The following is a 72089-nucleotide window of genomic DNA, read 5'->3' as shown; positions in this document are numbered from 1 at the left end:
TCTTACTGCAGAGCACCGGCTCTAGGGTGCTAGGTCTTCAGGAGTTGCGGCACGTGGGCTCAGCAGTTGCAGTTCACAGGCTCTAGAGCATAGGGTCAGTAGTTGCAGCACTGGGCTTAGCTGCCCCACAGCATGTGGAATCTTCCCAGACCAGGGATTAAACCTGTGTCCCCTGCATTAGCAGGCAGATTCCGAACCACTGGACCACGAAGGAAGTCCACAGAGACTGTAAGAGTAGAAATAACAGAAATGGATGATTCATGGTGTGTGTGTCTAAGTGGGAGTTGAGGAAAAGGAAGACATGAAGAAAAATCATGAAGATTCTTTACTGAGCACCTGAGTGAGAGGGAAGAGTGTTTGGAAGACCAGGAAGCTGTTGAGTTCCGTGAGACCCCCTGAGAGGGTGCTGGCCACCAGGCAGATGTGTTCACTGGCAGGGCTTCCCTAGTGGCTCAGATGGTAAAGAATCCACCTGCCATTGCGAGAGACCGGGGTTCAACGCCTGGGTCAGGAAGATCCCCTGGAGGAGGGCATGGCAACCCACTCCAGTATTCTTGCCTGGAGAATCCCATGGACAGAGGAGCCTGGTGGGTTACAGCCCATGGGGTCGCAAAGAGTTGAACACGACTGAGCAACTAACACACACAGAGACCTACATGTGGCAAAACAGAGGGGAGTCGCCGCACTTTTGTACCAAAGTCAAGGGACGTGAGGGTCGCTGGGAAGGACAGAATATAAAGGAGACATCTGCAGAGGAAGCTTGTGGACAGGGCCAGAGAGGACAGTGGAGTCGGATGCTCAGATCCTAGAGCGGCCAACACGCAGAGACCACAGAGCAGGGTGGGAGGGCAACAGGAAGAGGCTGATGGAGTCAGCGATTTCCTCCCCAAACCCCAGGTTTGGGTTAATCCCTCCTTAGCTTTCAAAATGATTTTTGCATATCCATCTCCAGTTCACTTTACTCTCCCAGCTTGCCATGCCATGCCTCTGCATCTCTAAGGCCTAATTACACTCTCACCTCCTCCAGCAAGCCCTCCCAGCCCGCACCAGAGCCTCTGGCTCTCGGTTCACATGCCCTCCCACAACATCCCCCCTCACTGCCACAGATCCTGTTTACCCACCCCCCCCCCCCCCCGATTCTAAGCAGCTGGGGCAGGAGCTCTTTCTTCCTCAGCGGCTCATGGTGCCTGACAACAAAGTGCTGATTAGCCGGCTGTTTATAATCCACAGCAGAGAGCATATTATTTTACTTGTATAGCTTTGGATTTTTGAAAATACACTTTCTCTGCACCAGAAGCTCCTCTACCCTTTTTAGATCAGTCCTAGCTCTGTGGATTCTTCCCATGGCATATTCTCCCCCACCGGTTTGCCATTTTGCTACTCAAACGTTCACAGGCAGTCTTGGAGCTGAGACAACTTTAAAAAAAAATTATTATTTTTTTAAACACCGAAACCATTTTGTATTGGGGTATAGCTGATGAACAATGTCGTGATAGTTTCAGGTGAACAGTGAAGGGACTCAGCCACACATACACATGTATCCATTCTCCTCCAAACCCCCTTCCCATCCAGGCTGGCACATAACATTGAGCAGCGTTCCCTGGGCTATACAGTAGGTTTTTGTTGCTCATCCATTTTAAACAGGGTAGTATCTACATGACCTTGAGATAACTTCTGTTCACGGTCCTTTTCCCATTCCCCCGTTGATCTGGATCACAGTCACACTTCAATCTTCCTCACCCCCAACTTCTGACATTCCCCTCATCCTAGAACTCACAGTGTATCCTCTCCCGTGAGCCATGTTTGCCTAACCCCTGGACTCTTTGTAACCTCATCACTCTCATGAGGTTAAGAAGGGGTCTGTCTGCTCTGTGCCCCTTCTTTTGGCACAGAACTGCAATACTTCACCAGTCCTCTAAAACTATAACGGGTGGCAGGTAACAGATCTCCACCAAGGCCTTCAAACTTCTTGCGTTCCTTCCAGACTTCTGGGTTCCCAGGGAACTCTGTTTAATGCTCTGTGGTGACCTGACTGGGAAGGAAGTCCAAAAAGGGAGAGGATATATGGATATGTATGGCTGATTCTTTTTGTTGTACAGTAGAAACTAACACCACATTGTAAAGCAATTAAACTCCAATAAAAATTAATTTTAAAAAAAGACTTGTAGGTTCCATGTGAAGCCAGACAGACTCCTCACTCATATACACATGTGTATATGTCTATTGGTGCGGATGTGTATATGATGAGCAGCAGTGATCCTGAGGATGACAATGGCATTGATAATAATAACTACCATTTTCTGAGCACTTACCACATGGCGGGCACTGTGCAAAGTGCCTAATAGAAATTGTTTCACTTAATCCTCCTTCCCTGCTGCTCTTCCATGCCCTGTGGAATCTCGGGGGGGCTCTTAGTCACTGCAATGTGAGATACGAATTTTTGGCTTTCCCTTTGGGGGTGTGATGGGAGAAGACCAGTGCGGAGGCTTTGGAAGAAATCCATGGCAGCTGCGAAGTAAGATAACCTGATCCTGCCTCATCTCTGCCTCTTATCACCCCTCCCTCGGAGACAGTGACCAGGGCCTGGAAGCCACAGATCGACTTGGGGAAGCAGTGACATTTGACCTTCCCCCAGAGACCCAGTGCCGTGGGGCATGTGGCGGTGACAGTATTCCACTAGATAAGCAACGCGTGATGGAATTCTAATTAAATTTAAAAGCGAAGACGGCGTTCAGGGAAAGTTTCCTTAAAAAGAAGAAACCATCTTCCCAATCTTGACTTTTAAACTTCCAGTCTTGCTTAGGGCTATTACCATTTCAGTTGGAAAGTGGCAGAAAACCAATAGTCTCGATGTAGAAAAACACAAAGTCGAGCAATAACAACTCCCTATTTCCTTAAATTGTGACAACGTTCAGGTGAAGAATTTCTAAAAAGGGAACTTCACTGAGAAATACAATTAGATCTGGGAGACAAGCAGAGATTAAATCCGGTGTTTAAGAAGAGTTAAGTGGCGGTACTTCCCTGGTAGTCCAGTGGCTAAAACTCTGCACTCCCAAATGTAGGAGACCTGGGTTCGATCCCTGGTCAGGGAACGAGATCCCACATCCCACATGCCACAACTAAGACCCAGCACAGACAAATAAATAAATATATATCTTTCAATAAGATGTGATTCTTGAGGGGGAAAAAAAAAAAAAAACAAGTGGCAAGAAGCACTGGATGACTACAGAGGTTCTGATCTCAACAGAGGTTAAAAATAAAGTCTTTTAGAACAGCCTAAGCTTTGCAACGCTGTTCCATTTTGAAAAGAAACAGGCGCACACACTAAAATAAAAGGTGGTTTGAAAAGTACAACCTGCGAGGGAGGAGAGGAAGGAAGGAAGTGTGAGCAGCCAGATTGTGGTGGGCGGGGTGTGCACAGAAGAGGCTGTGTGCTGGCTGTGAGGGGAGGCGAGGGAAGGAGTGCAAAGCCGGGAGGTCTCTGTTTTGTGGTGAAGGGTGGTGTCTTAGTCAGCTCAGGCTGCTATAACAAAACACTGTATAGACAGGGTGGCTTAAACAGCAGAAATTTATCTCTCTTAGTTCTGGAGGCTGGAAGCCCAAGATCAAGGTGCTGACTGATGTGGCTTTTGAAGAGGGCTCTCTTACCGGCTGGTAGACAGCCACCTTCTAGCTGTTGGTCACGTGACTTTGTGCTCTAAAGGAAAGAGTGAGCTCTCCAGTGTCTCTTCTTATAAGGAAACTAATCTTTCTTCTTTTAAATTTATTTGGCTGCGTCAGGTCTGAGTCATATGGGATCTTTCATGGCGGCGCACGGATTCTCTAGTTGCGGTGCAGGAGCTCAGCGGTTGTGTCCTGTGGGCTTGGCTGCTCTGGGGCATGTGGGATCTTAGTTCCTGGACCAGGGATCAAACCCACTTCTCCTGCATTGGTAGACGGATTCTCAACCACTGGACCACCAAGAAAGTCCCAGGAAACTAATCTTATCAATCAGGGACCTCCCTTCTGATCTCCCTGACCTTAATTACTTCCATGATGGCCCTACCTCCACATACAGTCACACTGGGAGTTAGGCTTGAACATGTGAATTTTGAGGGGGACACAGACAGATGTTTAATGATTAAAGGCTAAAGGCCAATGGATAGAGGAAAAATCAAACACCAAGGAAAGGACAGCAAGAATGGAAGAGAGGATTCATGGAGCCAGGGATGGGGTTTGTGGTGTCAGGGAGTGGGCAACTTCTCAGAAAATCATGAGGCGAGTTTATCTGATAGGTAGGGATGGGTTTGTAATTTAAAAAGAGTAAAAGAGACCCAGAAGAGCCTCCATGGGAAATGAGATAAGAAGTGAACTGGAAGGGACTTCCCTGGTGGTCCAGTGAGTAAGAAGCTGCCTTCCAATGCAGGGGACACAGGTTTGATCCCTGCTTGGGGAACTAAGATCCCACTTGTCGAGGAGCAACTAAGCTGTTGGGGTGAAACTAGAGAAAGTCTGGGCATTGCAAGGAAGACCCAGCATAGTCCCTCCCCGCCAAAAAAGTGAACTGGGGACTGACATGCAATATGAAAGGGCCAGCCACACTGTGATAACACAACTGTCATCAGATATCAGCTCTAATGTCACCCTTATGGAGGTTTCCCCTGACTACCCTGTTTTATTAGTAATTTTATGCATAGCACTTAATTGTATCTGATTCAGTTCTTACTCCACCCTAATAGGATGTGAACTCCTTTAAGACCCTGAAACTTTCAGTTTTGCCTGTTGTTTCATTTCTAAAACTTAGGGTAGTGCCTGGCACAGTAAAACCCAAAGAAGCCTCTGCTGGCTGAATGATTTTGGAAACACTGAGAATTATTATTTGCCATCCTATCATCATCACTCAGGCTCCCAGGGTCAAAAGTGTGGGGAAAGAAAGGTTTTCCAGGACTGAGTATTGGCAACGCAGGAAGGACAGAAGAGGGCAAGACGTGGGAGAAATTAAGGGTGTCATTGAGCCTTGGCTGGAGAAGGAGGGAGAGATGACAAGGAAGACAGGCAGGGATGATCAAAGAGAGATCAGACAGGCGGAGAAGAAAGAGGAAGCAGGGGAGCGTCATGAAGCAGGCTGAGTGGGTGTGAGTAGGAGAATGAGATGCTCTGGTCAAAAGAAGAAAGCTGAGTGGGAGACTGCCGAGCTGAAGAGGTGCCGAGTGGTGGAACTGTCCAGTCTGTGTCCAAGGCAGGTGGTTGTCAACAGGAAGTGGAAGGTGGGAGATGCTGAAGTTTAGCCATCAAGGCACCAGGAGGAAGGGTAGCGTCTTCCACCGTGTTCCGGGATAGTAAATCTGAGCTGATTGGTACCCGTAGAAGGAAAGGTTCTATGGTCAAAGCAGACATCACTTTGCCAACAAAGGTCCATACAATTAAAGCTATGGTTTTTCCAGTAGCCATGTATGGATGTGAGAGCTGGACCATAAAGAAGGCTGAGTGCAGACGAATTGATGCTTTCGAACTGTGGTGCTGAGAGTCCCTTGGAGTGCAAGGAGATCAGATCATCAAGAGTGTGGTCCCTAGAACAGCAGCATCAACATCCTTTGGGAACCTGTTAGGAATGCAACTACGCAGGCTCCACATCACCTGCCTAATCAGTAACTCAGGGTGGAGCCAGGAATCTGTGTGTTAACAAGTTCTCCAGGCGCTTCTAATGCAAACTGAAGTCCAGAACCACAGACCTAGAAAATACTTTGGAAAAGACTGATTCATGTTCATAATTGGGGAAGACTCCTTGTTCGGGGTGCTTTCAGTCATCTGCATTAGTGCTGAAATTATATAATAAGAGTGCAGAAGTTGCAATGGAGAAGAAAATGTGCATACAAAGATTGCAGAATTTAATCCTAGCCTAAGTCACAACAAAATAAAATGGTAATAAAAATGACTTTGGATCACCTATTCCTTTGAATTATTTGTTCTGTTATGTCTTTCTGTTAGCAGGAATCAAGAGCCGATTCCGCTCCAACACGCTTTGTCAAATTGTCAGTCGGTGAGGGGCAGAGGGAAAGAAAGGGAAACAAATTTGAAATTTATTTCCCTTTTCCCCTCTTCTCCAGAGATACTGAAAAAAGTAATTATGAGGCCAAAAGGTAGACAGCAATGGAAAGGAAAAAGAGAAGATAGATCATGGAAACTAGGTCATCAACTATTAAATCACTCCAAAAGTGAGCTCAAGTATGTGTGGCTATATAAACTCAATTTAAAACTTATTTTAGTAGAGAGTGGACTTGTGGACACAGCGGGGGAAGGAGAAGGTGGGACAAATTGAGAGTAGCATTGACGTATGTACATTACTATGTATAAAACAGATAGCTAGTGGGAAGCTGCCATAAAACAGAGCGAGCTCAGCCCGGCGCTCTGTGACAACCTAGAGGGGTAGGATGAGGCGTGGGGGGCGAAGGAGGCTCAAGAAGGAGAGAATATATATACACTTATGGCTAATTCACGTTGTTATATGACAGACACCAACACAACATTGTAAAGCAATTATCCTTCAATTAAAAATTTTTTTAATTGAAAAAAAGAAAACTAATTTTAAAAGCAATTATTTTCAAAGAGCTTTAGAAAATCAATCAGCTCAGAAGAACTGTGCACTTCCATAATAAATGGTTATCGTGTTAACCCAGAAATTTATCAAAAGGTATAATTTTCAAGTGATTAAAACATGTATCAGCCCTATTCCTTAGCAGAATAATTTGGAACTGTGTTTACCATACACTTCAAGCTTGCAGAAGGGCTGTCAAAAATAACTCAGATATATGAATGCTTAACTGTACAATGAAAAAAAAAAACTTTGACTATAAAAGGAATTTGGGGTATTTATTCAAAAGAAAAATTTGCAAAGTCTAAAAGTGCATCTGACTCAATTTTTTAAGCGAGAAAAAGAAACAAAGAAGACCCCCTTGAACAATTATGCAGACTTGAATGACTGAGCTTTTAAGAATGCTTTAGCTAGAAATCTTATTTCTGATGCATGTAGACATAAAGACAAATCAGAAATGAAAGGATAAATTGTGCAAAGATTTGCATGAGCACAAAGAGTTATTTGGAAGAAAAAGAGTGATGAGAAATGTCCCTGATTTCTTAAGGTGGAAGTCTGTAGAACTCCTATTCTGTCTCACTTACTCAGCCCTGGTTCATTGCCTTGGACTGCAAGATCAAACCAGTCAGCCCTAAAGGAAATCAACCCTGAATATTCATTTGAAGGACTGATGCTGAAGCTCCAATACTTTGCCCATCTGATGCAAAGAGCCAACTCATACTGGGGAAGACAGAAGGCAGGAGAAGAAGTGGGTGACAGAGAATGAGATGGTTGGATGACTCAATGGACACGAGTTTGAGCAAACTCTGGGAGATGGTGAAGGACAGGGAAACCTGGTATGCTGCAATGCATGGGGTTGCAGAGTCAGACATGTCTTAGCAAATGAACAACAAATACATCACTGGTGGGGTCCCTGTGACTTCAATGATCATGAACTCTGTGACTGTTTTTATGCATGACCGCCCCTGGAGGCAGGTCTAGTACCTGTAATTCTTCTTCTTTTTTTAAATATGTATTTATTTGGCTGTGTCTGGTCTTAGTTGCGGCATTCGGGATCTTCACTGCTTCATTCAGGGTCTTCCTTGCAGCGGCATGGGCTTAGTTGCTCCAGGGTGTGTGGGATCTTAGTTCTCTGACCAGGGATCTAACCCACCTCCCTTGCACTGCAAGGCGGATTCTTAACCCCTGGACCACCAGGGAAGTCCCCTGGCAGTTCTTATATAGCTGATTTGACTTGTGCAAACTTAGAATGGCCCACTTCTCAGACACTTTAGATTTGTGAAACACAGTTCATATCACAGGTGATTTTCTTTCACTGTTGTGAGTTCTTGGAACTCACTGGCAAAAGAGCTGTGCTAAGAGCTGACCCTCATGTATGGGAGGAAGGCGACGGTCATTTAGCAAAGCACCTGGATCTTCCCGTATGTGCGTGCGTGCGTGCTCTGTTGCTCAGTCGTGTCCAACTCTTTGAGCCTCCCTGTGCTGCGGCCCACCAGGCTCCTCTGTCCATGGGATTTTCCAGGCAAGAACACTGGAGCAAACTGTCATTTCCTACTCCAGGGGATCTACCTACTCCCTCATAAAATAATGAGCCACGTCTTTCATGAGTGGGACCAACCGCAATCTTCGCTGGCCACCCACCATTTCTGAAAATGGTTCTGAGGCTATAAATATCCAAGGATCCCGATGGAAAATTTAAAGGATAAGGCATTTAACATTTTTCCACCTGCCTAATCTTATACAATAAGAACATAACCCCATATACTTTCATTGTTAATTTCTCTTATCTCTAAATCACTGTGGCAGTTACAATGGGACTCACCATTTAGAGCTTTAATATAGTACAGCCTCTCCATTAATTTGTCTTCCTGTGTCTTACAGAGTGGGGCACATTTTGCCTTCATTTGCTAAGATAAAGAAAGTAATAGAATAGCATCCAGCTTCTAGGGTGGCTGAGATGAGTTAATATACATGAAGTTCCTAGCACAAGGAAAGTGCTTAATAATTATTAAGAGACAGTGCCAGGGAGCTAAGAGCATATAGACCCTGAAGCCTGAATGCCTCATTCAAATTCTAGCTCTTCCACTCACCAATATGTGACCCTGGGCAAGTTAATCTCTCTGTGCCTTGATTTTCTCATCTCAAAAATGGGGATACTGAGAGTATCCCCTCTAGAATGATGGATGAGGATCCAATGGGATAATACATTGTAAAGTCCTTGGAAAGAAGCCTACCACATAGGATTGTATTAGTGCTACATATTTAATTCTTACAATCCTCTGAGGTGGTTGTCAGCATCCTTACTTGTACACGTAATAAAGCCAAGGTTTAGGGTCACACAGCTAACAGTGGGTCCACAGTTTTAAGTGACTTGGAGACCAAAGCTCATTTCACGACCCTACATAAGAGGGTTACAGGTGGGTTTTGACTTGCATACAATACTTCCATTCCCTGGAGGCACAAGCCTACCTAAAATGGACTATCATCTTTCCTAGTATTCCAGATTACTAACAGGCATCCCAGACGCTCTCAACCCACAGCATGTGGTAGCATCATAGACACTGGAGGTTGACAGCACTTTCTTCTGTTGATTTGCTTTAAGCAAACAAAACAGACTCCCTACTTATGTCTGGGAGTGAGTGGATTCTAACAGCCCACGGTACCTGCTTGCTCCCCCTTGCCTGGCCCACAGCACAGGGGGAAATGTGTGACTCCGAGGTGAGAAATTCTTCCAGCTCCCTCTTGAGCCTCAGTTATTTCTGCAAAGGAGTCAACGGAGGTTTTCAGAGTTGGTTCAGACCTCCTTTTCCACTGAGGGTGGGGCAATGGTGAGAAACCAGGAGAGCAACCAGAGGCTATTCCGAAAAATGGCTTGTAAATGCGTAGCAATGCCATCTGCTGGATGGAATGGGTATCAGACCAGTTCTGATGTTTCTTTGCTGCGTAATAAACGAAGTCACTGATAAACTTTCGTGGGTTCAGAACTTTCATTATTTCATAGCATCATTCCTAAATGTCTGCATATTGTGGAAATCTCATGACAACTGCACAGAGAAGGACCTTCACATGAGTCATTAAAAGGTAAATTATGGCATCTCTAAGGCAACACCCTATTTAGCATGAATACTTCTCCAGGTCAAATTTGATCTGTTCCCAAATGGTTGATCCAATTAGTTAAGAAAAGCCCATAACTCTCAGGCGAGGACATCTGGCAGAACTTGGACCCTCTTGTCAGGGGCAAAAATTACAGGGAAGTGAAATCACAGCTGGCTTTATTCTTGTATTCTCTGAAATTCTGTGTTCATGTACCCAACAATTATTTATTGAGCACTTACCCTGTGTGCCAGGCACTGTATCAGGAATTGAGGAAGCAAAGACAAATAAACATAGTCCCTGATGTTAACAATATGATATGGATACTTTCTGAGTGCTTACTATGTGCCAGGCATGTACGTTCCATAAAATCACATTCAACCCTCAGAACAACCTTAGAATCCATTATTATCTCACTTGTAACCATCTCATATTATTGTCTCATTGATAATGACTACTGATGTCTCAGTTACAGTTCAAGAAACTGAAACTTAGAGAGATTTAATTAGTTTACTCAAGACAACAGAGTTGAGAAGAGTTTGAGTGGAATTTGAATACTGGAGCACGGTCCATGGGGTCGCAGAGAGTCGGACACGACTGAAGCAACTAAGCACGCACGCACGCACGCATGTAGGTAGAGACAAATGTTCCTAACATGGACCAGTTTGGATCTTTAGTTTCACACACATTTTCTGTTCTATTCTATTAGCTACAGATTTCCAGCGAAGTGAAAGTGCTACAAAACAGTAAGTGACGATAGCAATAGATGCTTTGGGAAGATTTATCAGGAAGAATATCCCTTCCTCTAGCAAGCATTTGAAATCTATCTAGTTAACATTCTTTTCAGTTCATAACTCTTCTTCTTAAGAGCAGCCTTGGTCTTGGCAGCAAGACGTGCATTGTCGTCACTTCTCATTGGATTGAAAACAAATCTGTATTTTGGTCAGCATGACAGAGGATGTCAGAGTGCTGGACTTGGTCTGCGTGAGCTAGGGAGCAATTCAGGTGTCTGACAGTACCAATCTCAAACTGCTTTTTATTTTTTCCTCTCTTGGTGTAAGAGGAGGGGTGCTGTTGGGGAGGTGAATGGTGATGAATAGAAGCCGATGGCAGAAAAGAAAGCGCCTGTGACAGTACTCTGACGCCATTTACTGGACAGAAAGAACCAGGAGTCTGACAGGGGCCAGAAAAGTGCCTAATGGCAGGGTAGAGGTTTGTAGTCAGCATGCTGGACTAGAATTTCTGCTCTTTGCCACCAGCCTAGACTTTGACCAGGCTTCCCAGGGGGTGCTAGTGGTAAAGAACCCTCCTGCTAATGCAGAAGACAAGAGACGTGGGTTCAGTCCCTGGGCTGGGAAGATCTCCTGGAGGAGGGCATGGCAACCCACTCCAGTATTCTTGCCTGGAGAATCGCATGGACAGAAGAGTCTGGCAGGCTACAGCCCATAGGGTCGCAAAGAGTCAGACACCACTGAGGCAACTTAGCACGCACAGACTTTGACCCCAGGCAAGCCAAGTCATGTGGTCTTTCAAATCCTTAGTTCTTTCACCTGTGAGATGCAATTGCCCCACAGTGTTGTTTTAGGGGTTCAGTGAGGTGGTCCAGACTGGCCTTTGCTACTTGCAGTAAGGGGCCAGAATCTGGGGAACCAAGGTGGGAGGGTCCTTCCGGAAAAACTGCCTATTAGGGTTGCTTGAGGCTATTTATTGCATATCAGTTTGCCATATCTACCCACTTTTTTTAAAAGAATGAATGAACCTGAATGCATTGTTCTACGCAGTATCTTTTTTTTCATATTTATTTACTTATTTGGGTGCGCCAAGGGGTCTTATTTGTGGCACGTGGGATATTTTCCATGCGGAAAGGAAACTCTTAGTTGAGGCATATGGGATTCTGTTCCCCAACAAAGGATCGAACATGGGTCCCCTGCGTTGGGAGCGTGAAGTCTTAGCCATTGCATTGGACCACCAGGGAAATCCCACCGTACATACTCATTTTTCCTCTCAACAATCCTATACAGCAGGTTGGCGAGATATTAATCATTCCTGTGTACACAGAAGAAATGGATCCCCAGGTGACTTGGCTAAAATGACATTGTGTTTCCAACCAGGGCCTACCCTCCAAGCCACCCACAGGATAGATAACCACCAAGAAAAGTATCTTATAGAACTGCAGATGTATCTCGAGCCCCAGTGAACAGAGTGATCATTCAAATTGTTTCCTGGAAATACTAAGTACCAAATCTCTTGGAAGGAGATTCTACCTGGACTTGTCTAAAAGGAGGACAGCCAGAAAGGGGAAAAGCAATTATAAAACATTCATGGCAGATTTTTTTTTTTTCCTGAAATTTTTCTGATGAGTTTTGATGTTGAAAGAAAAACTGAATGCCTCATTTTAGATTTTAAAATTAATTGTTCATCAACTGATGCTCTTTTAGTGTTGAATAACCACCCAAAGACCACTCCCCTATTGTTATGCATGCTTGTGAAGCCAGATGTGAGGGAGTTTTAGAGAAATAAGAACACATGGAAAGGATGGATAGGATATTAGAAATACCAAAAACAGTGTTCACTTAAGAAAAGTATGAAAATGTTGCATTGAAACAAGATTAGCCAAGGATCAGTACAAAAAGTCAGAGACACAGGAAAGTCAAACATACTAGAATCTAACTAATTGGGAGAAAGCAGAGCAGAGCAAACTCAAATCAGACCAAATTTTACCATGTTAATAAGGTCCTTAAAAGTTTTTTTCAATGAGTGATTCACAAGAATTGTGCCAGTTATTTGTATGTAAATGGGCTTTTAGAAAGCATGATTGAGCAGCTCATTTTTATAGTCATTTAATTCAAGTTCATAATATTTTTAAGCACAATTAATTTGCACTATAAGGCACAGACTTGATTTTTGTTTCAGAAGGTTAAACACAGGCCTATTCAAATGACAATTCCAACTTGGAGTTGGAGGAAAGAAACTTCAAGGTGCAGTTTATAAAGGAAAAGACATCTTGGATAAAAGACAAGAGCAGAGAAATCAGTGCCTGACACACTAGGTACTCCATGAGATTGGGGAACAAATTCCTGCCTGAATTCACTTACACAGGATGTGAATGAGGCTTGTCATTGCTCCTCCTTCTGGCTACTACAAATTGAAGTGAAAAGCACAAAATCTACAGTCTTCAGAATCCCAGTGTCCACTTAGTGTCCGAAACCTAGGAGTCCACTTGATATCCCTTTCTGTCCTTGATTACCCATCACCAGTCCTTACTACATTCTGTCAATTTCACCTTGTGACTAGATCTTCCATCCTTCTGTTCCCCTGCCACTGCCCTAACCCCAGCTGCATCTTCTCCTGCTTGGATGACTTTAATAGCCTTCCAAGGGCTCTACTTCATCTACTCTGGGCTCCTCTATTCACTGCCCACAGTGACATCAGAATTATCCTTGCAAAACACGAACCTGATTATGTTACTGCTGCCCTCCTGCCAATCCTCCTGGCCAAGCCCTTTCACTCTGCTCTTAGAGTTAGGACTAGAGGCTTGTCCCCACAACCTGCTCTCTCATCAGTGCCTCCTCTCTCTCTCAGCTCCAGCTCGTGCATCCTTGAGCTCCTCTCCCTTAGCCATGCCTTTCCCTGCTTGGCAAATGCCATTCCCTCTTCCCTTTGCCTGGAACTTACTTCCTGTTCTCACTCTGCTTCTCCTGCCTCTTCATTACCTGCTTAGATCTGTTTGTAACACTTCCTCCAAAACCCAGTCTTGGCCACTTTGCCCTTTCGGTTAGTTTGTTTTCTTTCAAAAGCACTATTCTCTGTCCATTGTTCAACTGTTTGATTAACGTCTGTCTATCTGAAACACAAATTCCAGGGGACTGGGGACTCTGCATAATTTTTTTCACCATCATGTCTCTGGCATCTAGCACAGGGTCTCGTGTACAGAAGCCGCAAATAAATATTTGTTCAATGAATGAACTTAATGAATGAATCCTGGCTTGTTGTTCTTAAAGGATAATCTCTGTTTCAGTCTCTGCAGTGAATGATCTTAAACGAAAATCATCAAGTAAAATGCAATTAACAGTATGTTTTTAAGAAAAGCCACAGTACTATTATAGTGCCTAGGAAAATTGAAGTATTTCACACTTCTGTATTAATTTTTTAAAACATTTTTTCTCACTTCTTTCATGAGCTATTAAAATAAGCATATATGCTTGCATCCAAAAATTTCCTTTTTTTCCCCCAAGATGCTTTATCCTAAAGATAAAGAAAATAAAAGTTTCACTTGTTTGGGAAATTATAAATTGCACTTCCAAAGAAAGTTCAGAAATGCAGCTTCAGATTCAACTAAATAAAAGCTTTGGTGAACTGACGATTCACAAACATCCTTTAAATGACTCAAAAGCAATGTAAATGGGAAAATAGCAGAAAACATCACATTTCAGGATTAGAAAATAATCATTCTGATTTTAGAAATAGCAAGACAAGAAAGCATTTATGCAATCAACTTTAGTGTTGAACTCAGACATAAAGTTTAATTTTCAGAAAGTTCTCTGATATGATACATCTTTCACTAATTACTTTTACATTTTAAAACCAAATTGCTCTGGATAAATAATTGTCTGCCAAAAGGTCCATAATGCTATTCAACAAACTGAATAATCTGTTTTCATCATCATGTAGTAGAAGTCTTTTACAGTTTCTTTCTTAGTAGTTAGGTAGTATAATTTGTACAATAATTACTGAATATTCTCCAAAATAAATACCTCACATTAGAGAAATATAAATGGCCAGTAAATCACTATTACTAAGTAAGTCTGAATCAACCTGTCATTTCCCACTCCAGGATGCACGCCCTGGCAAAGAATTACAAACACGAAAATCTTACAGCTAGAAGAGAGACCTCTAGTGTGTGTTGGAGAACCTTATATTGGGCTTCGGGCATAATTAATACAGCAAAATCACTGCAGTCATTTTGAATACTGTGGTGGGAGATTTTTTTGCCAACTCTCATTCATGCCGGATTCATTTCAAAATTTCTTCCCAGCCGTTGTATGACATTTTTGTCTAATGAGTGGCTTTCTTTTCATAAGCACATTGCCTAAACTTGTGAAGTTTTCTCTGGGATGCAAAGTTTTAAAATTCAATGATCACCTTTGCAACCTAATTAGTAAACACGAAACCTACTGTTATCGAAACAATTGCTAACAATTCTTTCCAATGAGCAGCAGCAGCAGGACTCCTGAGCCAAATTGTTGTAGTCAGTGGGCAGCCTTCTGAACACCAGCCCCTCATGGTAAGCCAACTGCCACACAAATATAAACACGAGGAAGCGATCGGCATATTGCCCATTATCCGGGAGACAAATAGACCCACTTCTATTTCAAATTCACCAAGTAGATTAGCGATTAGTTTCCACGGATTCCCATCTAGGCAGGTAAATTCCTTATTGTAAGATCGGATTTAATACAGCATTCGATGGCATCAGCCTCAGCCTTTCAAACTTTTATTCCCCCCTTTTTCACATTAAAAACACATTTGTGAGACACAGGAAATGTTTCTCTAAAACACACACATACACACAAAACAGGAGGTCTCTTAAGGAGTCTACTGCTGAGAAGGTAAAAGCATTTTGCTCATTTTTAATTTGCTAAAACAATCCAAGCATGCTTGGTACCCAGAGGGTATTCTCAAATAAACTTGTATCTCTAGCTGCCAGCTTCGTTGATTGAAAACAGAAGGCAAACGTTTCTTAAAGAATGAGTATGTTAAACTGTTACGTCTCTCCCAGCTCCACCACGGGGACACACACACACACCGGGAGACATACACACACACATATCCATCAAGGATTTGCTTGAAAGCAGCCTGTTAGTTCTACGATCAGAGAGGTAACGCAGCATTTGTACTAAATTACTTCTGCCCACTGCGGTGCACCTCTTAGCGAGGAAGCCGGTGGCGCGGGGACACGGGGCCGTTCCCGCGTGCCTCTCTCCACGCACAAAGCCGACATCCAACTTTGCTAACTTAGTCGGCTCCCGCCCAGCCGGCCCCCGCAGCACCGTCACGGTGAAAACATGTTGATACCAGAAACTCAATTTCCAAGGCGGTGCAAGGGTTCGAAAGCACAAAGGCAGACACACTGTCGACCCGCGCGCTGGCTAGCAAGTTGCGATACTCCGGGGCGGCGGCGCGGGGCCCGCGTCCAGGTAAGGGATTCCTGCATCGCGGCTCCCGTCTCCTCTTCCTGGGTGTTCTGCGGGTCCGACCTCACTTTTCACGCGAATTCACCAGGATGCGCCCCCGCTACCCCACCCTGGCTCTTTTTTTTTTTTTTTCCCCTCCAGGAAGCGCGGACTCTTATTTTCCAGCCCAGTCCCTCTCGGGGGCGGGAGAGGAAGCACACATCGTATTTCCATAAAGAGGGGCGGCGAGGGAGGGGGCGGGGGGAGAAGTGGAAAGAGGTCAAAAAGGAGCCAAACTGCATCCCTCCCCCCGCCCCCCACCTCGGCGCCCCCAGCGCCGGTTCAGACGGCGGAGGCGGCCGGGAAACCCTGTCCCTTTAAGGGAGCCCCGGCCGCCAGCAGTGGAGGGAAGGATGCGGGGCTCCGGCCGCAGGCACCGCGGGTCGAGGCGGGCGCCGCAGAGCCCCAGCCATTACCTGCCGCGCTCCCGTCCTTCCCCCACCCGGAGCCCCCTCCTCGGTCCCCGCCTCCCGGGGAGACTTCTAATCCAGAGCACGTGCCGTGCCCTTTATCAGGGGAGGCGGTGGGGAGGAAGCGGAATGACAGCTTTTTAAAAATAAATGAAACGTTTGCATCCAAAGCGCCGGGTGGTGGGGGGGGGGGAGGCTGGAGGAGGGTGGGGGTGGTGGTGGTGGTGGGAGGGGGCTTTAAAGGCACCCGGGTGGGCGGAGGCGGCGGATCCGGATCAGCCCGGCCCGAGACAGACGGCGGACAGCGCTGGGCACCCGGCGCCGCTCACAAAGAGGAGCGGGGCGGTCCCGCCCGGGCACCGGGGAGGGGAAGGAAAAAATCGCCCCGGGGCCCTCTCCGCTCGGCCGCCACAATGGCGTCGTTCGCGGGGCGTCCCGCCGAGGCTGCTGCGGGCAGAGGGGGCGGCGGTGCTCCCCCCACCCCCGGACGGGAGCGGAGCCCCGGGCGCCGTCGCCCCCCGCGCGCCCCGCGGCGCCGTTCTCTCGGCCGAGGACGCTCCTGCCCGCGGCGGCGGGTAGGGGGCCCGCGGCGCTGGGAAGCTCTCGGCGGGGCCGGTTCGCGGAGCTCGGCGCCCGGGAAGAAAGAGACGCGCGCGGTTCGCCGGGGAGGGCGGGGGACGGAGGGCGGGGGCAGCGCGGCGGCCGAGTGGCCGCCGGGGAGGCTGGCGCGCGAGCTGCCGGCGGGCGGGCGGCGCTGGCACCGGCTCCGAGAGCCACGGCCGCTCCGATCCGAGAGCCGGAACCGGGCCCCCAGATCCGGAAGCCCGGCCCTGGCGCGCCGGCCCCCGGCCGCCCCGGTCCCCGAGGCCGCGTCCGCTCCGCCCCGCTCCCTCTCGGGGAGGCACGCCGAGGAGCGGCGGTAGCAGCCCCGGAGGAGGGGGCGGCCGCTGCCCCGCAGCCGGTCCGAGCGGCTCCCGAGCCGCAGCGGCGGGCTGTGTGTGTGCGAGTGTGCCGCGCTCTCGCCCCATGCCTGGCACATGCGTAAAAGCGAGTTGCGCCCAAAGTCCCAGCCATACCCTCCTTAGCAAATAATAACAAACCCAAACCGTCAGATCTTACCTGAAACATTGAAGCACAAAGTCTCTCTCCAAGTCCCCTTTTCCTTTTCCTCTCCCCCCTTTTCCGATTTCTCTCCCAGCGATCTGCTCGGCTCGCCACACCAGAGAGAAATGCAATAGCTTGGCTAAGGTAGACAGAACAAAATACAGAGAAGAGTTGCTCCAGGGCTTTGAAACCCCTCAAGGCAAGGATCAGGATACAATTAGCTCATGCCTCTACCTCCAGTCTAAATCAATCTCCAAAATAAAACTTAAATCAAATTAACATCACAGGGCAGACAATTGATCTCCTTCAAAAAATAAAGCTCTACATAGACGTATAGAAAAATATACATATAGGAAAATTTTTTTCCAGATTTTTTTTTTTTTGGTGGAAAAACAGTCTTATTCCAGCCTCCAACTTGCTTTTTACCCTCCTCTTGCACAGAAAAGCTGATTTTAATCGTTGTGATTAGTTTTGATGTAACGTTTCCGCGGGCGATTTCTGCAAATGGATGGAGTGTTTCTTTGCCAAAAGAGGGAAAAGCAGCAGATGATGATAATTACAAGGATTGTTGGTTGTTTCTTTTTATTTGTGTTTAGGGCTTTCTCTTCACTTTCTCAAGTTGACCTGACACCGCTGTTACACTAAGGTCGCGCAACTTGTTGATGAAGATCACCGCCCTGTCTGATCAAAGGATAGGTGATAATTTGGCAATCGAGCAGCGCATTTTTGGTTCCTTTGGCGACAAAACGTCCCAAATGACGTGGATAAAAATAAGCACATGCAGTGTGCTTTGCCCCAATCAAGTCTGAATCAGCGCCTGGGGGTGATACACAAACTCATTTCAAATGTTCAACCATGCAGAATTGCAAAAAGATTGAAGGAGTTACACCGCATTTTTTTTTTAATAGCAAAATTAAAAGAAAACAAAACCTACATTAGGTGTAGCCAGGGACCTACCATTAAGGTTTATTTGATCAACCTTGTAAACATACCTCCCCTGCTCCCTTCTCTTTCCTTCCCTCCACCTGGTGTCTTTTATAGGGGGGTTTGTATAATTCCATTATTTGCTCACCAGAGCTAAAGAGACTCTTAGCATAAACACATTTGCCCAGATTGCTACTCTGATTCTGACCTCCCCCACTCCCCATCACTTCTCCTTCCTCTCTGAGTCTTTGTTCAAAGAGACTGTGCTCAAGCCCTTCCTTACCTTAATTCTTTTTAGTTAACTTGGGATATTTGGTTGTAACTCAAGGATCACCTCCCATTAGTGTAAGAGCCATGCAGGATACTTTTTGAAATGGTTTTTTTTTTTTTTTTTTTTGAGCTCTTCACAGTTCATTAATTCAAAGACTTTGCTGACATTTCTTATGAAAAAGACCAGGCTGTAAGGCCAAGGATACTAAAAAAAGAAAGGGGGGAGCACTAAATAGAACCAGACATGTCCTGAATACCTGCAATTGGCAGCATTTCACCGGAAGTATTTTTTCACCATCATTTTACCTAGAAGGTAAGCAACCCCCTCCCGAAATACCAGCAAAAAAGGGAAGGTCCAAGCTTTAAAAAAAATACATAGTTGATTAGATCGGTTCTACTGTGACATGAGATGAATGTCATCATGAAAATCAGAGATGTTGGTAGATTTTTTTAAAACATAATTTTCTATGACATAGAAATCTGGTTTGAGAATATCAGGACCCTATAAAAAGAAAAGAGTAGCTTCCAAAACAACTCAAAATTCTGTGCTTGTTCTCTTTCAATCTCCCCCTAAACACACACATACACACAAGGTATGATATAGTCTCTAATCTGCTATTAAAAAAAACTTTTAATGTCTACAAAACCCCAAATACACTTGAGTAAAAACTTTGTTCTTGTCCCCATGTGTGTGTGTGCTGAGTCACTTCAATTGTATCTGACTTTGCAACCCCATGGACTGTAGCTTGCCAGGCTCTTCTACCCATGGGGATTCTCCAGGCAAGAATACTGGAGTGGGTTGCCATTTCCTTCTCCAGGGGATCTTCCCTACTCAGAGATTGATCCCTCATCTCTTATGTCCCTTGCATTGGCAGATGGTTTCTTTACCAGTAGCACCACCTGGGAAGCCCCATTCTTGCCCCTAAATGGCACTAAATGTTAGTATAGGAGAACATGAGCAGAAAAGACACCATGGAAGAACCAGCCTCAATTCATTGAAATGACTTAATACATTAAAGTTGTGGTCTTAAAGTGACTTCATCCAAGTCTGGAGAACTGTGCATCATCATCATCATGGAATGTGAGAGCCAGGAATACCATTTGTGGGAGAGCATCTCGTTCTTCCCATTATTTTCCAGCTGAGGCGAAAGCTGCTGGCCCAAGGTCATAAGCCAGCCAGTGACAGGTGTTAGGTAAAAGACCAGGACACCAAAAAAGTGTCTTAACAGGCTTTTTAATGGCGAAGCGCTCCCGGGCAGGGTTCCCGGACCTGAACGAGGCAGGTCGAGGAAGTCCACGCCGGGACCGTGTTGGGGGTGGCTTTTATACGTTCATTGCCAGGGATGGTCAGGCTAGATGGACGGGGGTTTGGATAGGTTGCCAGGCCGAGGCGTCGCGGGCTGACAGGTCCTTCTACGTGCCTGGGGTGGGGCGGCTTTAGCTGGTGAAGTGTGCTGTCCTTGGTCCCCGGGATCTGGGAGGCTCCTTTCGTTAGAGACCTCCCCTGCCGGAGGGAGGGAGAGGAGAGGCAGCCCATCATGGCCCTGGGGGTCCGGCATTACAACAGGGCCAAGGCTAGGCCACAGAGCCAGGCCAAAAGAAAGGTGAATGGTACCCCCTCACTCCTCAAAGGCACCCACCTGGAGAAGCCATACAGCATTCCAAATTCCGGTGGCATGGCTTAAACTGTATTTTTGGAATTCCCTTTCTGGAATTGACCTAAAAGCCTGTTGAGCTTAGTCACTTCAGTCGTGTCTGACTCTCTGTGACGCTGTGGATGGTAGCCCATCAGGCGCCTCTGTCCTTGGGGTTTTCCAGACAAGAACACTGGAGTGGGTTGCCATTTCCTCCTCCAGGGGATCCTCCTCACCCAAGGATCAAACCCACGCCTCCTGTGTCTCCTGCACTGCAGGTGGATTCTTCCCTGGCTGAGCCATAGGGGAAAGCCTATTAGCACATTCTTTTTAACATCTCTGAGGTCCACAAATCTTTGTTCTTTGATGTTTAACTTTTGGAAACAATCCCCCCCTCCCCACACCCCACCAAAAAAAAGAAAAATTAGTACCAGGTCTGGGGAATAAGTGAATGATGAAAGACGGTTTATGCTATTTAGTCAAAAAAGAATGACCCAAAACAGTAAACAATGAGGCCAGTTTTCTTATTAGCACTTAAATGGATTAAAGACAATTCTCAAAATGTTTTCAGCAGTGGAATTACTGGGGCTTTGTTTTCCAGGATAGCTACTTGGAAAGGAATAATATTCATTAGAGCAAATTAAGTTCTGAAGCATTCATTTTTAAGATGTTTTCTTACTTCAGAATGACATCACTTACAAAAAGAGGCACTTCTTGGACATTAGGTCAGTGACATTTTTAAGTGATCCAACCTGTTCAGTTGATCCCTGAATTTGTGGCAATCCAGTGGCAAATAGACTGCGGATAAGGCCTTATTTTACTGTGGTGAGGACCTTAATGTTCTCATATTTTGAAGGAGACTCAAAATTCAGATGGTGGGGATAGAGATTGAAAAGTTATTTTGTCCTGTGCAATTTAAAGAGATGAACCAATGTCACAACCTTCAAATGTAGGACTATGTAAACTTATTTCAAATTTTAAAATAGATATTTAATGAAATGTCATGTAAAAAGCAGGGTCCATATCTTGCTAAGTACAAGATATGAACTTACTGATTTTATTTCAGTCAATCTTGTAATCATAACTAAAGTGCTTTTTATCTAATTAATACCTGCACAAGTGAATTTCTATATTTTGTGGTTTCTGCAGTGCTCCCCCCCAACCCCAATCATTAAGGAACTGGGAAAAAGTATATTAAAAATCCTTCCAACCTTCTTTTTCAATAAATAGTTGAAGTGAGACCAGCAGCCTAAAAACCACCAGCAACATGGAAAAAGACGGCAATAAAATTGTCAGCAAGAAAACAATCAAAAAGAATACACAGGCCTCTGTTTCCATCTTCCGGTGTCTCTCTCTCTCCAAATGAGTTCCACCAATTTTTAAAGGCAGAGAAAGAATGATAGAATTTTTTGAGTTGAAGCCAGGAGCTTTGTGGAAAAAAGTTTAGCACTGGGACCTTTGAGGAAGAGAAAAAGAGATCTTGTTTAAGGGGAGCAGCAGCCGCTTCTAATATGAACGTGGAGAGAGCTCATTTGGCCGTTTCTGAGTCACCGAACCCTCAAATCACAAGTTTGCACAGAAATCGTGGTTTTGTCCAGGGGAAGCCCTGCGGGACAGTCTTGGTGGCAATTTGACAAGACGTGGACATTAGTTGCTGAGATGAAATGTGAAATTGAAGAGCCCTCCACTGAAGCAGCCAGACACCCAAACCAAAGCTAAAAATTCCATTGCACTTTCCATTAAGAAGAAGGAAGGAACTTCAGTGCTTGGGTTCAGCCTGAACAGACCTGGGTATCATCACCCTTTTCTTTATATAATGAAATGACAATTTTCTATCATTGCTCCAGAGAGATCTACCTAAAACTACACTGACAGGCCCTTTAACCCAGGAAGCAAATTAGGTTGTGTTATTTTTATCTTCCAGTCAGTTTTGGGGAGGAAACCACCTGTTTTTTATCAGCCAACCTGAAACTCCCCATAACTCTGTGGAATGTGTACATTTTCCTAGAGTTGAATAGAAGCATTAATGAGCTCAGACAGAATGGGTTTGTGATTCCTGGAGGTTTGGCTCCACCACCACCTGTTTATAATTAGCCTCTGGAAAATAGACTAGTTTTCTGTATCACTGTCCATGTTAAGAGTTTGTATATCTCACTTTCTGAAAAGGCAGACCTTATAACCGTGGCAGACCTGCTAATGGGCATCAGTTTCATCTCAACCATGATTTTGAATAGAAACAGGTATCAAATCCTTGTACTGAGGCCCTTAAATCAGTCTGATCTTTTATCAAAGCTCATTGCTTATAATCGCACATTATGAAGCAATACAGAAGATGAATGCAGAAACAAAACTTATGTGTCATGGAATACCCTTACCACCCTTTAAATAGTCTTATTTGATAGAGAAACACCTTCGCTGGCAAGAAGTTGATGTGTAGAGAAAAGACTTGGGTAGCACCTATATTTCTTCCTGGCATTTAAATCCTTTGCTGGACCGTCACATTCTATATTTCAAATAAATAAATGCTACTGTTACCAACCTAATTAATGGAGTTACACTCACAGCTCTGTAACTTTCAGTATAACCTGATCCTTAGTTTCTTTAGGCATAAAATTCGAACGAACATTCCCAACTTGAAACCTTATGTTGAGGTTGAATGGGCTAATACATAGAAAGTATTTATAACTGTGCTTGGAGAACAGTGAGTTCTCGAGTGATAGCAATTATGAATTATGATCATTATGGTTTATAGTAGTGTCTGTTGAATATGTAGTATTATTGTCGAGTAAATAACATATTCCATGAGTAGCACAGGAAGAATGACATTTTTGCAATGAGAGGTATCTCATTTATTGGAATTTCAGCAGCTGATCTTTAAAGGTTATTAAATTTCATTTTGTTATTTCATCTAGAAACCGCACAGACACCTCCCTTTTTCATGTAAAGTAATGGGGGAAATGAGATTGTCTCCAGGGGAAATTAGCAAGGAAACATCCTATATGAATGGTGTTCCTCACGAGGGAAGGCTCTTTTTGTTCCTTTGAGGAGCCTTGATTTTGACAAGACTGTCTCATGCATAGAAAACAATTAATTAAGCATTTTGTATAATTGCTTGTATTCATATAAAAAACAGGACTCAACTAGAATTCTGCCATGAACCACTTTCTTCCTAATTATTTGCTTTTTCGCCTTTCAGGAATTATAGGATTAGCGCAAACAAGTGCTTTAAAAACAAAAGTTTAAGAAAAGAAAATAGCATTTGAAAAATCAGAAGAGATGAACTTCGGGGCTTGATTCACATCTTTAAGAAATAGTCCAGTCAGGAGATCGCATCATATTACCCAATTTTCTACACCTTCCAGTTTACGTATATTCTTCTTTCCCAAGCTTTAAACAGTATCATTTTCAGACTGTTCCACAGTCTGTACAAAGCTATGCAGTGGTTCTTTTAAGGAAACATTTTAAAGAAGATAAACATTTCATTAGCTGTTTTGTTCCATTTCATCTTTTCGCATCCCATGGTAAACTGGCTGGCATTGAAAGGTACCTCTATTTGCAGCATGATACGTCTCATGCACAGGTCATCTGGTGGAGGACTACTTAGCTCTGCTTCACTATTCTTCTGTCTGAGCCAAGACTGTTCATGAGAAACCCCATAATACAACTGAGGCCCCTCAGGGGCACCATATACATTTATGTAAAGTTATCTTCTCATGCATCCTCTGGGTGTCAGAACCTCTCAGCTTTGCTAACCATAAAAAATCTGCCTTAAGCACATTACTAACTTTAAAACTATAATGATTTGGATGTCATATTTCAATTTTTAAAAAATCTTTCCCTGGGACTTCCCTGGTGGTCCAGTGGCTAAAACTCCACGCTCCCAATGCAGGGGGCCAGGGTTCGATCCCTGGTGAGGTAACTAGATCTTGCATGCTGCAACCAAGACCTGGCACAGTGAAATAAATATTTTCTTTAAAAAAGCCCAAACAAATGCTCAGACTTTGTTCTATTTCAGGACAATGAGAACCTAGTTAAGAAGGTCTACTCAAATGATTGGTTCTAGAAAATAAAATAAAACACTTGCCCTATTCCACTCCTGAAAATGACCCTATAAAACTTATCCAATGGCCATCATCCTATGATGAAAAGTATAACATTTATTTAACAGAAAAAAGAATCGTGAATAGGCTTTAGTTTAAAATAAACCTAAGAACAGCAACAAAAAGTATCTGGTGAAAAAATAATAATTAAACAAGAAACAAATGTATTACTGTTCAAGATGTATAGGAGCCTCTAGAAATAAATTGCTATGGGAAGCAAGAATTTTGTACTTTCTTTAAAGTTATCAAGAGAGAAAGCAGTTCTAGAGTCTTACTGAGCATAAGCCTGAACAGTTAAACTGGGTGCTGGGAGGTGGGGGAACAAGTTGACAGGACTATTCAGCATGGGGGTTTAAATGATTTCAATATTCTTAATAACATTAATGATAGTAGTGATAAGAAATAATTATGAATGATGGAAGGGAACTTCAATTGTGTAAAGACCATCTGGCTATGAGAGTCAGACATGAAATTCTAAAATCCTCAATCTGTCCCTCTAAGGTTGCTTTGTAGATAATGGATATCTTAATTTTTTTAAAAGAAAAAAAAATAAACACTCTCATATCCATTGTACCAAATGTACAGCAGCTCCTGCTGAGAAAACAAAGCCTCTGTGTCTCTTTCTTTCCTAATCGTTGTTGTCCCCAAAAGACAAAGGCTCTGTGAAAGACCTTAGAAGATAATGATAGTAACTCATCAGTAACATCATTTTATGTTATTTGTCTGCCTCCGAAGATTTTTGATTGGTAATTGTTCTGATCATCCTGTGACTTTTCATTTCCCCAAAGTAGGGGGTGAGAATTTCCCCAGGTTTTCCTTCTACAGTAAAAAGCTTTCAGAAATAAATTTGGGGGGGAAGGATGAAATTTTTGGTCTGCCACCAATACATGATTTAAAACAATGTTATGTGGGAATGAGAAATAACAAGAAAGAGGAGGCATCTAACTCGGAACCTGGAGCATGGTTGGGATTGTTAGTAATGGTATGGCAATATTAGTAGATATTTTTCCTTTTATTTATTACACGTAGGGTTAGTTGTTTAAAAGTTTTCTGATGTTCTGTCATGTCAAAATATCGTGGGAATAAAAGGACAAAATATTGTCTGATTTCACCTACATTGGGTACCTAGATAGAGTATCAAATTCATAAAGACAGGACTACATCAGTAGTTACTAGGTGCTGGGGAAGAGGAGAGAGGAGTTATTGTTTATGGTTATTGTTTAATGGGTACAGAGCTTCAATTTGGGAAGATGAAAAATATCTGAAGATGGACAGTGGTGAGTTAACAACATGAATATGCTTAAAGCTACTGAAATGTACACTTAAAAAAGACTAAAATGGGAACTTACCTATGTTTTACCACCACCACCTCAACAAGAAAGAAAAACTGTAAATGTCTCTTTACCAACTCACATGTGAGCTCAGACCACTTCTGTACTCAGCTCAAGTTTATTGCAGAGTCCTTCATTGTGTTATAAAAATTTGTATAATCTGAGTCAGATCAAATCCCTGGAAATAACTGAGCTTCCCTGGGTTTTTTCCCTTTGACAAATTCTAGTTAGAGATTTGGGGGGAGGTAGGAAGGGCTCAGTCTTTGGTCTGCAACAAATACATAATTTAAAACTTATCTTTATGTGGTAAAGAGAAATATCAAGGAGAAGGCATCTGTCTAGATCCTTGGAATTACATAGGCAAAACAGCCTTCTGTTCAACAATATTTTAATTTATTTGGCTGTGCCAGATCTTAGTTGCAGCATATGGGATCTAGTTCCCCCACCAGGGATTAAACCAAAGTGCCCTGCATTGGGAGCATGGAGTCTTACTTAGCCTCTGGACCACCACAGAAATCCCTTGACAATATTTTAGCTGTGTCCTCTATGACTGTCATTCTGTAGACATGACCTTGTACTTTGCACCTTGAAAATGCAAAATCTAAAGCAGTTTGTAGATCAGTGAAATAATTAACTAAATGGAATCCTTTGCCTCGTGTCATGGATGTAACACTAGTTGAGGGAACTGGAACTGGATGCCTTGTTTTGTTTTGGGAAGTTATGAAACTAAAAGTCCATGTTTTTACTTTTTCATTTCTCTTGGGGTTTGGGTTGGTTTGGATCGACCACATAGACTGCAGGCTTAGTCTTCTTGCTTCATTCTTTGTGGCCATCCACAGATGCTTGGTGGATCTGTCCACTCGGCTTAAACACCCACTTCCTTTAGCCTCATGGTAATTTGTTATTAGTTTTATTGGTGCCCTTCTATTTCCCAGAAATGGATTTTTTGTTTGTTTGTTTCTGGAAACAGCAGCAAGAGAATTCGTTAGATGTTGAAGAGTAAGAACACAGCTTTCTCTGGTTTTCTTCTTTTCCTTCTTCATATAGGTATGTCACTCACTGGTTTTTTAAATCTACTCCACCTAAAAACTGATCTTCATCTGTGGTTCATCTTTTCCTCTTTCCTATGGTTTCTTGGTAAGGAATGCTGTTGCTGATGGCAGAGAGGGCTTATCAAAATCACATTTAGAGAAGTGCCTTTTTGAGATATTGGTATTATTCAACTCTTTCTCCCAGAGCCGTGCTGTGCGTTTCCCAGAAAAATGTCTTCCAGAAGTAAAAGGGAGACTCTTAAACAGAAGATAAGATTCTTCCTCATGTCTGATCCAAAAGGAAGGAAGCCTATGGTAGAGATGCTAGAAAAAAAAATTTAATTGATAATGAAGAAATTAAGGGACAGACCCAACTCAAGGAGCCCATGTCTCTGCAGATTTATGGGAGCAGGACTGGGGTTAGGTGGTGGAAAATGAATAAACCTACTTCTCCTTTCCCTTCTTTCATCTCTTAGAAGTCACAAGTTCCCATTTCCATTCCCTGAAGAACTAGAAGGAGTAAATTAAGATGTTAATGTGAATCTCCAATACTTTGACCACCTCATGCAAAGCGCTAACTCATTGGAAAAGACCCTGATGCTGAGAAAGATTGAGGGCAAAGGGGAAGAGGACAGAAGAGGATGAGATAGTTAAATAGACTCACTGACTCAATGAACATGAGTTTGAACAAACTCAGGGAGAGAGTGAAGGACAGGCAATCCTGGCGTGTTGCAGTCCATGGTGTCGAAAAGAGTTGGACATAACTTAGTGACCGAACAATAACAACAAAAACAAATATGGATCTCCATTTTAAGACGTGTTGAATTTGAAAGCATCTTGATACAGATTTTAGTCTATATTTTAGTATTTTTTTTTTTTGGAGGAAAATTGCTTTACAATGTTGTGTTGGTTTCTGCTGTACAAGAAAGTGAAACAGTCATCACTTTATATATATATCCCCTCCCTCTTGAGCCTCTCTCCTCTCCCCCATCCCACCCCTTCTAGGTCATCACAGAGCACCAGGCGGGCTTCCTGTGTTATATAGCAGCTTCCCTCTAGCTAGCTGTTTTACACATGATCGTGTATATATGTCAAGGCTACTTCTCAATTCGTCCCACCCTTTCCTTCCTGCACTGTGAAGCCCATTTTCTATATCTGCATCTCCATTCCTTCCCTGCAACTAGGTACATCAGTACCATTTTTATAGATTACATATATATGCATGGATAGATTTTGTTTTTCTCTGTCTGACTTTGAGTCTATATTTTAATAGACCACAAATTTAGCCTTAACTAACTCTGCCACTATTCCGCTTAAGCCTGTTGGTTTCCCTTTCCTTTCTTTCTAACCTTCTTCATTCAAACTGAGACAATAAGAAGTTTTGTTTATACAGTTAACCAAACACTTTCACCTCCATTACTTCGTTTGGTCCTGTCAATCAGGAGTGTTAACCCAGTTGTACTGAAGATGAAGAAAGAGAAAGACATGTAGTAAGAGGAAGAGCCTTCTCTGACTCCAAGACTAGACTCTCTCCATCAGATGAGAACTCGCATTTGTCTTAGTCATAACCAGGCATTTTGCTCTCAATCTCATCTATTTTGTACTCATCTTTGGCATCTTAGACCCAAAACTGGCTCTTGCAGGAAACATATATAAAGTGAAATAGTGAATGAGCCTTTCAAATAATTCATTCTATGCTACTGCTGCTGCTGCTGCTGCTAAGTCGCTTCAGTCGTGTCCGACTCTGTGCAACCCCATAGACGGCAGCCCACCAGGCTCCCCCATCCCTTGGATACTCCAGGCAAGAACACTGGAGTGGGTTGCCATTTCCTTCTCCAATGCATGAAAGTGAAAAGTGAAAGTGAAGTCGCTCAGTCGTGTCCGACTCTTCGAGACCCCATGGACTGCAGCCTACCAGGCTCCTCCGTCCATGGAATTTTCCAGGCAAGAGTACTGGAGTGGGGTGCCATTGCCTTCTCCAGTTCTATGCCACAGTATTCAGTAAATAAAACAAGTGAAAAAAAAGTCAACCAGTTTCTTTATCCATAGGCTAAGCTCCTAGTCTGTACGATGAAATAGGAAAGTGACTTCTTCCCCTTCTCCATCCCCCTTCTTTCTCTCTTTTCTATGAAGACTTTGGCTCTTGTGGTTACTCTGCTGTCATTGCTCTTCTAAGGTCTCCTGAGGTTCTGCGATGATTTCTCTATAGACAGAGCCTGCTTCCTGATGTGCTGGTGGGTGGGGAGCCAAACCCACAATTCAGAGACATTGAATGAGATGCAGCTGGCTTTGGAAACCTCAGTAAGACCTTCCTCTCCTGGGAGTGAGCAGGAAAGGGGTGGCTTTGTCTAGAGTAAAGAGTAACTATTACTAGGGTGGTTGAGTCTTTGTAATGCCAAAATGAAAGTCTTTCAATCATATCCCATGGACTATAGCCTGCCAATCTCTTCTGTTCATGGAATTCTCCAGGCAGTTCTACTAGAGTGGGTGGCTGTTCCCTTCTCCAGGGGATCTTCCCAACCCAGGGATCAAACCCAGGTCTCCCGCATTGTAGGTGGATTCTTTACCATCCGAGCCACACAGGGAATCCCTGAAATGCCAATGCCACCTTCAATTTTGGAAACAAGAAAGGAGGCAGGCAGGCAAGTAACAGAAAATCTCTTCCTCATGTTTCTAAGCTGGTAAATACCCCTGCAACTCTGTGCCGGGTCATAATTCTTATAACTTGGCTTCTTAGGTCACAGAGTTCAACTCAGGGATGCCTGGAAGCTAAATGGGCATAGATGGACTTGAAATGGTAGAACATAAGTTCTGCATTCCTGACCGTAGCTCACCAGGCTCCTCTGTTCATGGAATTCTCCAGGCAAGAATACTGGAGTGGGTTTCCATTCCCTTCTCCAGGGGATCTTTCCGACCTAGGGATGGAACCTGGGTCTCCTGCATTGCAGGCATATTCTTTACTATCTGAGCCAGCAGGGAAGCCCACTCTCCATTCTTTAGGTACCCCACTTGTATTCTACCCACTTCGTTTCAATTTGCATCATGTCTTTCTTCTTCTTCTTAGCACCTCCCCTAATCCTCTGTTGGTGACAAAAAAAAAGGGGGGGCGGGGGGAAGGTGTTTTCCAACCAAATCAAGTTCTAGAGGAACATCTTCACAGCCTAATTAGCTCTTAGGCTCTTAATTTTGGAGAAACATGACTGTGTATGTTTCCTAATTAGGAAACCCAAATGGGAACACTGACACCGCCTCCCCCAGGCAAGCCGTGTACACAGAACAGCTACCATCCGAGGGAGCTATGCCTTTTTCTCTTTGTAATTACTTTACCCAACTTCGGCTGCAGTTGAACCTTTTCTCAGATGAAGGCTTGAACCCTCTACTCAGCTATTATGTTGTGTATCAAATCACAAAGCAGTCTTGCAGCAGTCCAAGTTTAACACTTAAATGTTGTAAGATTCCTGCCGTTTTCTTTTCTTTGCTTGGACTGTGTCTCCTTGTGCAGTTTCATATGAATTATAGGCAGAGGTCCTCACATTTCCTCTTGAAGGAGGAAAAGGAAATTGTTCATGCACATAAAAACAGATAACTTTTTTTTTTTTTAATGAACCTAAAATTTTGCAAACGGAATAGGACCCTGATCTGGGCGGTCAGGTACCTTGTCTCCAGCAGAGGTACGAGACAGAGGGTGAGATACTGACAAAGTGCAAGGAAGAAAGGGGGCCCTCATACGCAAAGCCAGCGGAAGCATTTCCTATAGAGCGGGAATATTGCTCTCAAGCCCCATGGTGATCTAATAGCCTAAGCATCAGAATTGACTACCTTTGGCTGCCTTGATTTCAAGTGTCCTTGGTAATCAACACAAGGCCTGGCTCCTGTGGAATTCTAAACTCCATGTCTATAGCTATAGCAGGAGTTGTCTGGACAGTAACAACAGGAGTTTCAACACTGCCATGTGGACAATAGATAGCCAGTGGGAAGCTGCTGTGTCATGCAGAGAGCTCAGCTTGGTGCTCTGTGATGATCTAGAGGGGTGGGATGGGGCAGGGGTAGGGGGGATGGGAGAGAGATCCGAGAGGGAGGGGGTATATGCATACATATAGCTGATTCATTCTGTTGTACAGCAGAAACTCACACAGCGTTGTAAGGCAATTATGTTGTTTTTAGTTGCCAAGACGTGTCTGACTCTTTGTGACCCCATGGACTGTAGGCCACCAGGCTCCTCTGTCCATAGAATTTTCCAGAGAAGAATACTGGAGTGGGTTGCCATTTCCTTCTCCAGGGAGTCTTCCTGACCCAGGGATCGAATGCGTCTCCTACGTTGGCAGGTGGATTCTTTACCACTGAACCACCAGGGAAGCCCAAAGCAATTATACCCCAGTTAAAAAAAAAAAAAAAAAAAGTATATTTCTCCAAGCCACCAGCTCCTAATACTGATAACCAGCCAGTTAACCGCTGCCCCCACAGCCTTCATGTTAAGTAGAGGGCTGGTTCCCCCTTCACATTCCAGAAAGATGCAGCCTCAGGACAGAGACCCTCCTCTTCTTATGCTTTCTGTTTACAGACTTCTTTTGTTGATAGAAGGAACCTAACCCTCAGGAGGCTGTCAATATGCAGGCAGATCTTTTCAATGGTTTCTCCCTGCTCTCCAGATTTTATCAAGGCCCCGATTGCTCTGGCCCAGCTCCCTCTGCATGGAGCCTTCTCTTTCCCGACTCTGGATTGCCCCGAGTACTTAGGGTCCCATTTAGCTCCTTCCACCCAGCTCTCTGCCCCTGGACCTTTGCACAACTTGTTGCTGTTCAGTCACTAATTTGTGTCTGACTCTGCGATCCCATGGACTGCAGCACGCCAGGCTTCCCTGTCCTTCACCATCTCCTGGAGTTTACTCTGACTCATGTCCATTGAGTTGATGATGTCATCCAACCATCTCATCCTCTGTCACCCCCTTCTCCTCCTGCCTTCAGTCTTTCTCAGAATCAGGGTCTTTTCCAGTGAATCGGCTCTTCGCATCAGGTGGCCAAAGTCTTGGAGCTTCAGCTTCAGCATAGTCTTTCCAATGGATATTCAGGGTTGATTTCTTTTAGGATTGACTGGTTTGGTCTCCTTGCTGTTCAGGGGACTCTCAAGAGTCTTCTCAAGCACCACAGTTCGAGAGCATCAATTCTTCGGCGCTCAGCCTTCTTTATGGCACAAGAGGAACCTCCTTTATGTAGGAGGCTCTTTCTCTCCTCTAGCCTAGGAACTCTTGCTCATCCATTAGCTCAAATATTTCTTCAGGGAAGCCTTCCCCTTAGAACAGCTCAGTCCTGAAGTTTGATCAGTAGTTAGGGTGTTTCCAAACTGGAAAGCACTCATAGTTCATTGGCCTTTTCCTTTAGAATACTAACCAGTTTGCAATTTTGTGTTTATTATTTGATTACCATCTGCTTCTACAACATAAGAACTGTATCTGCCTTTTCTCACTAGTGTCTTCAGGGCCTGATGTAAGGCTTGGCATACAATTTGTGCCCAATAATACTTGTTAATGAGTGAGCAAATGAATATAAAGGAAAGAACACATTAGAAAAACAATTGAAACGGAAAAAAAAAAGAGACCAAGATGGTTAACAAGTAGGTAAGGGAAAATCCCATGGACGGAGTGGTCTGGCAGGCTATGGTGTGTGGCCATGTTCAGTCATGTCCAGCTCTTTGGGATTCCATGAACTGTAGCCCACCAGGCTCCTGCCTGTGTCCATGACTCTTTGCAAAGAGTCAAACGGGAGTTAATGAGTAAATACACAAGGAGGGGAATTACTGCCCCCAGGATTTGGTGATTTTATCAGTTTGGAATTAATGTTTTTTTGACACAGGTTTCTGAAGTCCTAGAGAATTTTTCCTAAAAATCGAACACCCCTGCCCAAAAGAATTGAGAGCAGGGACACAAGTATATGTATTCCAAGGATCATGGCAGCATTATTCACAGTAGCCAAAAGAAAGGAGGATGCAGCCCAAATGTCTACTGATGGATGAACAGATACACGAAATGTGGTCTCTGTACAGAATGGAATATTATTCCATCTTTAGAAAAATGAAATTCTGACACATGCTATAACATGGATAAAGCTTGAAGATGCCAAGTGAGATAAACTGGAAACAAAAGCATACATATTGTATACTTCCACTTACATGAAGAATCTAGAGTTGTCAAATTCACAGAGAACATAGGAAGTTAAATGGTGCTTTCCAGGGGCTGATGGAGGGTGGGAGAAGAAAAAGGAAGGAAGGAGGAGTTAATGTTTAAGGGGTGTGGAGTTTCAGTTTGGAAGATGAAGGTGTTCCAGACATGGATGGTGGTGATGGGTGCATAGCAATTTGAACATACTTCACACCACTGAGCTGTACACTAAGAAATGGTTAAAACCATTCTATGGTATGCATTTCTTTTCTTTTTTGTTAGTCGCTCAGTCGTGTCCGACTCTTTGCAATCCTATGGAGGCCTCCCCCTGGCTCCCCTGTCCATGGGATTCTCCAGGCAAGAACAATGGAGTGGGTAGCCCTTCCCTTCTCCAGGAGATCTTCCTGACCCAGGGATCCAACCCAGGTCTCCTGGATTTCTACCAGATTCTTTACCATTTGAGCCTATGTATATTTTACCATAGTTAAAACAAAAAGCAACGAAATGTTGAAAACACAAACACATACCCTTAAGATTCCCTCAAGTTCAGACCCATTTGCTTAAAGTGAAGGCCCATTCATTGTAGGTATATAATCCTGTTTAAACCGCACCTGTTTATTACGCTTCGTTTTGTAATTTCTGTTTTTAAAATGTCCAGATCTTCCTCTTTGCCCTCACGTTGAGTGGTGGGTAGGAGCAGTAGTCACGCAGTGTGGGCATCCGTGCCTTTTTCTACAGAGGTACCTTCTCCTCTGATGGTAGAGTTACACAGACATAGAGTACCTCCACAAGACATCAGTCTTGAAGGTGGCACAGTGATAAAGAAGCTACTTGCCAGTGCAGGAGGAGACGCAAAAGACGCAGGTTTGATCCCTGGGTTTGGAAGATCCCCTGGAGTTGGAGATGGCAGCCCACTCCAGTATTCTTGCCTGGAAAATTCCATGGACACAGGCAGGAGCCTGGTGGGCTACAGTTCATGGAATCCCAAAGAGTTGGACATGACTGAACATGCCCACATGCAAACTTTCATTTCACTCTGCTTACCAATTAGAAACATCTCTAGGAGAGACCAATACAGCCCTTAGTTGTATCCTCTCTCTGAATTTGTAAATTTGATTGGCTCTCAGATCCAATCCGTTATTTATCTATAGAGATAATCTGAAATACGGAGAGTTTAAAGCTGAATTTAGACTTTCATTAGGATCACGCACAAAAGAGTACAGCTGGTATATTAATCTCTAACATTGTAGTGAATGAAGAAAGATTCTCTCCAATGTGGATAAAACCCCCCTGTAGATTTCCAGAATCCCAGTCCTGAAAAGGCTTACCCAGAAAATTTGGCAAGTGATGATGAAAATCTGTGTCCAAAACCACCATCTCTGGACATTTAAAAAATGAGTTATAATTATCAGACAGTATTATATTTGTTTCAGGTATACAACATATTCAGTATTTTTTTCAGCATTTTTATGCATTATGAAATGATCACAGCAGTAAGACCGGTCACCATAAAAAGCTGTTACAATACAATTGACTATATTTCCTATAGGAATATTATACCCTGTGACGTATTTACTTGTCATCACACATAAGCATCACTGGTCTAACTCGCCACCTTAGAGGTAGAACATTTAGAGAGCTCAGCTAAGGGTGTGTTCTTTTTCTTTTTTTTTTTTGCTTCATTGTATGGTTTGCAGGATCTTAGTTCCCCAACCAGGGATTGAGCCCTTTTCACAGCTGTGGAGGCACTGAGTCCTAACCGCTGGACCACCAGGGAATGCCCTGTCTAAATATTGTGTCTTAAACTATTTGTAAGCGGTAAGAAAAGGACTTTGAAGTTGCCTTCAACGTGAATTCAGTCTTCTGGGGGAAACAATTTTCCACAACCACTTCTGAACTCCAACCTACAACCAGGTAGTTGGCAGACATGGGAGGTTGCTGAGTCCATCGTGAATCTAGTGAAACCATGAATCTTCTCTCTTCCAATGTGAATTCACAAAATAATCCTCATTTCCTTTGGGGAGTTCTTGTCCCCTTGAAGCACATCTGTTGATTCCAGGTAAATTACCCTGTTCTCCATTCTCTTCCCCTCCTACTCCCGAGAGGCCTTTCCTCATTATTAAAAAATCACATAATTTCATATTTAAAGAGGACCTTCAGGTTCATGTAATTCAATCAGTTTTTTTTTTAATAGTCGAAGAAACTTAAGCTCAGGGAGATTAAGTGATTAATGTCTCGCTGGATTAAAACCAACCTATCTAGGATTAGTTGTAGGCTCTTTTGATGGTCCTCATTCACGTTTGTCTAGATGTAACTCATGAGATCTTGATCAGGTGGACCCCATTTTAACATGTGGAATTTACTATTTTTCTTTCAGAGTCTATTGGATAACAGTTTGGAATCCACTGAAGCTGGGCATGATGTGAAGAGTTGAACATCATCGAGTCCCAGTGCATCGTTTCAAAACCATAAGCCCCAGGTCCATAAACCCAAACTGCACCTGCTTCTTGTCCTGGAGTGTTTTTATGTAAATCTCCGGAGTTTGATGAGGATGTTTGGTTGTGGAGGGTGCAGGGACGGGAACACAGATGAGATTATACTGAGCTGGACTGTGTGGGACAGGTTGTGGCGGCCACAGGATAGGTGCTAAGAGAAGATAAGGGGACGAATTAGTGAAGCTCCATGACCAAGCTACATGCCTCCTGGAACACCTGAGAGAGGAGTGTGGTGTGGTGCAAAGACTATCGGTTTAATGGTCAAAGTCGGTTCTGTCATTTACTACCTGTGTTACCTTGGGCTTCCCAGATGGCTCAGTGATGAAGAATCCACTTACGAAGCAAGAGATATGGGTTTGATCCCTGGGTTGGAAAGATCCCCTGAAGAAGGAAATGGCAACCCACTCCAGTATTCTTGCCTGGGAAATGCTTTGGACAGAGGAGCCTGCCGGGCTACAGTCCATGGGGTCACAAAAAGTTGGACATGTTTTAGTGACTAAACAACAGTAACCTTGGGCAAATGAACTTGTGTACATCAGTTTGTTTATGTATAAAATGAGAGTAATTAATACTTACCTTGTGGTTGTGTTAGATGGATAAAAGATGACATAGATAAAGTCCCTGGTATGCACAACACATGCAAAAAATGTTCACATGTATGTACATATGATATATATGTGTGCATGGTATATTTGTATATAGGGAGTGGGGTGAGTGTTTTTGTGTGTGTATGTGTGTGTGTATTGGATTCCAAAGGAAAAGTTGAGGTTTTTCTATTAAAAAGTGTTGTTTCTTTTTTTTTTTTTTTAAAGAAAACAGGTGATGCTCTCTATAACACACATTTCTACAGTTTCTAGCAGTGTGTGAGATATGAGTGTGAGCATCGTCACCATCTATTCCTTCTTGCTTCACTCAGACATCATGGAAACAAGCCAAAAGGGAAACGGTATGACTTCAATGTATCCCCCACCTCTCAGAAAAAAAGAAAGCAAACAAAAAATTCTCAAAAAATTCTGTCAACTCGTAGAGTGTTTATTAAACATTTTATTTCCCCAGCACAAAATGGCGGGAAAGTAATTCCAGCCAACAGTGTTTACTGTCTAATTGGGAAAATAATATTTTATACAGCAGACAACCAGAGAACCATTCAAGGTGGTATGCAAACCATTACCAACTTGCTCTGTGTTCAGAAGAATGGGTCTCAGGGGGCTGGAGTTGACTTGTAAAGGCATCTTGGGGGGTTATCTGGAGTTGTATTTGAAAGTGAGCTTTGGAGGCATGAGTCCTTGAACCACTACCATAGTTTTGTCTGGTCACTAAATTTTAATCCTTGATCACCTCATTTTCAAAAAGAAGAAAATATTTGCTTCTCAGGTATTTTGAAGATTAAGCAGATAATATATATAGATCACTAAGCATAGACTCTGCCACATAGTGAGAAATATCAGCAAACTGGTCATAATATATTTCTCGTTAAAGGTGAATCTCAAATAATCACAAGTGTTGTCAAGGGTGTGGGGAAATTGGAACCTTCATACACTGCTCATGAGTGAGTGAAAGTCACTCAGTCGTGTATACAGTCTATGGAATTCTCCAGGCCAGAATACTGGAGTGGGTAGCCATTCCCTTCTCAACTCACAACCCAGGGATTGAACCCAGGTCTCCTGCATTGCAGGTGGATTCTTTACCAGCTGATCCACCAGGGAAGCCAAGAATACTGGAGTGGGTAGCCTATCCCCTGTCCAGCAGATGTTCCCGACTCAGGAATTGAACCATGGTCTCCTGCATTGCAGGCAGATTCTTTACCAGCTGAGCTACCAGGAAGCCCCATGGGGATGTAAAATGGTGCAGCCACTTTGGAAAACAGTCTGGCAGGTTTCCAAAATATTAAGCACAGAATTACCATAGGACCAAGCTATTCCACTCCAAGAGAAATGAAAACATATATACGCACAAACACATACACAAATATTCAGAACAGCATTATTCTTAACAGCTTCAAATTAGAAACAACGAAATGTCCATCAATGATGAATGGATGAAGATAATGTCGTGTATCCACACAATGAAAAATTATTCAGTAATGGAAAAAAATGAAGCACTAATACACACTAAAATATGGGTGAACCTTGAAATCCAGATGAAAGAAGCCAGGCACAAAAGATCCATTTATGTGATTTATGATTTTATTTGTGTGAAATGTCCAGAACAGGTGGATCATCCATAGAAGTCAAAGTAGATTTGTGGCTACCAGGGGACAGTGTGGGTGGTGATGAAAAAAAGAATAATTGCTAATGGATCTGAGTTTCCTTTTGGGGGTGATGAAAATACCCTGGAATTAGTGGTGGTAGTTGCCCAACATTGTGAATGTACCAAATGACTGAATGCTTTAAACTAGCGAAGTAGATAGTATGTGAACTAAATCTCAATAAGGCAGTAAAAAAAAAAAAAAAAGTGAATTTTTTTTTCTTTTTATTTTGTATTGGATATAGCCAACTGGGGCTTCCCAGGTGGTGCTAGTGGTAAAGAACCCGTCTGCCAATGCAGCAGTTTAAGAGACATGGGTTCGATCTCTAGGTCGGGAAGATCCCTGGAGGAGGGCATGGCAACCCACTCCAGTATTCTTGCTGGAGAATCCCATGGACAGAGGAGCCTGGCAGGCCATGGTCCATAGGGTCACAAAGAGTCAGACACAACTGAAGCGACTTAGCACAAACACACATACATATAGCTGATTAACAATGTTGTGATGGTTTCAGGTGAACAGCAAAGGGACTCAGCCATACATATACATGTATCCATTCTCCCCCATACTCCTCTCCCATCCCATATGCCACATAACATAGAGCAGAGTTAAAAGACATGAGGTATTTGGACAAGTGGAGAGAAGCAAGCCAGCAGAGCAGAGCAGACAGGGACCTTGGGATCCAGGCAGCTGAACCGAGGATTTGAGAGAACTGTGGGAGGGGATGGGGTGTCAAGGTAGGTCGGTGAAGATCACGTTCAGTGCTAGCTTGCAACGCAATCTGAGGCCACCTTGGGGTGGTACGAAGGGCCGAAAAAATGGAATTTTTCAGATGTATCAGAATGTAGCATGGACTGGAATGAGCAGGGGGGAAAAATCAGAGAACTCTAGAGTAGTTTCTGACAGAAGAGGAGACTTGTGTGTGTGTGTGTGTGTGTGTGCGCGCACGCGCGCACTGTGTGTGGGTCCTGGGTGCATGTGTTAGTCTGTGAGGGACCCGCGGGCATCAGGGCTGGGCCTCCTTGTGGCTGCAGTGCGGGGTCCGGCCTCCCGGGGGCGCTATGACCGCGAGCGGATCCGCCTGGTAGGGGTCGCACCACCACGTGGCGAGAACCCCTATCCTTGCTCACAGCCCATCTTGCTTTCTGTGAAAATTGTCCTTGAGGTGGGAAGAGCCTGATTTTCTGTACAGAACAAACACAAATACGATATTTCATATCTTCTCTGCCATTTTCGCCCTTGTCTGTAATTGGAAACTCTCGCCCCCAGTCTTACCTGTAGGAGTCTGTCTTCAAACGTGCGATCCTGTTTCTCCCCTTGCCAGACCCTCCCCGTCTGTCTTCTGTTTTTCTCCTTCAAACTGTCACGATCTCTGATTTTATTCGTCAGTTCTTTTGATTAGGGACGGTAACGGAGCAGGGCAGGAGGGATGGCAGGTGCGGGGGAGAGGAATTCTTCTATTTCATTAGTTCCTGATGAAGCCCGTGGTTTGGCCAGGCTGCTTTCATAAATCCATACAGTTTTCCGTCTGACAGCCCTCCCCTCTCCGTCTTTCTTGCAGACTCCGGTTTTGTGCTCAGCGGCGTCTTAACTCACCTCCAGCCGATTCTGAACGTTGAGGTTCTCTTTGCCCTTCAGCTTGCCATTCACCATTTTCTTCTTATTCCTGGGTTTTGCCCTTTTCCCTCAAGTTCACCGTTCGAGACTTTCTCTTGGGAGTCACCCTCAATGACAGCATCAAACTTGTCTCTGGTGGGGATGTGGCTGCCTGCAGCCGGGCCTATTAGACAGCCTCTGCCCCGGTGCAGAGGAGTCCCTGTGCCGAGTTAGCATGTTCTTATCATCCTATAATGTGATCAGTGCCCCAAAGAGAACTGAACTACCATCGTCTTCAACAATATTAATTGTCAAAGCCCCCAGCTTCCCTGGTGGCTCAGATGGTAAAGAATCTGCCTGCCAATGCAGGAGACGAGGGTTTGATTCCTTGGGTCAGGAAGATCCCATGGAGAAGGGCATGGCAACCCGCTCCAATATAATTGCCTGGAAAATTCCATGGACAGAGGAGCCTGGCAGACTACAGTCCATGGGGTCACAAAGAGTCTGACACAAATGAGCAACTAACACACTTTCTCTGAGGGATATACCTGGATTCTGACTTTTAATTTGCTTCTGAGCCTTTGTTTTGTGAACGTTGGCCAGTCTTTCAGCTTTATCAGTGAGAATGCATTTCAGGAATCTCACACATCCACACCTTCTAGGTGAGAAGGAAGGCAAACAGCCCTCCAGGGCTGCCTTGATCTAGTCCCAACCCCTCAAGGCTGCCTTGCTACCCAGCATACAGGAGGGTTAGCTTCCTACTGCCGCCTTCCTCCTGACAACACAAGAAAGTTTCCAGGCCTTGCAAAGTTTCATACTCTGGTCCCTATTGTTGGCATCAGTCTTCTGGATTGTGAAGGGCCTTTTGTTTGCGACCTTTCAGTAGAAACCAGAGCTTCTCCACTCTTGTAATGAAGCAATACACCATTTCATAGAAACCAAGATGACATCAATTTTAAGACATATTTTATGTCCCCCCCACAAAAAAAGAATGTAGCCAATTAAACTATGACAATCATTGATTGGAAGACCATCATGTGGAAAAAAAATATACAACTTAGAATCATACAATATGTAGCACACTGTCAACCTGACAGGGTCTGAATCTCAGCTCTGTTTAATGTCTAACCTGGGGCAAGCCACTTAACTTCTCCTTGCCTCAGTTTCCTCACCTGTTGGGATGATCATAATAGTATCTACTTAGAAGGATAGGTAAGGATTAAATAAGTGTCTACATACACAACAACTTAGTAGCTGGGTATAGTAAAGGCTCAATAAGTGTCAACACCTTTTATCTGAATGCTGATAAAGAGTATGTGTGTGTGCATTCTCAGTCGCTAAGTCATGTTTGACTCTGCCATCCTATGGACTGTAGCCCACTAGGCTTGTCTGTCTGTCACGTTTTCCAGGCAAGAATACTAAAGTGGGTTACCATTTCTTCCTTCAGGGGATCTTCCCCATCCAGGGATTGAACTCAGGTCTCTTGTACCTTCTGTATTTGCAGACAGATTCTTTACCATTGGTGGAGGCAGGAGGAGAAGGGGACAACAGAGGATGAGATGGTTGGATGGCATCAACGACCCGATGGACATGAGTTTGAGCAAGCTCCGAAAGTTAGTGATGGACAGGGAAGCCTGGCATGCTGCAGTCCATGGGGTCACAAAGAGTTGGACACGATTGAGGAACTGAACTGACTGAATCTTTACCACTGAGCCGCCTGAGAAGCCTCTTTTAAAAGTATTATAATCGCCATGCATCTTAGACTGCATTAACTGTTGCTGATTTATCTTGACATGCTCTATTTTGATGTTTCTCTCTCTTTCTCAATAGCCACTTACCCATTTAAAAGTGCAAGCTGCACATTTGTTAAGGCTTAAATTGGCTAGTTTTTTTTTTTTTTGCCTCTGTATTCTGACTCCATTAATGGTGGCCTCAACAAAGCAGAAAGCAGATATCCACAGTATCATTTTGAGGATTTGGGCAGGAAAATATGAATAAGGAAAGAAAGAAAATAGTGGGGAAGCCAGTAGGTTCTTTGTTTATTCGCTGAGAAAGAAGTGGCTATTTAGAAATGGATTTTCAAGAAGGAAAAAAGAATCAAGTCAAAATAAAAGTTTAATTTTAAAAAGTGTAGTTTCTGTTGAAGATTGCTGATCTTTTTTTTTCTTGAGAGACATTTAGAATCAGAAAAATAACAGTTGCTCAGCCATTCAACTTAAATATATTTAAGTGTTTTAGTTGGCTTATAATCTGATGGTCAAAGTTTAAAAAATTATTTTAGTGAAAAATAGTTTAAAGCAATTTCCTCTACCCACCTTGGGCTTCCCAGATAGCACAGTGGTAAAGAATCTTCCTGCCAATGCAAGAGACCAGGGTTCAATCCCTGGGTCAGGAAAGATCCTCTGGAGAAAGAAAAGGCCACCCGCTCTAGTATTCTTGCCTGGAAAATCCCATGGACAGAGGAGACTGGTGGGCTACAGACCATGGGGTCACGAAGAGTGAGGCATGGCCGAGCAACTGAGCACCTGAATACACACACAACCCACCTTGAGATTAATGTATCTTTTTCTGTTTTTTCTGGAGTGGCATTTAGAACAATTGGATTTCATGTTACAGTCATTCTATCATTAAAACACTGAATCAGGTAATCATTTCATTTCATTTGCTTCACAGATGATCACCAAAAAGTACTCTTGTCATCAAGGATTTATTGATGTCTATGGGGTTTTGTCCACATGGTGCAAAGTTGACAAGCTAAACGGAAAAAGGAAAGCATGCTGGGCTGAGCAAATGAGTTTGTTTGTGGTATTTGTATTGTGGTTGAAGCAGATAAATGGCTAGAGAGTAATATTGCCATTGACTGGGAATAGACCGTGTGTCACATAGACCTCTGTGAATTCATCTGGGGGCCAGCTACTGGGGTCAGCCTCCATCTCTCTTAGAATCTTTTTCAGAAGAGAGATGTGAAGTTCTGGGCTGTTAAGTAAACTATTGTGTTTCAGTGAAGTGAAGTTCAGGTATCATAGGTTGTAAGACCCACTATGGTTTTATGTTCCACCAAGAAAACAAAAATTACTCCCACAACTGTAGCACCATGATTTTTTTTTAATGCCTTAGAATTTTTATTGGAAATGATTTTTTTTAAAGTTTTCTTTGATGTGCACCATTTTTAAAAGTCTTTAGTGAATTTCTTACAATATTACTTCTGTTTTATGGGTTTTTGTTTTTCTTTTTTTGACCCCAAGGCATGTGGGATCTTAGCTCTCCAACCAGGGGTTGAACCAGCATCTCATGCATTGGAAGGTGAAGTCTTAACCACTGGACCCCCAGGGAAGGGAAGGGGAAGTCCCTGGAAAGGTTCCTGTACTTGTTTTGGCATTGATTTTGCCCCTATATATCTCTTGTGCATATGTAAAAGGCAAACTAAGAATGAAATACATCGGCTGAGGAACTTACAAAACTTCATTTTCAGAATGTGATTCTTATGAATTAGTTTCCTACTTGGAGTCTGTAATCTTCACCTTTTGCTGTGCAGGCTTGTCCTCTGTGCCATCAAAAGCATTGGTGATGGAGCATTTCCTAAAATGTTCTTCTGCCACTGTCTCCAGGATTCCCTTCTGAGTCACTTCACATGTTTTATGCCGGTCTAAAGGCAGTGATAGCTGTGGCCAACCACTGGTGGCTAACGGTGATGGTAAGATGTATTTTGATTTCAGAAATATTAAAATGTGGATAAAGATGTGTCTCTTTGAAAAGTAATTTTATTTAATTGTGGCTGTGCTGGGTCTTTGTTGCTGCACGGGCCTTCTCTAGTTGCGGCGAATGGCAGCTGCTCTTCACTGTGGTGAGCGGGCTTCTCGTTGTGGTGGCTTCTCTTGTTGCCGAGCACAGGCTCTAGGGTGCCCGGGTTTCAGTACTCTCATCTTCCAGGCTCAAGAGCACAGGTACGGTAGTTTTGGCACACGGGCTTAGTTGCTTTGAGGTCTGTGGGATCTTCCCAGACCAGGGATCGAACACATATCTGCTGCAGGTGGAGTCTCCACCACTGATCCACCAGGGAAGTCCCAAAATGTCTCTTTAGGTTCACGCTGAGGTCTGTCTCTCTCTTACCCTGGACACAAAGGAGGCTTTTGTCCTTTGGTTCCAGAAGTTGCCATTTCACACCAAAGGGCAGGGGCAAGTGCTGGGTTGAGTCGGTATTTAAATTGGTATTTATATTAATTTATTGGTATTTATCGGTATTTATATTAATTGGTATTTTCAGCTCCTCACCTCTCACTCAACAGTTCAGATCTCCTGTGTTCCCTTTCAAACCTCTGATGAAGGCAACTGGGTGAAGCTTTGGGGGAAAAGAAAAATCAAAACCCAGTACAGAACTTTTTCTGGACCTGTTCCCTTTTAACACTCTTTGGAGATGTCAGCGAAAGTTCTCTGGAGCACATCATTCCGTAAACATGGGCATCTCCAAGGGATGAAGATTCTGTTGCTCCATTCTGTGAAAGGCAGTTGGCTAAGAAAATTGTGACGTTTTCCAGGTACAGATGACAATCGCTCTGAGGAAAGCACTGTTCTGAGTCTTTTGGCGATATGCTTTTATTGGCTTTCATAACCTACTGCTGCTACTGCTGCTAAGTCACTTCAGTCGTGTCCGACTCTGTGCTACCCCATAGACAGCAGCCCACCAGGCTCCCCCGTCCCTGGGATTCTTCAGGCAAGAACACTGGAGTGGGTTGCCATTTCCTTCTCCAATCATAACCTACTGCTTATAGCTAAATGGGGCTGAGAAGGCCACATCTGCTGCGAAGGAAAAGTCTCGTGTCTGTGGGTTTTAGGGAACAATCTGCATCACCGTAATCTTAACACATAATTCAAACTGCCTGGAGAGATGAGCTCTTTGCCTAACACCCAGCAGGACAGATCGCACTCAGGAAGGTCACCCAAGATGCTCGCTGTTTATGCATGAAAATGCGTCAGTCTGTCTTTTCCATTTTGCCATTTCCCGTTTTCTTTGAGCACCGGAGTTTGTTTATTCGATTGTTTTATATTTGGGCAGCTGGGGACTGAGATATTTCTTTTCTGTTTGTTTCTCCAACTCTTTTTACAGTTTAACAAGTCAAATACAAAACTCAGGGGACTTCATAAGCCTCATGATGGAGCTCTGAATAGCATCCCATTATTGATTGGAAATACTGCATTGGAATGCCGCGGAAGAGCCCCAAACCAAAACTTTTCAGATGCCTGAAGCTGTGAGCTTTCCAATTAGGCTGAAAGTTTCCCTTGATAACCAGTAGTGCTGAAGCTTTTAATATTGTTTTGGCCTATCAGTTCTTAGCACGATTTTCTAGTTATGAAGGCCAGCGGATCACTCGGTGTCAGCGAGATAGCTCATCCATTCCACTTGCATGCTTTCTGATCAAATATGCTATCTGAAAAAAAAGGAATCTTCGGCTTCACGTAAACCGATCGTAATTGGGAGCAGTTCGTCTTTCCCTTCTTCAATGCTATCTCCTCCTGTGCAGCCTATTTTGCATCCAGAGATACATTTGAAAGTCGAAATCCCTTCAAGCTAAATATTCTAAACTGACAGAAGAATTTCTAGTGGCACACCAGCCTGGAGCCATGTTTTTATGAGGACATCACTTTCTATTTCTAAGCTTCAGTGTGCACTCTTGCTTCCTTATTGCTGGGAGCCATGCCACATCAACTTGCCTCCTTCTCAGCTTTTAATGTTTTTTTAATGGAGTCCAGTTTTCCGCCTAAGTTATGGCTAGCCTTCTGACAAACCATCAGACACCTAAGCAACCAGAATGGAGGTGTCCAGATGTGACATGGTGGGGTAAACTTGCATGCTATTGAATAAAACCATATTTTAAGAATCCTTTATACCTGGCCTCTGAATGTGCCATGAAGGCTAAAAGGGGCTTAAGAAAAACGTTTTAAAAATTAATATGTGACCTGAAGTCTTTTCTTGTAAGCCACTAGCAAAGGCAATCATTTCTCAATCTGACTGGCGTGGTGAGTGTGTTGCCTGAACAGTGAAATAGCAGCACAGCTGATTTTTTTTTTTTTTTCCCTCAAGTTTAAAATTGCTCGCGGAGCTCTGAGGTTAGTTATCTAATGAAATAAAAGCAAGCGTGCTTTGCATGTACCTGATCGTTTAGAAGAACTTAAATAATTGTAAAGTACAAAATGATGAATCATTGCAGATGCAAATTCATCAAGGACAGTGGTATTTCTGTGATAAAGGAAGACATCTATGTTCTTGAAAGTCAGCAATCTATACAACTTGGGAGACATCTGCAGAACGTTTGGTAATTAAATATGCCCTCACCTGAGAAATAATGCCTGGAGTTGTCCTGCTGGTAAGTGAAAGGTATGCCTTTATACTTGGGTTTTACGATTTCTGCTTGGAATCATGTAGGTATTCGGGTTGTGAGGGTACACAATCTGCAGAATTATATGAGTAAATGTTCTGAAAGAGACAGAATTCATCTTATTTTTTTAGATTCACAACAGCTGAGTCTTTCTTGGGATTCAGATTTCAGCTCAATGTTTTCCCCTCCCCCAGGAAACCTTCCTATCCTTGTGAGCCCGCTCTGTGTCATCATCTTCCTTTATTTTTATCGTTGTTTGAAATGATTGACTTCATTTGTTGGCTGGTTTGTTGATGCCTCTGCCTGGTAGAAAATCAACTCATTGAGAGTGGGGTGTTGTTAACCGTCTCCTTTATCACTTTACCCTAGCTCCTAGAAACAGTGACTGGTACATTGTAGGTTTTCAATAAATAATGAATGAATGCATGGATGAAAGCAGAATTCTGACTACAATATAACTCCAAAAAGAGTTATAGAACATTGGATGGCTCATGAGCTGGGTGCAAGATATGGCCGTTTATGACATCTGAAATGTAGTCTAATGAGGTCAGGAATTTTCTTTTTTCCTGTTTTTTTTTTTTTTTTTTATCCCACACCACATGGCTTGCAGAATCTTAGTTCTCAGACTAGGGACTGAACCTGGGTCACTACAGTGAAAGCACTGAGTCCTAACCACTGGACTACCAGGGAATTCTTAGGAATTTTCTTTATACTTGAAAAAAATTCCTACAGCATCAGGCATGGCATCTGATATTTTAAGCAATTGGATTAATGCAGAGGTGTTGGGGAGATAAGCTGGTATTACATTCATTCCAGGGCTGTTATAGGGAATGTGCAGGGAGGGGGTTCTCTCAGAGTGCCCACTGACTGGGTGTCCCAGGAATAAGACCTGCAATACCAAATTACCGTGATTGACAGGGACCATCCTTTCCAGTGTCAGGATTCCTTGAACAAAGTTTGAAATTCCTTGAACAAAGCATTTTTCCTTGGACAAAGGATAGGAAAGTATTTTAGCAATTGATCAATATTTTGGGTACTTTCTGTTAATACATCTTGCAGTCTTTTAAATTGGTAAAAACTGTTGTTGCCAAAAAAGCAGTTTGGCTGATGGAGTCTGATATTCATTAGAAAGATTAGTAACTTAAAGAAAAGTACTTCTTTGAATTTGATCTATTTTACAGGAAGGGGCCTAGTTTGATGTTGCCCAGCTTCACTTCTCATACAAATTGCCCTTGAGGAGTGTTTTTTAATCTGATGCATTTTTATCCCTATCTTCTGAAGTGGCATTAAAAAAAAAAAAAAGGAGGCTAGAGTAACATGGAAAGCAGCTTTTATTCACTCCAAGGACAACTAACGCACATACAACCAAGGGCAGAATTAGTCTCTAGGTGCATATATTAGCCTAAGGGTGTCATGGGTGTCTGTGTCTTACTCAGGAAACTCTTTAAAAAATAATTACCTTGTGATTAGTATCTGATGCCAGTGGTATATTTTCACTTAAAAAGTCTGAGGTCTTTATTTCCTTGAGACAATGAATGAACTTCTTTTCACCTTGTTCTTAGCTGTGTTTCTTCCTTGATCTTAATATAGACACATAAGCCTTCCTGGTGGCTTTCCTGGTGGCTCAGATGTAAAGAATATGCCTGCAATGTAGGAGACCTGGGTTCAACCCCTGGGTCAGGCAGATCTCCTGGAGAAGGAAATGGCTGCCTATTCCAGTATTCCTGGAGCTTTCCTGGTGGCTCAGACAGTAAAGAATCTGCAATACAGGAAACACAGGTTCAATCCTTGGGTCAGGATGATCCCTTGGAGAAGGGAATGGCTACCCACTCCAGTATTCTTGCCTGGAGAGTTCCATGGACAGAGAAGTTGATGGAGTATAGTCCATGGGGTCTCAAAAAATAACACACAACTAAGTAACTTACACTTTCACTTTCACACACCAAGGCACTCTTGCTGGCCTGCTGCCCCCTGCCAATGGTAGATTTCCCAGTAACAGTTTCTCTTCGTACTATAATTCCAGTCTGGTTAAATCACAAATACTTACTAATGCCTTTTTTTATATTTAAGATATATATATTGTCTACCAGAATTATCATTTTCTTATGGAATCTATCAAATGCTTCTGTTGGGTCCAGCTACCAACAGAAGCCATCAGAAGGATGAGTTTATAAGTCTGACTAAATGTGGGAAACAGAGACACAATAGTGCTTGCTCTTCCCGGTGAAAACTCATTGATCAAGTTTTGTTCATGTTCAAAGACTCTTCAAAAATGAGTTTGGGGGCAATTTAGGGTCCAGCCTTTAGTCACCAACCACTGCCTGACTCTTTCATCACTTCAGGGCTTTCAAGAGGACAGTGGATGGTATGTGGATGATGGGCAATGACTGGATTGTGAACCACGTATGGAAAAGCCATAACCCATGGCTTTGATGTCAAGAAGCCACAGCCCACCAATCCAATGATGTCAGCATGATGGGTGAGGAATTGTCAGGCTATTGTTATTGGCTTTTCAAAAATAAGGAGCTAGTAATGAGGGTTTCCTGGTGGCTCAGTGGTAAAGAGTCTTCCAGCCACTGCAGGAGACAGGTGCAGATCCCTGGTCTGGGAGAATCTCACATGCTTTAGAGAAGCTTCATAGCTGTTGTGCCTAAGCTCTAGAGCCCCTGAGCCGCAACTACTGGAGCCTGCCTGCCCTGGAGGCCGTGCTCTGAAACAAGAGAAGCCTCTGCAATGAGAAGCCCGCCCACCACAACTAGAGAGTAGCCCCAGCTCTCTGCAGCTAGAGAAAAGCCCTCTCAGTGATGAAGACCCAGCACAGCCAAAAACAAATAAACAAAATTATTTTTTTAAAAGGAGCTAATGAACTCTTCTTCTAGGGAGGGACGTGAACGGGCTCTTTTGGAAAAAAAAGAAAAACAAAAAATCTAATGTAAGTGCCCCACTGTTGGACTTATATGAAGTATTTTGCACTTGAAAAATGTGTTTTTCTGGTCACACAGTATGTGGGATCATAGTTCCCTGACCACGGATCAGACCTGCACCCCTTGCATCGAAAGCATGGAGTCTCAACCACTGGCCCACAAAGGAGGTCCCTTTATTTGAAGTATTTTGTTCGTGTTTTCTGAAATAGAGATGTGCAGGAAGAAAGGGCATGTCTGTGAAGATGATGAGATCAATAGTTGGGGTTCTTGGAGGATAGGGTATATATAGCCTTCTAGAATTTATCATTAAAGTGTTTCATCATGTTTTTTCTAGAAAAAAAGGATGAGAGAAGAAGAACCTGGAACAAGGGAGAAGGGAGGAAGAAGGATGGAGATGAGGAACATGGCTAACCTGGGTTCTCATTTGTAACTAGGAGTAAAGGCTTACCTTCAGAAGCTTGCATGTCGTATTTAACTGGTGCCTTCCTATAACATCTTGACTTAATAAAGAGACTAGCAAAAGGAAAAGAGAAGAAAAATGAAAGACGAAAATCCGCAGCAGGACAATAAAAAGTTTCCTCTTCACACCCACCGCCGTGGGGGTTTTTCCTTTGTGCCTCATGGCTTATCCCACTGAAATGCATCAATTTTTGCTATTATGCTGGAAATGCCCAAAAAACATTTGAAGCTTCCCAGCCACCCCTTGGGGGTGAGAACGTTTCACAATGTGTCTCCAGGGAAGGCTAGGGGGCCAGGTTTGGGTAGAGAGGAGGCTTTCTCCCCTTCACAGGGGAACAAAGGACAGAACCTCAGAGTTCTTGACCCAATGTGTGACCTCGGGCCCAAGGCAAAACATTTTATCTCTGGGTCCTAGTGACATAAGCTCTCTGAGCTCTGTGATTGTGCTCTAGGAGGTGACCAAAAACCTTTGATGGAATTACTGCCTCCTCTCTCTCTCTGCCCGGCCACTTATTATTCTGTATATTTTCGAGAGGTCTGGGAAACTTTCATAACCAAAGCCTAGGCCAGGCGAAAACTTGTTCTATTTGGAATTTGTAATGAAGTCAAAACATGGCCTGGATTTTCTGAAAGGCTCCTTTGGCTGCCTGCGACAGCCCCAGGGCACAATCAGACAGGGATGGAGCAGGCCTGGGAGCAGATTTCGTTACCAAGAATAGGACACAACAATATTTGCCTCCAAAACACCACGGCTGCTATTTACCTTCTCAGCTGGAAGAAGTGAGAGATAAATGCAGATTTCATATAAAGCGCAAATACCAATTCTTTCATTTCTAATTTGGGGGATTTTTCCCCCCCTCTGAGCTCCCTCTAAACAAAAGGTTAGGGAGAGTTTTTAGCATATTTGATTTCCTGACCTAAGGGAAGAAATTCTTTATTTCAGAACTTTTGACCCCCAAAGAGCTCTTACTTTTGCTTGAAAGCCTGAATAAAAATGGTTAGACGTGTAAAGCGATTGTGGGTTTTGCGAGTGCTTTCTTTTGTGCACTGTGCTTGTTGGGCTGTTGGTCTGCAGGGAAATACTATGAGAAAAACAAGTTTTCTCCTGGTTTGGATGGAAAACTTCGCCTACTTTTCAGAAGCTCTCACAAATTATTTACTGGCTTAAACCTGATTCCTCCAGAGGAGCCTCGGTCCCTCACAAAAGTGCTAAGTGGTAAGATGCAGTTCCTAATTTTTATTTAAGTCAAAGGTTAATAGTATGAGGGGGTTTGGTCCTTCAGTGTTTCAAGTTAATATTTATTTTTTTCACCGTCATTTAAAGACTTTCCTATGGCCCTTATTTCACTGCTGAAAGCAGAGTAAGAGAACTCAGATTTCATGCCCCCAGGCTTGAATAAAGGAATAAAAACAGCACAACATTTGCATCTATTTAACCATCTCAGTTCTAAGAGCCCCCTCACAGGGAGAGGAGGGGAAAACCGTATCTCTAGGTGAAACGAGGCTCTTCAGAGATCTTTGCCGAAAACACAATTCAGAGAAAGATAATCATTGTCAGAAATGACCTAGGAATTCAAGGCCTTATGATTGAAAACACAAAGCTAAGAAAGGTGCATTCTCCTGCCTCCCTGCCTGCCCGGGTATCAGTGAACATCAGCTAAAGGTGGCTGAAGAACCAATTTCATGCATCTACTGTACGAGGAAATGAACTGAGCCAAGGGCAAAAATAAAATTATACAAATGTTATTATAGACTAGCCTGCTTCTGTCCTAGTTTAATTCAAATTTTAGTGCTGCAGGCTTGGCTTCAGGCAGTAGCCTTCCTGAATAAATCAACATTTGCTTACATCTAAATTATTAGGGGAGCATGTGACTTTGTTTATTGTATAAATTATACGCAAGGTTAAAACATTAACTGTTCAACTCATTTTGTTCAGTCACCTCACCAATTCTCCCCACTACCCCCCCAGTCATCTGTCCCCCAAATAGGAAAGAAAAATCTGAAATTCCTAAGTTTTTTTCAGACGAACCCAATAACAGAGCTGCAAAGCCTTGTGAACCTGAGGTTGTGGGCAGGGACCTGAAGGTAAGATGGAAGACAGTCTCTTTTGGGTTTTTTTTTTTTTTTCCACTTTTTATTTTGTATTGGAGTATAACCAATTAGCAATGTTGTGATAGTTTCAGGTGAACAGTGCAGGGACTCAGCCATACATACACATGTATCCATTCTCCCCCAAACCCCTCTCCCATCCATATTGCCTCATAACATTGAGCAGAGTTCCATGTGCTATATGGTAGGTCCTTGTTGGTGATCCATTTTAAATATAGTGGGAGATGGTATTAATGTTTAGACAAAAAGGAAAAAGAAGCCCAAGAAATTGTTCACAAGAGTCCTTATGGGGTGTCTGCACGCTGTGAAATGGTGATCTGGTAAATAATCAGTTAAGTTGATTAAGGCAGCCAACCAAATGGGATAATTTAATATAAAACTAAAGAAAGCCTTTTGGCTAGGGTTTCAGTAGACAAGGAATTTCAAGTTATATGGCAATATTGGTCCCAAACATTTTTATTGCCTTTATTAGAAAAAAAAAGTTTAAACATAGACCCTTTGGAAAATGCATTTAAGAACAATGGAAGTTTTTTTCTTTTTTTTTGGAGAGGGGAGGATTGTGGTTTTTTATTTTTCTTTTTTTTTGTCTCTGCACATCACTGTGAATGCCTTCCTGAAAGCTCATTCATACATGTTTGGGAAATAAGGATAGAGCTTAATAATTAGACAATTTGACTTTCTAAGTATTTAGACAAACCAGATTTCAGATGTGTTCTGCTTTGAGAACATTCAATCTAAATGAATATCAAGGGTTCAGAATAGACAAATTGGAGGCAACTTTTGCTGTACCAAAGGTTCTTCTTTGTGTTACGATCATCCATAGTAGGCTTCTTGTGAATTTTGACCATTTCTGCAGTGATAAATTTATTTACAAAAATTGTAAATTGAATTTGATTAAATTGAAATGATTAAATTCAGTCTTTTCCAAGAATGTGTGTGTTTCTTTCTCAAAATTCCTTCTAGAAACACTGCAGGTCAGAAGATTTTAATATAGAAAGATCTTTTTCAATAAATGATTTGAATGAACGGTGTGTTCAAGAGGAGAATCAATTTCACATTCAGCCAACTCCCAGTTCTTTTGTTTGCATCTTAAATGGTGCTTTGAGATCTTGGACTGTGGTTTTCCAAATATGGTCAGTGGGCCGTCATCCACATCCATAGTATCACCCAGCTGTGGAGCCCAAGAATCTGTTGCAGGAAGGCCCCTATCAGGGCCTGAAACTGGGGTCATGTCTAACATCAGAAATGAATTGTCTGAGGATACACAAATGCTGACAAAACAAGAGATTTTATTGGGAAAGGGCACCAGGTGGAGAGCAGTAGGGTAAGGGAACCCAGGAGAACTGCCCTGCTACTTGGCTCACAGTCTCAGGTTTTATGGTGATGGGATTAGTTTCTAGGTTGTCTTTAGCCAATCATTCTGACTCAGAGTCCTTCCTGGTGGTGCACGCCTTGTTCAGCCAAGATGGATGCCAGAGAGAAGGATTCTGGGAGGTGGTCGGATATGTGGTGTCTCCTTTTGACCTTTCCTGAACTCTTCTGGTTGGTGGTGGCTTATTAGTTCTGTGTTCCTTACCAGGACCTCCTGTCGTAAAACAGCTCCTGAAAATGGCTACTAAAGGGCCTGGCCAGGATGGGCGGTTTCAGAGAGTGTGCTTCTCCTGACAAATCTACTGTGTAATAAATGTCCACATGATTGGGATGCACATCAACTAACATTTGAGAACTTTTTTTTCCTGGGTCTAATGTGGAAGCCAACCATATTGTTCTGTCTACACTTTTACTTCACATGCTTTCATCATCGACATTTCATGGTGCCCTGGAGCTCAGCCCAAATTAAAGCACGCTCCCAGTCATAAGACCTCCTAGTCCCTGCCCTGCTTTGCTTGGTCAAGGGCATCTTTGGAGGATACTTATTCACTCCATGGTAAATTCTAATTGGTACTGAGACAGCAAGCCTATGAAAAATCACCACACCTAACTATAGTTCTATTTGAAATAATTTATTAGGTGTAAAACTAAATTGCTTTCCACTCAACTGGTATTTTTTAAGACTTGCTTTGAAAGTGAAAGTCACACAGTCTCGTCCGACTCTGTGAGTCCCACAAATTGTAGCCTGCCCCGGTCCTCTGTCCATGGAATTCTCCAGGCAAGAGTACTGGAGTGGGTTGCCATTTCCTTCTCCAGGGGATCTTCCCGACCCAGGGACTGAACTGGGGTCTCCTGCATTACAGGCAGGTTCTTTACCAACTGAACCACTAGGGAAGCCCCAAACATTAAAAAAAAAAACCAATTTAATGCAGTTTTTAAAGGTTGTACTCCATTATTGGCTATATCCCCCCTTTGTACAATACATCCGTGTAGCCTGTCTTACACCCAACTGTCTGTACCTCTTACTCTCCCACTCCTACGTTACCCCTCCTGCCTCTCTACTTTGTTCTCTGTATTTGTGAGTCTGCTGAAGAAATAGCTTTTTGATAGTATCATGTCAGAGTGGAGAAAGCAGAGACTTTGGAATCAGGCAACTCTGGCTTCAAATCAGTTTCATGGCTCACCCTCATAGGATGTTTGGCAAAACTTGAATGTCTCTGAACTCTTTCTTTGCTTGTGATGTGGGAATCTTAGATTGTAAACAGTCCGGGTTGGAGAGAAAAATGAACAACCTGCAAGAAGTGTTTGGGGTAGATAATAGTAATTATCATTCACCATTTACAAATAGCTGTTGATTTAACAAAAGGTAGACATGAAAAGGAGCAGCAGTGGAGAGAAGGGATGAGGCTGCTGACGAAATACTAGGGAATTCCTGGGGTGCACAGGAAACTGCTGAAAACTCCTCACTTTCTGCTCAAACCTGGGCCCTATAAAGTCCCAGAGTTCCTTCGGGATGAAGACAAAGAAAGAATGCATAGCCATTCCAGATGACTGCCACAGCTAGTACTGTCCCAGAGGATGTGCTAGAAGACAGCAAATTTACCTAGAAAGTCATGTAATGAAAATTTTGTAGACAAAATGAGAACTTAGGGCCAATGAAGACAGAGGGGCTGATAATTCTCCCATATTTAGTATAAAGTCTCCATAAAAGAGATGTAACAGAATAGGATACAGAAAAGACTCAGCAGATGTAATAGACTTTGAAGGATGAAGTCAGAATAGAATACAGGGAAAGCTGAAAATAACTTGGTTTAGGGTTTCACTAATTCTCTTATTGAGCACCACTGAATACCAGTAACAATAATGGTGATGACAACTTTCTAGTGGCCCAATCTGGCAGACCAAGTAATAAGCATGCTCACAAAATAGTGTCTTTATTGCTGCTTAGAGATGTTATATTATATATTTTCAAGTGTGTTATATCATTTAACTATCATATGCCTGTGAAGTTGGTTTTATTTTTAGCCTCATGGCCTTAGGAATATCTTGAAAGAAGTAAAAGTGTTAGTCTCTCAGCGTTGTCTGACTCTGTGCAACCCCATGGACTGTAGCCCGACAGGCTCCTCTGCCATGGAATTCTCCAGGCAAGAATACTGGAGTGGGTAGCCATTCCCTTCCCCAGGGGATCTTCCTGACCCAGGGCTTGAACCCAGGTCTTCCGCTTTGCAGGCAGATTCTTTATATCTTGACACATGGACAACATCAGTTGAATGCTTCTTTGTGTGTGAAGTGAGTTTCCACAACAAAGATTTGTTGTTTGCCCAGTATCCACTTTTAAAAAAAAATTGTATTTATTTATTTATTTGACAGTGCCAGGTCTTAGGTGCAGCATGTGAAATCTAGTCTCCTGACTAGGGATAGAAACTAGGCCCCTACACTGGGAGTTTGGAGTCTTAGCCACTGGACTACAGGGACATCCCTCCACTTACTATTTTTATGGCAAAATGATATCCCAAATTCCCTTTGGGAAACCACCATTCTCAGGTCACATATTTTTGTTGTTCAGTCACTAAGTTGTATCCTACTCTTTGTGACCTCATGGACTGCAGCAGCATGCCAGGCCTCCCTGTCCTTCACTATCTTCCAGAGTTTGCTCAAACTCATTTCCATTGAGTTGGTGACGCCATCCAACCATCTCATCCTCTATTGTCCCTTTCTCCTCCTGCCTTCAATCTTTTCCAGCATCAGGGTCTCATCCAATGAGTCTGTTCTTAGCATTAGGTGGCCAAAGTATTGAAGCTTCAGCTTTAGCACCAGTCCTTCCAATGAATATTCAGGATTGATTGCCTTTAGGATTAACTGGTTTGATCTCCTTTCAGTTCAAGGGACCCTCAAGAGTCTTCTCCAGCACCACAGAGCATCAACTCTTTGGCGCTCAGTCTTCTTTATGGTCCAACTCTCAAATCCTTACACACTTTTAAAAGGTGTCAAATCCACCCCTAGCAGCAGAAATGAGTGTTGATTGGTCTAAAGAGATCCACCTGCTTCTTTCTTCTTGGTTATACTGATTGGTTCAGCCATTGTCTGTGTGACCCAGTCACAGCAAGGCACAGTGAGACTGTTCTTTCCTAAGGGACTTGAACCTGGAAACATCTGGCCTGGTGCTATTGCTGCCACCTTGCTATGACTTGCAGATCAAGAATTAGTCCAGTGAAATGGAAGAATGCAGAGTCCAGTTGAGAGATGGGCAAAAATGGATCTTGATGACCTCAATGGAGCCTAAAGCAAAACATTCTGGAAGAGGGTCCCATTCTGGACTTCTTACTTAAGTGAGCCTATAAATTCCCTTATCACTTAAGCCAGTTTTCATGGAGTGTTTTTTCATGTTCAACAGAAAAGCATCCTAATGAGGCAAGGATCTCTATCTACCCTTCTATGCCAGGGGAATTATAGACAGAACTTGTCCATTAAGAGGATTTTATGCAAAACAAGGACAAAAATAGAAACTGGCACATAATGGGCCATTTTATACTTTGAGAAAATTTAAAGACTCTTTCTCCAACGAGCACATTCTGGAGAAGTTGCTAGTCACCTACTCTGATATTTGTTCTTGCCACTTAAAATCCTGACTGTAGCTGGCACATGACCAATTTTTTTAAGAGAGACTTTGTGAGATGCCTTTGGGATTCAGTGTGGCTATGTTCCGGCCAATGGGGCTAAGTTCCGGCCAACGGGTTTTAATTTCAGCAGCTCCTCCTGGTAATTTTCTTAAAAGATAGTTGGCAAGTATCCTCTGCCTTTCTTTCTTCTATATTCATCCTACTGCCTGGAATGTGATGTGATAGCTGGAACTCTACCATCTTTGTACCATGAAGTCAGGGCTCAAGTAGCAGAGCTATGAGCTGAAAAGAGCCTGAGTCTCTAATGCCTTCAGGAAGCAAGTTATTTTACAGAACTCATTAGCCTACACCTGAATTTTCATTTGAGAAAGAACTAAACCTGTTTTATTTGAGTTACCATTAGTGTCAAGCCTACTCTTAACTATTAGTCCCTGATGGTAGTTCTAAGAATGTGTTTTATAAGAAAGTAAATTACCTTTTCGATCTCTTTTTGATTATCCATGAAACTGAAAATGAGTACAGTCAAGGTATGAAAAGTTCACAAGATGTTGGTATAGTCTTTCAATACAGATTATGTAAACAATTATAATAATATTTAGGTTAAGTTCAATGTAAGCTGAAAGGGTTCAGTTCTTCCTACCTGCCCAGTGCTATGCTAGGCTAATGGGATTTGTCAATGACAAAGTTGTGAATGTAACACACACATTTAATTTAGAGTCACAAACCAATTAAATCACGTTTGAAGATAAATTTTGGAGTATTTTAGGAAGGGAGTTAGAAGCAAAATGTTATGCACGTTGTAGTTTGGATAAATGTTGCTTATATTGGTATAAACACTGTCTCAGAACCCCTGCCTCATAATAGCTGTGATTCAGATTCTGCAGGTATTTGTCAGGGCTGAAATTAATATATTACGTAGAAATCAATTCTATGGATTCAATTCTATTTGCCTCACAGAGGCACTTTACATTGCTGGGTGAATTTGAACAAAAGTAAGTATTTTGACTCACTGGAAAAGACTCTGATGCTGGGAGGGATTGAGGGAAGGAGGAGAAGGGGACGACAGAGGATGAGATGGCTGGATGGCATCACGGACTCGATGGACGTGAGTCTGAGTGAACTCCAGGAGTTGGTGATGGACAGGGAGGCCTGGCATGCTGCGATTCATGGGGTCACAAAGAGTCGGACATGACTGAGCGACTGAACTGAACTGAACTGAACTGAAATATTTTTTGGCTTTGAAATTGGGAAGCTCAATGGATGTCATGTAATCTATGAAGAATCTTTTTTTTTTTTTTAGTAATCTCTCCATAATAGGTACATAACATCTCAAGTCCCATGTTGAAGGATACTGAGGGAGAAAAGGAAATTGAAAAAGACCATGGGGGTTTGTGGTGGGAGACTTTGGGAATGTCATCTGTATCCTTTTAACTTGGAGACCACCATATTGGTGACTACTACACCTTCAAGGAGATCAAACCAGTCAATCTTAAGGAAAATCAACCATGAATACTCTTTGGAAGGACTGAATCTGAAGTTGAAACTCCAGTATTTTGGTCATCTGCTGAGCAAACAGCTAACTCACTGGAAAAGTCCCTGGTGCTGGGAAAGATTGAGGGCAGGAGGAGAAGAGGGTGTCAGAGGACGAGATGGCTGGATGGCATCACTGATGCAATGGACCTGAACTTAGGCAACCTTTGGAACATGGTGAGGGACAGGGAGGCCTGGAGTGCTGCAGCCCACAGGGTCTCGAAGAGTTGCATATGCCTGGGCAACTGAGCAATGAACAACAACATCACCTTCATAAATGGGAGTTAGTGGTGGGTATGATTTGTTTGATTGGTGAGTGTCATTTTTCAAGGTGTGTTGGAATTTCTGGAAGTGTTAGGTATGTATACTGTCAGGTGTGAGTAATGCAGAGACATAAGAGGAAAACAACATAATATAGATATATCCATTTGCCATTGCTGTATAACAAACCAGCCTAAAACTCAGAGGGTTAAAACAATGACCATCCATTTAGCATATGATTCTGGGAGTTGGTAATTTAGGCTGGAGTGTGTTTGTTATGAAACACTGGTGATGGAAGCAAGGTCCGATGCAGTAAAGAACAATATTGCATAGGAACCTGGAATGTTAGGTCCATGATTCAAGGCAAATTGGAAGTGGTCATTCAGGAGATGGCAAGAGTGAACGTTGACATTTTAGGAATCAGCAAACTAAAATGGACTGGAATGGGTGAATTTAATTCAGATGACCATAATATCTACTACTGCGGGTAAGAATCCCTTAGAAGAAATGGAGTAGCTCTCATAGTCAACAAGAGTCCGAAATGCAGTATTTAGATGCAGTCTCAAAAACGACAGAATGATCTGTTCGTTTCCAAGGCAAACCATTCAATACCACGATAATCGAAGTCTATGCCCCAGCCAGTAATGCTGAAGAAGCTGAAGTTGAACAGTTCTATGGACCTACAAGAACTTTTAGGACTAACATCCAAAAAAGATGTCCTTTTCTTTATAGGGGACTGGAATGAAAAAATAGGAAGTCAAGAAATACCTGGAGTAATAGGCATATTTAACCTCAGTACAGAATGTAACAGGGCAAAGGCTAATAGAGTTTTGCCAATAGAATGCACTGGTCATAACAAACACTCTTCCAACAACACAAGAGAAGACTCTACACATGGACATCACCAGATGGTCAACACCGAAATCAGATTGATTATACTCTTTGCGGCCAAAGATGGAGAAGCTGTATACAGTCAGCAAAATCAAGACAGGGAGCTGACTGTGGCTCAGATCATGAACCACTTATTGCCAAATTCAGACGTAAATTGAAGAAAGTAGGGAAAACCACTAGATCATTCAGTATGACCTAAATCAAATCCCTTACGATTACACAGTGGAAGTGACAAATAGATTTAAGGGATTAGATCTGACAGAGTGCCTGATGAATTATGGACAGAGGTTTGTGACATTGTACAGGAGACAGAGATCAAGACGATCCCCAAGAAAAGGAAATGCAAAAAAGCAAAATGGCTGTCTGAGGAGGCCTTACAAATAGCTGTGAAAAGAAGAGAAGTGAAAAGCAAAGGAGGAAAGGAAAGATATTCCTATTTGAATGCAGAGGAGAGATAAGAAAGACTTCCTCAGTGATCAGTGCAAAGAAATAGAGGAAAGCAATAGAATGGGAAAGAGTAAAGATCTTTTCAAGAAAATTAGAGATACCAAGGGACCATTTCATGCAAAGATGGGCTCAATAAAGGACAGAAATGGTATGGACCTAACAAAAACAGAAGATATTAAGAAGAGGTGGCAAGAATACACAGAAGAACTGTACAAAAAAGATCTTCACGACCCAGATAATCACAATGGTGTGATCACTTACCTAGAGCCAGACATCCTGGAATGCGAAGTCAAGTGGGCCTTAGGAACAAAGCTAGTGGAGGGTGATGGCATTCCAGTTGAGCTATTTCAAATCCTGAAAGATGATGCTGTGAAAGTGCTGCACTCAATATGCCAGCACATTTGGAAAACTCAGCAGTGGCCATAGGACTGGAAAAGTCAGTTTTCATTCCAGTCCCTAAGAAAGGCAATGCTAAAGAATGTTCAAACTACCACACAATTGCACTCATCTCACACACTAGTAAAGTAATGCTCAAAATTCTCCAAGCCAGGCTTCAACAATATGTGAACTGTGAACTTCCAGATGTTCAAGCTGGTTTTAGAAAAGGCAGAGGAATCAGAGATCAAATTGCCAACATCTGCTGGATCATGGAAAAAGCAAGAGAGTTCCAGAAAAACATCTATTTCTGCTTTATTGACTATGCCAAAGCCTTTGACTGTGTGGATCACAATAAACTGTGGAAAATTCTGAGAGAGATGGGAATACCAGACCACTTGACCTGCCTCTTGAGAAATCTGTATGTCAAGAAGCAACTGTTAGAACTGGACATGAAAAAAAAAAAAAATAAAGAACTGGACATGGAACAACAGACTGGTTCCAAATAAGGAAAGGAGTATGTCAAGGCTGTATATTGTCCCCCTGCTTATCTAACTTATATGCAGAGTACATCATGCGAAATATTGGGCTGGAGGAAGCACAAGCTGGAATCAAGATTGCTGGGAGAAATATCAATAACCTCAGATATGCAGATGACACCACCCTCATGGCAGAAAGTGAAGAGGAACTAAAAAGCCTCTTGACGAAAGTGAAAGTGGAGAGTGAAAAAGTTGGCTTAAAGCTCAACATTCAGAAAACGAATATCATGGCATCCAGTCCCATCACTTCATGGGAAATAGATGGGGAAACAGTGGAAACAGTGTCAGACTTTATTTTTTGGGGCTCCAAAATCACTGCTGATGGTGATTGCAGCCATGAAATTAAAAGACGCTTACTCCTTGGAAAGAAAGTTATGACCAACCTAGACAGCATATTAAAAAGCAGAGTCATTACTTTGCCAACAAAGGTCCTTCTAGTCAAGGCTATGGTTTTTCCTTTGGTTATGTATGGATGTGAGGGTTGGACTATAAAGAAACCTGAGCACCAAAGAATTGAGGCTTTTGAGCTGTAGTGGTAGAGAAGACTCTCTAGAGTCCCTTGGACTGCAAAGAGATCGATCCTGAGTGTTCACTGAAAGGACTGATGTTGAAGCTGAAACTCTATTACTTTGGCCACCTGATGTGAAGAGCTGACTCATTTGAAAAGACCCTGATGCTGGGAAAGACTGAAGGCAGGAAAAGAAGGGGATGACAGTGGATGAGATGTTTGGATGGCATCGCTGACTCAGTGAGCATGAGTTTGGGTAGACTCTGGAAGATGATGATGGACAGGGAGGCCTGGCGTGCTGCAGTCCATGGGGTGCAAAAAGTCAGACACGCCTGAGCACCTGAACTGAACTGACTGAAGTGTTCGTTGTCTTGATATACTCTTCCTTGTGTGTCTATTGCAACCCCTGGGTTGACCAGGCTGGTCTTCTGGAGGTTGGATGACTCTCCTTCTTCCATGTGGTCTCTCATCCCCTCGAAGGTTATTGTGAGCTGATTCCTGCAACAATGGCAGCGTTTCAGGAGCAAGTGGAAACACACTGGGCCTCCTGTGGGTCCATCTTGGTCTAGTCCTCTGTTACATGCACTGGATGCTGTTGGCTCTAGTCGATGACAAGGCTAGCCTGTTTGATGGCAGAGGCTGCAAAGGTCACATTTCAAAATGCAAGAATACAGGGGAGGAAGGAGCATGGCCCCTTCTCAATCAACTTACCAGAATGGAGTGTACTGAGGAGCTGAGGGAAGATAGACTTGATTTGTTGTTGAGCCAGTGAGCAGAGAAGTAGGAAGAAATTAAAAAGGATACATGTAAGAAAGAAAGAAGGGCATCAAAGAACGATGAATGGTTAAAACGTGATACAAATAACAACAGGGAATGCCAGAGGAAATTTAAGCAAGACAGAAACGTAGATGATGCAAAGGGCATATCTTAACTTCTGCAGAGTTATAGGGGTCTTCTGGCTGAGGGCCTAGCAAGACAAGCAGAGCGTTGGTATCTCTGAGTTTCTGAGTTAACAATGCCAGCAGTCTCTGGACCAGCCAAATTGTGGTGGATATATTATTTACATTACAACTGAACTTAAAAATGAAAACATATTTCTACATTTTCAGTGCTTTGAAAATACCACTGAACATGCTGTAGAATTTTATATCCAGTAACAGGATGCAATTTCCCTATCAAATAAAATTGCTGTTTGTTTTCTGTACTCTCTGTTATTATGGAAATTTCACAGTTTATCGGCTACAGTGAAATGAGGAGGCCACTTACATGAGCTGCTTTCTCCCACCCTTAAAAATTCCAGTCCTCCTGCTTTCATATTTATGCTAATATTGTTTTATGCTAATGATGTACTTTTGGTTGGTGCTGTTTCAATGCTACACAACTTGATGTCTCAGTGATAAGGAATCTGCCTGCAATGTTGGAGACTCAAGTTCAGTCCTGGGGTGGGGAAGATGCCCTGGAGAAGGAAATGGCAACCCACTCCAGTACTCTTGCCTGGAAAATCCCTTGGACAGAGGAGCCTGGTGGGCTGCAGTCCATAGGGTCGCAAAAGAATCAGAGGTGGCTGAGTGACAAAACATTAACCACCACCACCTGATTAAGAGAAGAAAGGCAGATGTTCTGAAAACTCTTTGATGGAATTGACAGTGAACTGAGATAACTCCAGCAAGAGAACATTTTAGTGGCATTCTACAATCTCATTTTCCTCCTCTTTCCTCAGTTGACAATGTATTTCTGAAATGAACAAATAAGCAGTTGCTTAGGGCCCAGTTAATTTTGCTGACTTCTGCAGAGTATGCCTGATTTTGTTCCTAGTGATTGTAAGAGTAATGGTTCTGTATGGTGCAACTGGGTAATTTTGTGAGATACCCCTCTTCCAAGAGCAATTTAGAGTTGCTTCTTTTCTCTCCTCCACGCACCCCCCTCTTTTTTTATTGCAGTGTGACAACAGCCAGTATCCAAATCTTGTTAGCCAATAATGTGATTTCTGAACTTGGCTTCTGGACTAACAATGTTACAGGGTATGTGCCACCAGAGATGAAGTTAATAGTCACATATTTTAAAACATATCCAGTATTCAGGTCTAGTAGTTTCTTTTTTCTTTAAAAGTAGTCTTCAATCTTGCCCTCATTTTCTTATTTGAATTTGTCATCTCGAGCTTGAGTAGGAGGAGAAGCCAAGGCAAAGAGACTTAGGGACCCAGAGGTTGGTTATTTAAACCTATAAGTATAAGACAGTGTGTAGGGCTTCCCTGGTAGCTCAGCTGATAAAGAATCCACCTCCAATGCAGGAGACCCCAGTTCAATTCCTGAGTTGGGAAGATCCCCTGGAGAAGTGATAGGCTACCCACTCCAGTATTCTTGGGCTTTGCTGGTGGCTCATAGGGTAAAGAATTGGCCTGCAATGTGGGAGACCTGGGTTCCATCCCTGGGTTAGGGAAAATCCCCTGGTGGAGGGCATGGCAACCCACTCCAGTATTCTTGCCTACAGAATCCCATGGACAGAGGCTCTAGTCCATGGGGTCACAAAGAGTCAGACTCGACTGAACAACTGAGCACACACTTGTCAATTAATCCTTGTGACTCATGACGTTACTTTTGAGATTAGTTTCTGCCTCTCTCTAGCTGGATGACTGTGGGCAGATATCTTATACCTCTATCAGGCTTAGTTTAATAGTATCTCATAACATTGTGACTCCTGGGTTTCCTTACCCTACTGCTCTCCACCCTGGTGCCCTTTCCCAATAAAATCTCTTGCTTTGTCAGCACATGTGTCTCCTCAGACAATTCATTTCCGAGTATTAGACAAGAGCCCAGTTTCGGGCCCTGGAAGGGGTCCCTCTTCCTGCAACAAATGGCGACTCTGGAGGGGACTCTTCTTCACTGAGACTGACATCCTGACCACTCAGGGTACTCAGAGGCCAGCTCGTCTGCCAATGGACCAGACCCAGCAGCTGCAACTGGGACCCTTTTGTCGCTGGTCTCCTCCTGACGTGGACAACTGGCCAGAGTGCCCCGACTGGCAAGGAACAAGAGACTTTATTGACCTCTCTCCCCTTCCCTCTCTCTTTCCTCTCCTTAACCCTTCCTATCCTTCCCTGTTTTTCTAGTCCCCCAGTCCTGGACGCAGGAATCTGGTCGAAGGGCCCTCAGCCTGAGCTGAGGATTGGAGACTGATCACCTCATCTTGGCAGATAACTCGAATTCTAGTTCTGGTCTGGTCTGATTTCTGATAGGGCCGAGTTCCAGTCCTCCCTTCTCTGGAGGCCCAGGGAAAAATCCCATAATGCCTGGGTATCTGTAGGTGGCAGGAGACGTCTGTAAGGCCACCCCTTTCGCCCCCCTCTCCCGCCTCCTCCCCTTTTTTCTTTCAACCTGGCTTTCTTTCCTCCCTTGAAAACTAAGATCTAAGGTTTCCAGAAAAACATCTATTTCTGCTTTATTGAGTATGCCAAAGCCTTTGACTGTGTGGATCACAATAAACTGTGGAAAATTCTTCAAGAGAAGGGAATACCAGACCACCTGACCTGCCTCTTGAGAAATCTGTATGCAGGTCAGGAAGCAGCAGTTAGAACTGGACATGGAACAACAGACTGGTTCCAAATAGGAAAAGGAGTACGACAAGGCTGTATATTGTCACCCTGCTTATTTAACTTATATGCAGAGTACATCATGAGAAACGCTGGACTGGAAGAAATACAAGCTAGAATCAAGATTGCCAGGAGAAATATCAATAACCTCAGATATGCAGATGACACCACCCTCATGGCAGAAAGTGAAGAGGAACTAAAAAGCCTCTTGATGAAAGTGAAAGTGGAGAGTGAAAAAGTTGGCTTAAAGCTCAACATTCAGAAAACGAAGATCATGGCATCCAGTCCCATCACTTCATGGGAAATAGATGGGGAAACAGTGGAAACAGTGTCAGACTTTATTTTGGGGGGCTCCAAAATCACTGCTGATGGTGATTGCAGCCATGAAATTAAAAGACGCTTACTCCTTGGAAGAAAAGTTATGACCAACCTAGATAGTATATTCGAAAGCAGAGACATTACTTTGCCGACTAAGGTCCGTCTAGTCAAGGCAATGGTTTTTCCTGTGGTCATGTATGGATGTGAGAGTTGGACTGTGAAGAAGGCTGAGCGCCAAAGAATTGATGCGTTTGAACTGTGGTGTTGGAGAAGACTCTTGAGAGCCCCTTGGACTGCAAGGAGATCCAACCAGTCCATTCTGAAGGAGATCAGCCCTGGGTGCTCTTTGGAAGGAATGATGCTAAAGCTGAAACTCCAGTACTTTGGCCACCTCATGTGAAGAGTTGACTCATTGTAAAAGACTCTGATGGTGGGAGGGATTGGGGGCAGGAGGAGAAGGGGACGACCGAGGATGAGATGGCTGGATGGCATCACTGACTCGATGGATGTAAGTCTGAGTGAACTCTGGGAGTTGGTGATGGACCGGGAGGCCTGGTGTGCTACGATTCATGGGGTCGCAAAGAGTTGGACATGACTGAGCGACTGAATTGAATTGAACTGAACTGAACTTAGATCTGAAGTTCTGTGTCTCTATAGGAGGTTTTCTGAGAGACTGTATTGTATTTAAGGGCTTCCCTGGTGGAGCTCAGGTTACAGCGTCTGCCTAGAATGCGGGAGACCTGGGTTCAATCCCTGGGTCGAGAAGATCCCCTGGAGAAGGAAATGGCAACCCACTCCAGTATTCTTGCCTAGAGAATCCCATGGACGGAGAGGCTTGGTGGGCTACAGTCCATGGGTTGCAAATAGTCGGACACGACTGGGTCACTTTACTTTCACTTTCACTTTGATGAGGACTGACAGAAGAGCCTGGTAGGCTGCCATCTCTGGGGTTGCACAGAGTCGGACATGACAGAAGCGACTTAGCAGCAGCAGCAGCAGTAGCAGCAGCAATTACACAGTGCTTGGGATATAGAAAGTGCTTAGTGGCGTCATCATCATTGTCATTGGCGTCACCATTATTTTCATGAATCAGACTACTCTAGAAAGTGAAAGTGAAAGTGAAAGTCGCTCAGTTGAGTCCAACTCTTTGGGACCCCATGGACTATATATTCCACGGAATTCTCCAAGTCAGAATACTGGATTGGGCAGCCTCTCCCTTCTCCAGGGGATCTTCCTGACCCAGGGATCAAACTCAGGTCTCCTGCATTGCAGGGATTCTTTACCAGATGTGCCCCAAGGGAAGCCCAAGAATATTAGAGAGAGTAGCCTATCCCTCTCCAGGGGATCTTCCAGACCCAGGAATAGAACCTGGGTATCCTGCATTGCAGGAGATTCTTTACCAACTGAGCTATAAGGGAAGCCCCATAAGCCTTCTCATATCCGTGTCCTTATCCTTTTATTCCACTGATCTGGCTTCATCCCTTGTGTGTTGTTGACCAGTCGTAGGTGCCAAGTACACAGTAGATACTCAAGTTCTTGAGAAACAAGATAATAAATCCATCAGTAGTATCATAATTACAGTGTGAGTTTTCTTAAAATAACTTAACCCCAATACATTGATAAGTACTTCTGATGACACACAAATGTCTGGTAATCAAAGATTTCTTTGCAGGGATTTATTTATGTGTTTGTTTGAAAATCCTAAATAGAAACCAGATAACAAGTAGATCAAAGCCCGATTGCTCTCAGGCCCCCAGGCCCCAATTGCCTTATCTCTGTCTCATCTCCCAGGGCTGTCCTAGAGGGGGCCTCCCTGTGGAATCCAGGACTCAGAGGAGCCAGGGTGAAAAAAATTGCCCTAAAGAATCATCAAAATGAATGTCTTTATGCTTTTCAGTTTGATTGTTTTAATAATGCTTTTCTTTTTTTAAAGGGCTGTGTTTATAGTTCTAAATGGAATCTCAGGTAAAGTGTTTATCACATCGTTTCAGAAATCTCAGCCACGGCAGTGCAGTGATAATATCCCTGGTTTCCCAGGGAAAGAATCTAAGGGAAAATTTAAAATTATGAAGTGCCGAAAGCACCAAGTTTGTGTTCAGTTGGACTGAAGTCTCTGACTTTCCGCACTCTAGTCTCTAATCACTCTATTTCCCAGGACTTCCTGGGGTGTTATCTTGTTCCTAATTGGTGCAAGCTCCTTAGCACCCCTAATTATACCATCTCTTCTTGCTTTTGGTGATCTCTCTCCTCTCCTTGTTTAAATCCTGGATATCTTTCAAGTCCTAAAACAAATTTTATCTCCTCTAAGATATAGTTTCCTACTACTCTCTCCCTTATTTAGACCCATGTGGTGTAGCATTTAATTGTTCTGTTAGCTTTTTCTTCCTAAAAAAAAAGGAGGTCACGATCTCCTTGGGGGCAAAGATTATGCTTTTGCCCTTCTAGTTTCTCACTCTGGAGCCTCTCTAAGTGATAGATACATAGTAGGTGCTGATTAAATATTTGTTGATTGATTTCCTGCAGAGGGGTAGATGCAAACTAAAGTGAAAGCGTAAACCAGAGTAGTGATCGGAATCTCCCTTTGGGAAGATGCTCTTATGGGAATGGAAAACACTCTTCCAAGAACCCTGTCAGCTAATGCTCTTCTTTGAGTGCCCTACTGATGTGGGGGGTGGGGTGGGATGGGGTGGGGCAGGGTTGCAGAAGGGGCCATTCTCTCCTGGAGGTTATGGGGCTGGCTATTGAGAGCTTTTTAGAGGCATAGAGACTCTGGGGCTCCCGGCATTTGAGTAGGATGTAATAGAAAAAAGACTTGTATACTTATACCTGCACCCAGGTTTGGGGAATGTACATCCCTCACCCACAAACCAGGATGAAGAAGGGTTTAATTCTGATGACTTCCAGCCAGAGCTGAAAAGGGAGGGGACGAAAGAGAGAGGGAGAGAGAGAGGGAGGAAGTGGGGTTAATAATGTTCTCTTTAGTGATTGCGCTTGGCCAGTGGTGAAAGGAGAAAAGTGACAGAATTAGCTCCAATCCCCTATGCATGGCCTCTTCACAATTTACTGAAAGTTTAGACGCTTCTTTCTGGGGCAGACACTGGGAAAGCTGTCCCTAAGCAATTCCTTGTAAGATTCAAGTTTCCTGGTTCTAAAAAAAAGGAAGCAAATGCGAGACATCTGAGCAGATTGGGATGAATGGGTGCAGGCGGGGAAAAGCTACTTCTTCCTCTTCTTTGGAGAGAGCAAGGGTATGCGGGGCTGGAAGTCTAGGTGGGCACACATACTTCAAAGTTTGATTGCGGTGAGAGGCTGCATCATTAAAACCATCACTACAGGCTGGTGCACGTGTCCTTCTGCTAGTTCTACATCGTATCAGTACTGTATAGGGAACTTGAGAATTTGAGGCAAGGGCTGATGGCTTTGTTCGAGACATATGAAAAAGCATCTTTTAGTCATTCAATGAAAAGGGGAAACCAAGTATCCTCAGGTGTTTGGAAGCTTCCCTGGTGGCTCAGATGGTAAAGAATCTGCTGGCAATGCTGGAGATTCTAGGTTCGATCCCTGGGTTGGGAAGATCCCCTGGGTAAGGGCATGGCAACCCATTCCAGTATTCTTGCCTGGAGAATCCCAAGGACAGAGGAGCCTGGCGGGATACAGTCCATGGGGTTGCAAATAGTCAGACAAGACTAAGTGATTAACATTTTTTCAGGTCTATGGAAATTAGTAATAACTTCCCACAGACATAGACACCCACTCTAGTGTAAGGAGATGCCTGCAAAGAAGCCACATGACTTGGTTGTCCATTGGCTCACTTTTGGTAACTGTTATCTGGAAAGCAAATACAGATTGCTTATTTATAAGACGAAATGGCCACTGCTGTGGAAAATATAATTCTTAAGTGAAATCTTATTCCTATTCTGGGCCCAATATGTTTCCTTTTATAGAATTAATATTTTCAAAACAACTCCTTTGAAATTATAATGGAATACATGAAAAATTTACACACACACAAAGGGCTTCTTTCCTTTATTACTTCTCCTGGATCCTTGATTTTTGCCTCTGCTTAACATCTCGTAGGATGATTTCTGTATCTCTTTCTGGACCTCTTCAGATGAGTCTCCTCCAGAGGTTCTTAGATGTTGTAAAATCACATGTTCCATGGGCACATCTAGGTAGACTGTTGGGTGATACTAAGAACTGAAAAGCAAATGAGGAAAGAAATGACATTTTTCTTTTTAGCCACACAGAGCAGCATGTGGGATCTTAGTTCCCTGACCAGGGATTGAACCCATGTCCCTTGTGGTGGAAGTGCGGAGTCTTAACCACTGGATCACCAAGGAAGTCCTAGAAATGGCATTTTTGATGGAAAGACAAAGACTGTGAGTGGATATGCAATAACATCTCATTGGTTCCCAGGAGATGTTCAAGGCAGAAAAAATTTCAGGCAAAGTCCTGGTACAGTTTTACCCATGCTCTGCTTGGCAGTCCAGCAGTGGGTGGGTTAGGAGGATCTCAAAGTGGAAAACACTGTCAGATGTGACTTTACCTCATGACCTACATTTGAGAAGGAAGAAGGCAAAGGAGAAGAGGATGGAGCTCAAAGAGTATAGTGCAGAGGAGAGATAATGAGAGAGAGAAAACCCTGCCTCAGTCCTCTCTTCATGACTTCAAAAGTCTGCTGGTTTCAGGGTTCTCAAGTGTGGTCTGGAGACTCTGAAGGTCCCCAAGGGATCTATGAGGGACCTACCTTTTACATCGACCTGTGTGAGGATGGATTTTCTTCAAATACATTAAAACAACATATTGCATCAAACTGGGTGTTGCAGTGGCTTAAAAAAATCTGCCACCAATGCAGGAGATGCAAGTTCAATCCCCGGATTGGGAAGATCCCCTGGAGTAGGAAATGGCACCCCGTCCCAGTTATTCTTGCCTGGAATAGCCCATGGACAGAGGATCCTGGCAGGCTACAGTCCATAGGGTCACAAAGGGGTGGACAGGACTGGAAGACTGAATATGCACGCAACAAATTGAATGCTGAAACAGATACCAGAATCTAGTTTGCTTTTCTTCAGACAGACATTAAACAGATTTGTAAAAATGTAAAACAGAAGTATTCTTCTTATTAGTTTTTGTTTTGGAAAATATATTCTTTAAAATAACATTTTATTTAGTTTAGTTTATATTAACATGTCGTGGGCTTATTGTTTTTTTTAAATAAATGACTACATGAATATTTATAAATTTTCTGTCTTAATTTCTAATATAGTCTGAATAGCTGGATATCACTTACAGAAGCCAAAGGTCTTTGGAGTTCTTATTGTAAGAATGGAAAGGAGCTCTAAGACCAAAGAGTCTGAGAACTACTTTTCCAGGAAGTGGGATTACTGCAGGGGCAGTGATCCTTAGAGATGGCAAATACATGTCAGGGACATATTAAGTTTATTAATAGAAAGATCAGTCCTTTTCTAAACCAACACCATGATTTTACTGCCAAACACAAGTGTCCCAGGTAAACTGCAAGAGGTACTTGTTACAGGTACCTCCAATACTTTTTTCAATACTGAAGCTCCAATACTTTGGCCACCTGATGTGAAGAGCCGACTCATAAGAAAAGACCCTGATGCTGGTAAACACTGAGGGCAGGAGGAGAAGGGGGCGACAGAGGATGAGATGGTTAGATAGCATCACCAACTCAATGGACATGAGTTTGAGCAAACTCTGGGAGATAGTGGAGGACAGGGAAGCCTGAAGTGCCGCAGTCCATGTGGGTTGCAAAGAGTCGGACTCGATTTAGCGACTGAACAACAAAAACTTGTTACAAGTAGTTTACTTTCCAGGTTTTGCAGCCCTGTTTGATCCCATCACATTCTTCCTTATTGACTTGAACACAGTGGCACTACTTTCCTCTTGTCTTCCTTCCCCTCTTGCCATCTACATGAAGCGCTCCATTCCATTGTACTGTATAAACAGGGAGGCCATGTGCTTGGTCCAGAGGCTTAATCAAGAAATGAAAGCTGAGAGACTCATGTTTTGGACCTCCAACTGACTTCGGGAAGAACGTAGCTAATGTAATTAGCAGATGAAGTCATCCCTTAAAAATGAATAACAGTAGTCATTCTGCCATGACGTTATTAATATAAAGAAAAAGAGCTCCCTTTGTATGTCTTTGCATTCCTGGCCACTATAGTTTTCAGTGTGAAGCTGGTGAATTCCTCCTTCTCTTGACTGCTGAGTACGTTGGGATGCAGACGAAGCTGACTTTGGAGGGCATGGCCTTACTCTACGGGCAAATGGGCTTGCAAATCCTGAAACCCACGGTTTTCCAAATGTACATACTCAGCACAGGCATCTCCAGAAGAAAGCAGGCCCTGCTTCCATGGGTAGACTGTTTCACCAGATGCCAGAGAGTGAGGGGCTGAGTCACCATCGCCAAGCGATTTCCCCTGAGTTTCCCAGTGAGATGCTTTAGTCATTATTTCCCAGTGAAGATGGGGACTTCCCTGGTGGCTCAGATGGTAAAGAATCTGCCTGCAATGCAGGAGACCCGAGTTTGATCCCTGGGCCGGCAAGACCCCCCTGGAAAAGGGAATGGCTGCCCACTCCAGTATTCTTGCCTGGAATGAGCCCTGGTGGGCCGCCATCCATGAGGTCACAAAGAGTCAGACACGATAGTCACTAATATTTTCACTTTTCCTGGTGAGGATGAGAGTGCACAGGCAGGAAGGTGAAGTGTGTTAGTGCCCGTGTAGCCCTCTCTGCATGGGTGGAAGCTCAGGATACAGGTCTAAGTGTTACTCCCAAACACGTTCCCTCCAGAGATACTGAGTGCCTTCTCTGTGACGGCTCGCTACCGTGCTACTTGTGTACTAGTTGCTGCTTCTGAGAGATCAGCCATAATCAGGGAATTTCTATTGGGCAGTGGAGGAGCTGAAAGATAAAGAGCCAGTTCATGTGCAGTCTAGAGAAATCTAAGGCCTGCTACACAAGGATGACACACAGGTGTGAGAGCTAAGCCGCTTCAGCCATGTCCTACTCTGTGCGACTGTATGGACTGTAGCTCCTCTGTCCGTGGGCTTCTCCAAGCAAAAATAGTAGAGTGAGTTATCATGCCCTCCTCCAGGGGATCTTCCTGACCCAGGGATCGAACCTGTGCCTCTTTCATCTCTTGCATTGGCAGGTGGGGTCTTTAGCATTAGCGCCACCTGGGAAGCAGGAAGGGTGAAGGCTGACATCAAGATCCAGCTTACAGAGCCATAGTTCAGAGTCAGGTCAATAGATCAGCGCCTCAGTGTTCTAAACAGTGGTCCAGATATTGGGCTTGCCCCCTGGCTACATACTTGTAGGAACCAAAAGGTTAATTAGCCTGTCTCAGTTTCCATAGCTGGTAAGTAGCAGTCAAGATTTGAGCCTAGGAGCCCAGATTCTGTGCATGCAAACAGGGCACCATCCTGCCTTCACCCTGAAGCCTCATCATTTCATTGAATCCTCTTTTATCAAGGGCTTTCCAGGTGCTGGGAAGTGGGTTGGGTACAGTGGAGTCAAGTACGGTGTCTGCTTACAGTTCAGAGAGGATCACTCAGGCC

Source organism: Capricornis sumatraensis, chromosome 21 (assembly GCF_032405125.1).
Source record: "Capricornis sumatraensis isolate serow.1 chromosome 21, serow.2, whole genome shotgun sequence".
NCBI lineage: Eukaryota > Metazoa > Chordata > Mammalia > Artiodactyla > Bovidae > Capricornis > Capricornis sumatraensis.
The sequence above is the reverse complement of the archived record's forward strand: the minus strand, read 5'-3'. Positions refer to the sequence as shown.